Raw genomic sequence first — 72,089 nt, 5'->3', positions numbered from 1 at the left:
TAAGCCTTCTCTAAAAAGATAAATTATGGATTGCTCAGGCCATCTTGCTATCTGACTGGCCATCTTTCAAAACTCCCGCACATACTCCAGGGCAGTCCGGTCAGCTTGTTTTATCTTGTGGATTTGTTCTTCCGCTTTGAGGGCAATGGATGGGTCCTCCATGGATCTTTCCCTCAGCCCTAGGAGGAAAAGGTGGGGGTCCTCCAACTCAGGGGCCTGCTCGTTATATAAATTGTTCAACCATTCGGATGCTTCTCCCTCTAGGGTGGACGCAATCACATCGACCATAGCACCTGGGTCTGGGTAGAGATGGGCCCAGCAATTCAAGTGAGAGCGTACTTGGTTGAGGAAGAAAATCAGTTTATTTGGGTTCCCATTTGTTAGGCATATGGTGATAGCCTACAATGTTGGGTTGAAAATATATTAACCATGATGTTATGTCTTTAAGATGTTAATTGGCCAATGGGTGTGTAAGTGTTCTCATGGCCATAAGAGGAAGCTAGGAATGTAGCTCCTCTCTCTCTCTGAATTCACTGCTCTCTCTACTACTACTGTTTTGCTGTACTGTTGGTTTACTACTGTGATAAACCTGAACTGTGTATTGACCTCTGGACCAGTAAGAAGACTTTGTTTTTTGGATTACTCCTTGGACTGTTGCTATTGTGTATGACCTGGACTGTTTATTTTTGACCGTGCATTTTTGTTCTTACACCACCTCAAAGTAAAATACTTTTTGCTTTTTACAACTCAGTGTACTCTTGTGGTTACTGTGTGACTCTTACTGCTCTCAGTACCCTTCCTTGTCTGTGCAACTCTTTGGTAGCACACGGAGACCTCTGCACAACAAATCCTTAACACCATTGAAGGTTGCTTTGAAGGGTGGGCTCATCATTGCTTGCTGGGGCCCCCATTGCTGCTGGCACCACCCTGGTTGTTGGTTGTTTGCTGGGGGCCCCACTGCTGTTGTTGTGTCTCCAGTTGCTGCTGGCCCCACTCTGGTTGTTGATTTAATGGCTGCCAGGGCCCCCACTGCTCCTGGCCCCACTGGTCCTGCTGTATGTTCAGGGGTTGCACATTTGGGCCCTGCTGCTGCCACCCTTGCTGTTGTCCTCCCACCAGCTTCTGATCTCCGGGCCTCTGCACCACCCCCAGCTGTTGCAAGGCCTCTATTAGCTGGGGCAAGCTCAGAGGTTGTTGTCCTTTCACTTGTGGGGTTTCCCCAACCTCCCATTGCTGCAGAGGCCCCAGGCTGGGACCCTCCATCTCTGTGGGTCTGGAGGGCCTGGCGGGGGACTCATGGGGCTAGCAGGCAGTCTGGTCTGCTGACAGGATTTTCCACTCACCCAAAGTCTCAGTGGCAGATGGTCTGGCATCTCTCCACCATTCTGCTTTTGAGGGCTTCAGCAGTGCAGTCTCAAGGCCTCTGTAGTCTCCACTGGAGTGGTTCTAGCCTGACAACCAGTTTATTTCTGCTAACTGCTTGGGTTCTGCCCCCAAATGGGAGTCCTGAAAAAACTCATCTTCCCACAGCATGCTGTCTGTTAATTCCTGCTCTGAGCTGTCAGCAGCTGCCAGGTCACCGTCTCCAAGCTGATTCTCTTTTCCCATGATAAAGATTCTCCCCTGAATCTTTGCCAGCTTCTCTCAAGGCTAGGAACAGCGGCAGGTTGTTTGAAGGAAAATAGGTTCTGGCATGATGTCGTGGTTCCGATTAATGAGACAGTTCAAACAACATTCAGGCATTGTTTTATCTAAAAAGTCTATAATAATGAAACAAAGCATTGGCACTCATGAATGGATGCCAGAATCTGAATTTGACCCCTTGACCCCCACATCATACAGAATTTCCTTCCCTTATTTATATGTCATGAATCACATTTACCAATTAATTCAACACATGAAGTTTCGTTTCCCTTCTGAAGTGGCTCCCTTATCTTGTCAAAACATCCAGATTGCATTTCTCCCGCGTTTTAGTGATTCAAAACCGAACAGTTAAAGCAAAAGGATGCCTCTTATATTGTCAGTGCAAAAACATATCAATGTTTGCAGCATTGACAATAAGATTATTAGCATGGTCAATTTACAGGATTTGGTCATTTTCACTAGAAGACACAGCTAATATAATATTGATCCAATATCAACTCGCTAATAATAATAACAGAATAACAGAGATTCCTAGACCTTGGAAGTCTTCTAGTCCACCCCCCTGCTCAAGGAAGAGACCCTATACCATTCCAGACATGTGGCCATCCAGTCTTTTCTTAATTAAAAGCTTCCAATGATAGACCACCCACAAATTCTAAAGGCAACCTATTTCATAGGTTAACTGTTCTCCCTGTTAAGAAATTTCTTCTTAGTTCTGTATTGCTTCTCTTCTTGATTAATCTCCATGCATTGTTTCTTGTCTTTCCTTCTGGTGCTTTGGAAAATAGGTTGACCCCCTTCTTCTTTGTGGCAGCCCCTCAAATATTACAACACTACTTTCATGTCACCCCTAGTCCTTCTTTTCACTAGACTAGAAATACCCAATTCCTGCAACTGTTCTTCGTATGTTTTAGCCTCCCACCTCCTAGTCATCTTTGTTGCTCTTACCTGCACTCTTTCCAGAGTTTCAACATCTTTTTTATAATATGGTGACCAAAACTGAATGCAGTATTCCAAGTATGAATACTAAAGCTTTATAAAGTGTTACTAATAGTTCACGTGATCTTGATTATTTTGCTCTATTAATGCAGGATTACATTGGCTTTTTTGGCTGTCGCCAGACACTGATGGTTGATATTTAAGTGCCCACCAGCACTCCAAGATCCCTCTCACAGTTACTGGTATTGAGCCAGGTTTCACCTAATCTGTACTTATAAATTTGTTTTTTCTTGCCTAAGTGTAAAGCCTTACTTTTCTCTACATTGTATTTTATTTTGTTAGATATAGCCCAATATTCAAGTCTGTCAAGATCCATCTGGATATTGGGACTATCTTCTGGGGTGTGGCTATTCCTACCGGTTTAGTTTCATCTGCAAATTTGATGAGTTTAGAAGATAGATAGATAGATAGATAGATACAGTAGATAGATAGATAGATAGATAGATAGATAGATAGATAGATAGATAGATAGATAGATAGATAGATAGATAGATAGATAGATAGATAGATAGATCAATTCTGCTTATCTTTTAAGTAAACTTTTTAGATGACAACTTGTAAAACAGAAGAAAATGAGGCATTGCTTCACCCTTCTCTTCTGATTTTTCACTTCCCTGATAAAGAAAAGATATTAATAAGAATCTGTGATAGACTAAGCATTGCCCAGTCAACTGCATTACTACTGCAGATGGACAAAAACCATTTTAATATTCATCCTTTAAAAAAAACAAACTCCTCTGCTAAAATCTGGCAAAATTGACATCTTAACCTAGAACTTCTATTTTGAGAGGAGAGATTTTCTTAGCTTACTTCTGCTAATATACCCTAAATAATGCCTGATTCCTATGTATTTCAGAGTCTATTTGGCACCTTCTCTAACCAGGAGTCCAGGAGCTTAGTTGAGCTCTTTTCACACATTTACAGAGGTTCTCCTTACCAAAGCAGAGTTTTGCTCTGCTCTTTGAATATTTTCTTGACTTCAAGTTATACCTTCCCTCATCTCTAGTTCCAGAGAAGTCCAACTTTGCTTCTACTATACAGTAGTTCTCCTGCACAAGCTTTCTGCTTCTGAAGGGAAAGGGTAACATGATTGAAAAATTTAAATATATTAAGGGTATGAATAAGATTTTAGAAGACAGTATTTTCAATATTAAGCAAAAGTCAAGAACATAGGGGCATAACTTCAAGCTGACAGGTGGGAAGTTCAAAAGCAATGTTAGAAACTATTAAATCAAGAAAGAGTAGTGGAAATTTGGAACCAACTTCCAATGGAGGTATTGGGTTAATCATCAGGAGCTTGAGTTTAAACATGTTTAGGATAAACACATGTCCATAATCTGACAATTTTTTAAAAAAATAAAAATGATTAAAATATAATAAATACATAAAGAGGGCATTAGAAGAACATGTGAAGGACAGTGAAAAAGATCTACTGAAGTCAATAAACCAAGGTTTACTGAATACTGGAGAGTTGAAATGGCCTACAAGAAGGACTAAATGAAGAGCAGAAAAGAGGCACTGGGAAGGTAAAATATTACATGGTCACTATATAAAGTGACCAGATACTAACAAGACCTAGCAATATCTAAGCAGGAAAGTTGAAGAGACAGAAGGATTAATTCTGGCTATACAAAACCAAGCCTTAAGAATAAATGCATACAAAGCCAGCATTCAGAAGACAGCAACAGATAGCAAGTGTCACCTCTGCAAGAAGCTGAAAAACAGTGGATCACCTGGTTAGCTGCTGCAAGAAGATTACACAGACTAACTACAAAAAACAGAATGACAAAGTAGCAATAAACCTTTATTGGAAGATCTGTAAAAAATGGTAGGACTATAAAATAGAGAAAATAATAGAAAATGAACAATAGAATAGAGCTGGAAGGGATCTTGGAGGTCTTCTAGTGCAGTCCCCTGCTCAAGCAAGAGAACCTATACCATTTCAGAAAGTGACTGTCTAGTCTCTTCTTAAAAATTCCAGTGATGGATCACCCACAATGTCTGAAGGCAAGCTGTTTCACTGGTTAATTGTCCTCACCGTTAGGAAGCTTCCCTTTTAATTCCAGATTGCTTCTCTCTTTGACCAGTTTCCAACCATTGTTTCTTGTTGTGCCTTCTGGTGCTTTGGAGAATAATTTGGCACTCTCTTCTTTCTGACAGCCCCTCAAATACTAGAATACTGCTATCATGTCACCCCTATTTATTCTTTTCTTCAGACTAGCCAACCACAATTACTGCAGCCGCTCTTCATATTTTTTTAGTCTCAAGGCTTCCAATCATCTTAGTTACTCTTCTCTGATTTTTTCCAAAATCTCAACATCTTTTTTGCAGTATCCTGACCAAAATTGGTGTGGTCTTACTAGAGTTTTATAAAGCAGTACTAATACTTTGCATGATCTTGATTCTATGCCTCTGTTTATACAATCCAGGATTGTATTAGCTTTTTTGGCGGCGGCTGCCCCCTGCTGGCTCCACTAGGACTCCAAGATCCCTCTCACAGTTACTGTTTTTGAGCCAGGTCTCACCTAATCTATATTTATACCTTTGATTTTTCCTGCCTAAATGTAAAACCTTGCTTTTCTTCACATTAAAGTTCATTTAGTTGGATAGGGCCCATTGTTCAAGTTTGTCAAGTTCTTTTTGGATACTGAGCTTCTCTTGTGGGGTGTTGGCTATTCCTGCCAGTTTAGTGTCATCTGCAAATTTGATGAGTTCCTCCTCTATACCCTCATCTAAGTTATGAAAATATTGAAGAGTACTGGGCCTAAGACAGAACCTTGTGGTACCCCACTGCTTGCTTCTCTCTATGTGGATGTAGTACCATTGAGGACTACTCATTGAGTATAGTTCGTCAGCCAGTTACAAATCCATCTAATGGTGATATAGTTGATTCTGCCTCTTTCTAGCGTACCAAGAAATAGATTGTGGTCTACTTTGTCAAATGCCTTACTGAAATCTAAGTATACTACATCAATGGCATTTTGCTGGTCTACTAATTTGGTCACTTTATCCAAGAATGAAATAAGATTGGTTTGGCGTGATCTGTTTTTAACAAACCTGTGCTGGCTACTAATTATAACATTGTTTGCTTCTACTTGTTCACAGATCTATTTTTTGATTATCTTTTCCGGGATCTTCCCAGTATTGATGTTAGACAGATTGGTCTGTAGTTCCCTGGGTTTGTTTTTTTCCCCTTTCTTGAAGATGGGAACCACATCAGCCCTTTTTCAATCCTCAGGTACTTCCCGGGTGCTCCAGGATTTGCTTATTTTAATTTTTGTTTCTAGTTTGTCTTTTGCAGTAGTTTTATTTTGGTATGTTGGCTATAATTTCTTTTTGTATGAAGACTGATGCAAAGAATGAGTCTCCCTACTGCCTGTTATTTCCTTGCCATCTTCTCTCTTTAGTGGACCTACAGTTTCCTGACTTTTTTCTTGTTATTAATATGTTGGAAAAAACTTTTTTTTATTGTCCTTGATTTCTGTTGCAAGTCTTTGTTCATTCTGAGTCTTTGCTTTCTGATATCATCTTTGCATGTTCTGGCTTAAGTCGGGTTCACGGATGGAAGAGATGCAGGCGTTGGTGTGTGCCTGATCTTTACTGCTGGTAGTGTGGCCTAAACAACCGGACAACGGATACATGGGCATGCTTTATACCTGCCCAGATGAATGCCTGACCAATAGGTTTGAACCCTGGTTTCCCACCGGTCAGGCAGCCAATCCCTTTAAATCTGGCTTTCCCGCCAAACGCAGCTCCTGCAAGGAGCTGTCCAGCTCCGCGCCTCCTGATGCAGCTGCTACACGTGTATGCCAGCCCAGCATACACTACACCCCTTCCCCATAAGAACAGACAACACTCCCTGAGTTCACAATCCCCAAAATCTTTTCCCCAACATAACTATGTACAATTTGCCCCCCAGGACTCCCATGCCTCCCCCTCAAGTTCTCACAAAGTCTGAGAGGTAAGCAGGAGGCCTATGGGCCCAGCTAGATCGCCTCAGGGGTTTCCCCCCTACCGGCGAGGTGTTGCAACTTGTGTTGTCGGGCCTGATGTTGTGGTGTGCCCCAGGTACTGGTGATGATGTTACAGGTGTGATGTTGTGACCAACCTCCTTGGACTTGGAGTTATGAGGGCCCCCTGGTACTGTGGAAGGTGTCACAGCCCCATTATTATTGTCCCGATGTTGATGGTGTAGGAACTGTCCCCAAGACCAAGATTTGGCAACCGCTCTCCTTTCCTCAGTGTCCCCTTTGTCATTTTGATTGGATTCAGGTCCGGGAAGATCCTCTTGGTTGTCACTGTCTGGAACTTTTTCAGGAGCCCATCGCCTGAGCTGGTCAACATGTCTCCTCCATTGGAGACCTCCCTCCACCCTTACAATGTATGACAATGGCCCTATTCTCTCAACCACTTCCCCCTGTACCCATGCATGGCGAGAGCCATAGTTCCTTGCCCATATGGAGTCCCCCTTAGCGAATTCTCTGGGGGTCTTTGGGTATTCAGCGCCCGCTGCCACTCTGTCCGGATGTAGTCTGTCAAGAGTGGTTATAAGACGCCTGCCCCACCTAAGTTCTGCTGGGCTTTTCCCGGTAGAGGTGCAGGGTGTGGTGTGTTGGTGTAGTAAGGATTTGGGCAACCATTGTTTCCAGTCTCCTAGAATGATGCACTTCAATGCATCCTTTGTGGTGTGCACCATGCATTCAGCCAAGCCATTAGTCAAAGGGTGGAAGGGAGCAGAGGTGACATGTCTAATTCCATTGGTCTTCAGAAACGCCTGGAATTCCGAGGAAGTAAATTGTGAACCGTTATCAGAGACCAATACATCGGGAAGGCCATGTGTGGCAAAGAGTCCCCAGAGCACTTGGACAGTCCCTGTTGTGGTCATGCTACTCACAGGTACCACCTCCAAACATTTGGAGTGGCTGTCCACCACTACCAAGAATGATTGGCCATTAACCGGGCCTGCATAATCAATGTGGACTCGGGACCAGGGTGCGTGTGTTTCCTCCCACTTGTGGACTGGGGTGTGAGGCTGTTCTGGCCAAGATCTTTGGCAAATGTAGCAACCAGCTACCTGCCCCTCAATGTCCTTGTCAAGGCCCGGCCACCACAGGTAGCTCCTTGCCAATGCCTTCATTCATACCACCCCTGGATGACCCTCGTGTAGTGAGCGAAGGACCCTGTTCCTCAGTTCCTCTGGTATGATAACCCGGCATCCCCACAACAGGCAACCCTTGTGTGTGGACAACTCGTGCCTTCTGGTGAAGAATGCCATGAATTCTGGCCCTGGGGATTTTTCTTGCCACCCAGTGTTTACCCACGTCTGTACCCTACTCAAGATTTTGTCTGTGGGTGTTTTGGCTGCAATGTCTCTGGCACTGAGGGGACATTCTGGCAGATCTTGGATGGCTAGTATTTGGGCTGTGGGTACGGGATCTGGTTCCCTGTGATTTAAAGGAAGTCTGCTTAGACTGTCAACATAGCCCATTTCCTTGCCCGGCTTGTACACTAATTTGCATGCATGTCGACAGGAAGATGGACCACCTGAAGCATTCTGGGTGACAGGATTTGCGGGGTCTGTTTGTCTGTTATAAACAGGCCTAACAATGATTTATGGTCTGTGAAAATGGTGAAGCTCCTTCCATACAAGTAGTCATGGAACTTCTTTACTCCAGCAACTATTGTCAGGGCTTCCTTGTCTATTTGGGCATAGTTACATTTGGCCCCAGACAATGTCCTGGAGTAATAGGCAATGGGGACCTGTTTGCCATCCTCCTCTAAGTGGCTTAACACAGCCCCCACCCCATAAGGGGAAGCATCACATGCAATGCAGATTGGTTTGTTTTCTATGTAATGCGTGATTGTGGCATTGCTTGTGAGCAGGTCTTTTAGGGCTTGGAAACTGGTGTCATGTACCTTGGTCCAGTTCCATGTGGTGTGCTTGTCCAGTAATCTGTGCAGAGGTTCAGCAATAGATGCTTTGTGGGGTAAAAAGGAATGATAGAAATTGAGTAACCCCAGGAAAGCTTGTAGCTCCGCCTTACTTTTAGGCGTGGGGGCCTCCTTGATTGCTTGCACCTTAGATGCTGTGGGGTGAACACCCTGAGCATCAATTCTGAACCCCAAAAACTCTGTTTCTGTCACTCCAATGCTGCACTTTTCCCTTTTGAGCTTGAGGCCAGCAGCACGGAATCTCCCTAAAACAGCCTGCAGCTAAATCTGCACGGAATCTCCCTAAAACAGCCTGCAGCGTTCTGGCAAAACCTCCTCTGAGTCCCCTGCAATGAGAACATCATCGAAGTACGGGCATACCCCCAGTATGCCCTTAAGCTTTCGCTCCATCACCTCCTGGAAGATGCCTGGAGCTACGCTAACTCCGAACTGTAACTGGTCTACCCGGAACGCCCTCTTGTGGGTTACAGTAGTCTGTACATCTGCGGTCTCTGGGTTGACCGGGAGTTGCTGATAAGCCTGAGTGAGGTCCAGTTTAGCAAAGATTGCGCTGCCCTGGAGCGATGTGAGGATGCTGCTGACCGTGGGCACTGGGTATGCATGTGGATTTAATGCTTTATTGAGTGTGCATTTATAGTCAGCGCAGATCCTCACCTCGCCGTTTGCTTTGATTGGGGTCACAATGGGGGTTTCCCACTCAGCTCCCTCGGCCGGCTGCAACACCCCCTACATGACTAGCTTGTCGAGTTCCCGCTCAGTTTTGTGTTTTAATGCGAATGGTACTCTCCAGGGTTTGATTCGGATGGGCTGTATGTTGGGGTTTAATTTGAATGTGATTGGTGGTCCCATGTATTTTCCCAGCGTTTCATTGAACACCTCTGCAAATGCCTTGCACACGGACTCGATGCTGGGAACCTGGGTCTGGTGAATTCCGATAATGCGGATTCCCAGCGCTTGAAACTAGTTTAACCCTAACAGGCTAGTCCTTTGTCCCTTGACCACTAGGACGTCTAAGGGCCCCTGGAACTCCCTGTACTGCACAGAGAAGGTAGCCTCCCCCCAGACTTGTATTGGAGTGTTCTGAAAATCGGTTAGGGTGATGCTAGATGACCTCAAGGGGCCCCGCTGGCCGCTCCAGTTGCAAATTAATTTATAAGTCTCGGAAGAAATGACAGAGACTGATGAGCTGGAGTCCAGCTCCATTTTACAGGGAACCCCTTGCAGATGCACATCAAGCTTGATTTTGGGGGTGAGGAATGGACAAGCCCCCATATTACAAACTGCCCATCTGCTCTCGGTGTAGCTGATGGGCACGATATGATTCGGAGCCACAGTAACTGTCAGCAGGTGAATTTCGGCATCCACCTCATGCAGGTTGTTGCGGTTTCGGCTCCGGCAGACGGATGCGATGTGTCCCGTCTTGCCGCACTCTCTGCACTTGGCTGACCTGAATTTGCAGGTGGCTCAGTTATTATTTCCTCTGCACCTGGCGCATCTTTGTTTAGACTTCCCGCACTTACATCCGGAGCATTTCTTCTCCTGGCAGGTGGCAGTGGCTGTCGACCGTTGACCCCTCGGGATACCATGCTGCTCTGATGGTTGGTTTGCCTTCAGGTGTAGCGCATCTACATCTGCTGCTGGTCCGTCCTCACTGCTTCCTCCGGGTCCGCTTGTCTGATGCACGGTGGCGCTCAGGCTGCTGTGGCTGGCTTCGCCCATCTCTGGTTTCTCCACTAGTTCCCAGGCCAGTACTTCTTCCTGGACCATCTTGAGAGTCAGGTTCGGTTTGGCGAACAATTTCTGCCGCAACCTCCGGTCCCTGAGTCCAAAAACGATTCGATCGCGCAGCCTGTTCTCTAGGTTTTCAAAGTTGCATAAACGAGCCACCTGCCGGACTGCGGCTATGAAGGCAGCTGCTGATTCACCCGGCTGCTGGTCTCTTTTCACGAACTGGAACCTCCATGCTACCTCTGACATGTGCAGGTTGAAGTGTTGGTTCAGTTTGGCAATGAGGTCGCCGTAGCTCACAGCACAGATGGCCGTCGGTGAGCACAACTGCACTGCCAGGTTGTAAATGTCCTTTCCGCAAGTACAGAGCAGTGCAGCAACTTTCATGCGGTCCTCAGTAATACGGTTCACCTTCATAAAGAACTCCAGCTGCCCCATGAATGCCTCCCACTCTTCAGGCTGAGCGATGAGGACCCAGATTGTTGGGGGCAATTAAGCTGACTTTGTAATAATGCCGCTTGGGGTGTGTGTGAAAGCCCTAATAAGCAGGCATATACATAGAATGAAGGCTACTGCTAAGCTTGTAAGCCGCCCTGAGTCTTCGGAGAAGGGCGGGATATAAATGGAATTAAAATAGAAAAAAAAATAGAAAATAGATGTTAAAAATAGGAGCCTGACCGACCTGAGCCATTGCGTCCGATCCGACTGATCCTACTTTGACTTCAGGCGAGATACCTGGCAGCTGCGGCTGACTGCGGGTCTCTTACCGCTGATCGAAGCAGGATCCCATTCTTGACACCACTGTTAAGTCGGGTTCATGGATGGAAGAGACGCAGGCGTTGGTGTGTGCATGATCTTTATTGCTGGTAGCGTGGCCTGAACAACCGGACAATGGATACCTGGGCATGCTTTATACCTGCCCAGATGAATGCCTGACCAATAGGTTTGAACCCTGGTTTCCTGTCGGTCAGGCAGCCAATCCCTTTTAAACTCGGCTTTCCTGCCGAACGCAGCTCCTGCATGGAGCTGTGCAGCTCCGCGCCTCCTGATGCGGCTGCTACACGTGTATGCCAGCCCAGCATACACTACAGGCTGTCTGCTGATAATCAGCCTTAGTTATGTGTCCCTCTTTCCATTTTTTTTTTGTACTTGTCCTTTTTGACTTTCAGTTTGTCTAAGAGATCTTTGTGCAGCCATGCTTGTTTCTTCTTGAATGTCTTGTTTTTCTTTTTCAGTGGTATTGTACTGGACTGGGCTTTTATGATTGCATTTTTCAGAGTTTCCCATGCTTCTTGAATTATTTTCCCCTTTAAAATTTTCATCTGTGGAATCTTTCCTAGGTTCTGCCTGATTTTGTTAAAATCAGCTCTTTTGAAGTTTAAGACACTGGTTGGATTATTTTGTATTGCTTGTGTATGCATTATATTGAATTACAGTATGACATGGTCACTTTCGCCCAGGGTTCTTGTAACTCCAACTCCCTTTATCACTTCTTCCCTATTAGAAAGAATTAGGTCCATTATAGCTTTACTTCTAGTTGCGTCTTCCACCATTTGGATGACAAAGTTGTTGACTATGTTGGTTAGGAATCTGTTTAATCTCCCACTTGCTGCAGAGTTTATCTCCCAGTTGATATCTGGATAGTTGAAGTCTCCCATTACTACTGTGGTATGCTTCCTACATACATTTGTTAACTGGTTGGCAAAGAGTCCATCTATTTCTTCTGATACACACCTATGGCAATGTCACTCCCCCCCCCTTTATGTTGACCCATATACAATCTAATGTGCTGTGAGACATTAGAATTCTAACGGACAGGCACGTCCCACATAACATGCCAGACTTAACAACTATTGATAAGAAAGAGAAAAAAGTCTGGATAATAGACATGAACAGTACCTGGAGACAGCAGAATAGAAGAGAAGGAACTGGAAAAGGTAACAAAATATAAAGACCTGTAAGTAGAAATAGAATGACTGTGGCAAAAGAAAGCAAAGGTGCTACTGACTGTAATAAGAACTTTAGATGTAATCCCAAAGCAACTGGAGCAGTATTTGAACACTATCAGCATTTACAAATTCACCACCAGTCAATTGCAAAAGGCAGCTTTACTTGGAACAGCTTACATTCTGTAATGATGCCACAAAACATCAACAGCTGTCTATCCCAGGTCTTTGAAAAGTACGCAATAAGTGGAGAAAAATGCCAAATCCAGTCTGAACATCTAGCTAATGTAGGTAAGGCCAATATTTTATGATGGAATTGTTGAGGGTTAGGAATCAAAATGGATGACAAATATAGAAGCTTAAAAGTTCCATATACCCATAAATCCCCCCAAATAAGAAAATATATGTAATATTTAATTGGTTATGGTCTCTTAATAATAATAATAAGTTGGAAGGGACCTTGGAAGTCATCTGGTCCAACCCCCTGCTCAGGCAAGAAATCCTATACCATTTCAGACAGATGGCTGGCCAGTCTCTTCTTAAAAACTTCCAGTGTTGGAGCATTCACCACTTCTGGAGGCAGGTTGTTTCACTGGTTAGTTGTTCTAACTGTCAGGAAGTTTCTCCTTAGTTCTAGGTTGCTTCTCTCCTTGACTAGTTTTCATCCGTTGCTTCTTGTCCTGCTTTCAGGTGCTTTGGAGAATAGCTTGACTCCCTCTTCTTTGTGGCAGCCCCTGAGATATTGGAACACTGCTATCATGTCACCCCTCACCTTTCTCTTCGTTAAACTACACATATGCAATTCCAACAACCGTTCCCTATATGTTTTAGCCTCCAGTCCCCCAATCATCTTTGTTGCTCTTCTCTGCACTCTTTCCAGAGTCTCAACATCTTTTTCATGTCGTGGTGACCAAAACTGGATGCAGAATTCCGGGTGTGGCCTTACCAAGGCATTGTAAAGTGGTATTAGTACTTTACGTGATCTTGATTCTATCCCTCTGTTAATGCAGCCTAGCACTGTGTTGGCTTTTTTGGCAGCTGCAGCACACTGCTGGCTCATATTGAAGTGATTGTCCACTAGGACTCCGAGATCTCTCTCACAGTTACTACTATTGAGCAAGGGACTACCTATACTATATCTGTGCATTTGATTTTTCCTACCTAAATGTAGAACCTTACTTTTTTCACTATTGAATTTCATTTTGTTAGATAGTGCCCAGTGTTCAAGTCTGTCCAGATCCTCCTGTATCTTAAGCCTATCTTCTGGAGTATTGGCTATTCCTGCCAGCTTGGTGTTGTCTGCAAATTTGATGAGTTCCCCATCTATCCCCTCATCCAAATCGTTGATGAAGATGTTGAAGAGCACTGGGCCCAGAACAGAGCCCTGGGGCACCCCACTACACACTTCCTTCCATGTAGATGCAGTTCCATTGAGGACCACACGCTGAGTACAGCCTGTTAGCCAGCTACAAATCCATCTGGTGGTGATGCTATCTAACCCACATTTTTCTATCTTATCAAGTAGTAGGTTGTGATCTACTTTATCAAATGCCTTATTGAAGTCCAAGTAAATTATATCTACAGCATTCCTCTGGTCCACTAGTTTTGTCACTTGGCCAAAGAATGCAATAAAATATGTCTGGCATGATCTGTTTTTGAAAAACCCATGTTGGCTTTTAGTGATAACTTTGTTCGCATCAAGGTGTTTGCTGATTTGTTGTTTGATTATCTTTTCCAGAATCTTCCCAGGTATTGAGGTCAGGCTGATAGGTCTGTAATTTCCTGGATCTATTTTTCCCCTTTTTTGAATATGGGAACTACATCAGCTCTCTTCCAGTCCTCTGGTAGTTCCCCAGTGCTCCAGGAATAGTCAGGGAATAGATGCTTTAAGATATTACAAGATTTAAGGCGACTTTTTATTCATTAAATCTTCTCAGAACTCAAAATGGAACAACAAAAAAGCAAACATATTTACCTTGCTCACTGCTGGAACATTTGAGACATTCAGGAGATTGCAAAACAGTGTAATCACCTGTTATGGTCCACAAATTACCTACCCCTGTCATAGTTCCGATAGATGAGACCATCTAAAAGAACTTCAAGACAAGCATTTCTTCCTTAAAGAACATTTTTATTTAGCTACAACATAACAGCACATACAAGGGTGAACCCAAGACTAAATTCCCCTCCCCTTGGTTACAAATTTGCAAGTTTCATTTTCCACTCCAAATTGCTATCATAAATCACATTCACCAATTGTTTTAAAATCCAGGCACTCCTCCCAGCTGCTCTAGCCCACCAAAATGTTATCAGCAATGACCTTAGTTTCCATACATGTGAAATGTTTTGGCTAACTGAAAACTACACCCCCACCTCCTTCTTCTAACTAAATATGTGGCAATGAAGACAAAATGAAAATGGCTTCATTTTGGTTTATCACAGTGTTGACAAACCCTTTTTAACAGGGGAAAAACATCCTCAAGAGTTGTTGCTTCAATTTCTGGATTACTTCTGTAACAGTATAGTGATTATACCCAGTTCATGAAGCTAAAATCTATTGTATGGGGAAAATTGATGCATTAACCACATTTTAAGATTAAAGCAAACTTAATGGATTTAAAATAAATAAATAAAACAAGCTTAAATTTGTAGTAAGTAAATAGATATATACAGCAATCCTCATTTACTGACCACTTCTTCAGTGACCATTCAAAGTTACTATGGTACTAAAAAAGGAAACTTACAACCAGTTTTCAAAGTTGCATCCATTGCAACATTCCTAGAGTCACATGATTATCATTTAACAGACAGCCTTTGATAAGCAAAGTCAATGGGGAATAAGGCAGGAAGTCACTATTCAGTCATGTGACATTGTGCTTAATGGCCCACAGTGATTTGTTTAATGACTAATCAGAACTGATCATAACCTAACATGTTCACATGATGTTCACCTAATTAAACAACGCACCACTTAGCAATTGAGTTTTTACTCCCAATTGTGGTTGGCCAGGACTAAATTTATTTCCATTCAACCTTATAAGCAGCAATGTTCACAGGTCTGTTCTAAATTACTTGTAAATTCAATGTTATTCCCATATTTGGTGGAATGATGTGCATGATTTTTGAATAGTAATAGATAACAATTGCAATTAAATTTATTGTCTGCTGGCAGGCATGCAGAAACAGGGCTCTCCTGAATAACCTATTTAAAAGCTTTTTAAAAAAACCTAAACATGCATAGAATTGCATCCACTGGGGGGAAAAAGTGAATGGAGGAAAAGATGGCACTGAGAGAGAAAAGAAAAGTTGGAATTAAAACATTTGGATGCAAAGTTTATTCTGGTGAGCCCTGGTGAGTTCTGGTCTACAGCTTCCTCTGTTTCTGCTGAACGGTCAAGCATAGCATCTTAGCTTGGTGGTAGTTTCTCTATATAGACAGTACTATTTTTCTTCAATATTGATAGAATAATTCTTTTACCATTAATAGTGCATAATTACACAAACAACAGCAAAATGAATTAGATCTATTTGCACGTGTTCTCCCCCCCACCCCAATGAATTAGGTACAGATCTGTTTTTTCTTTTTCTTTTTTCTCTGCATATTTATAAGGATTACAGTATTTCTTAACTAAATAATCATGAATGAATTGAATATAAATTTTTGTATTTTTTGTATATGTAGCGGGGCTGGCCAAAAGGCTTTGTGGTAGCTTGGCCAGAGAGAGGGAAGTATGAAGCTCAGACAGCTGCTGCCGGTTTGGGCGTGGTGGGCATGGATCTGGCAGAAGGAAAGAAAAGGGGAAGGAGAAAGGGAAGAGTGGTGGTGGTGGTTGTCGGGGAGAGACCATGTGAAGCCGAAGAGGAGTTGGGGTTTTTGTGATTCTTTTCCTCTGAAATAAAGGGAAGGAGAGAGAGAGAGAGAGAGAGAGAGAGAGAGAGAGAGAGAGAGAGAGAGAGAGAGAGAGAGAGAGAGAGAGAGAGAGCAGAGTTTTATTGCTTTCTTTCGCAGGGGGAGAGTGAAGGGAAGAGTGAGAGTGAGAAGAGGGAAAGCTTGGTGGGGTTTTAAATTCAGGTTTTAACTAGAAAGAAGGGGGGGATTTGGCATAGAGAGACCTGGGACTACGAGTGCCTACAGAAGAGAAGGAGAGGCTGGTCACTACTGCTTTAGAGACCAGTGGACATCCAAACTTTGATCATTATTACCTGTGCGAGCTGTAGACATTGTGGGAAGCTGCCCTCTTGGGGCGAGCTGTTGCTGCGGAGCGCTGACTATCTTTGCTCATGCTTTCCGTTGCTGCCCAGAGCCGGAGGATGTCCCCCCATTTTCCCAAGCAGCTGCTACAAGCCATTGACTATTATTGTCACAACTGCTAGGGGGTTGATAAACACTGTCACACACTGACTGCCATGGCTAGGGGTTTGGTCATTTTTATTCCTGTAAACCCCTTTGATGATGAGAAACTGCCACCCCTTCACTCCACATGAGTTCCCACTAAAAAGGACATTCTATCAACACCTTGAGAGCACGGCTGCTGAGTGTAACTGAAGGGGTGGAGCAGTGAAGTGGAATTAATTAAAGAGGTAGTCTCCATGCGAGTATTACGGCAAGCAAAAGGGCGGATCTTGATTGGGGTCTGGAATATCACGAGCCTCCCTGTACGGCTGAGGGATCGGATGATGTTGGGGCAAGTGAGCCCAACTACCCCGATTGGGTCTCTGAATGATAGGGGAAAGACTGAGGGGGAGGTTTCGATGGATCAGTTCTATCCCAAGAATAGACAGCTTTATCCTGAGTGGTGGGAGAAGGTGAGAGATCAGTTTTGGAAGTGGAAACACCTATTTTTGAGAATTGATTTTGATGTTGACTATGCTAGGAGTGCATGTAATCTGACTGAAGGAGGATAAGCCCTTCAGGGAAAGATCTTGGTGGATTCCCTTAAGCGATCTAGATGACCTTAGAGAGCATCTAGCAGAGCTGAAAAAGACTGGAGTCATTAGGGAATCCCAAAGTCTTTATGCTTCCCCTATAGTGGTGGTCTAGAAGAAGAATGGGTCCCTGAGAATGTGTATAGACTACCACACTCTTAAGGAGATCAGTATACAGCTCCTCAAATAGAGGATGCTCTGCAGTGTTTGTCAGGGGCAAAGTGGTTTAGTGTACTGGATTTACCACCAGATCCCCATGCACCCAGAGGATAGGGATAAAACTGCTTTCATGTGCCCATTGGGGTTTTACGAGTTTAATTGAATGCCTCAAGGGCTGTCAGGGGCTCTGGCGACTTTTCAAAGGCTCATGGAATGGACAGTGGGGGATATGAACCTGCTAGAAGTGTTGGTTTACTTAGATGATATTATTGTCTTTGGTGAGACCCTTGAACAGCATGAGGAGCATTTGGAGAAGGTATTGACAAGGCTTCATGAGGAAGGGCTGAAATTGTCACTGGAGAAATGCCAATTTTATGAACCATCTGTCACTTATTTAGGTCATGTTGTCTCGGCCAAGGGGGTGGCAATGGACCCTGCCAAGCTTGAGGCAGTACTTTCTTGGACCAGGTTCCAAAATGTAGCTGAATTGCAATAGTTTTGGGGATTTTGTTCATATTATCGGAGGTTTGTGGAAGGATTTGCAACGATAGCTTGCTTGCTCAATGAGTTGTTAAAGAATGAAGAAGTAGAGGAAGTGGTGGGTTGTTTGAATCCAGTCCATCAAACTAAGGGACCCAGGAAGTCTCGGGAGTCTATTCAGGCAGAATGGAATGAATGGCATGAGCAAGCTTTTGACCAGTTGAAGTGGAGGCTTACGAAAACCCCAGTCCTGGCTTATGCAGACCCTAATCAACCATATGAGTTATATGTGGACGATAGTCGGGATGGCCTTGGAGGTGTGTTATATCTGGAATGTGATCAACAGCTGAAGCCCATTGCATACATCAGCAGGGGTTTAACTCCAGTGGAAAAGAATTATCCCACTCATAAGTTGGAATTTTTGGCACTCAAGTGGGCAGTTGTGGATAAGTTGAAGGATTATCTGTATGGGGCGGAGTCTGAGGTTAAGACAGATAATAATCCACTCACGTATTTGCTCATAACCAGTAAACTTGATGCTATGGGGCAGTGGTGGCCAACCTATTGCACGCGTGCTGGAGGGGTACTCAGAGCCCTCTCTGTGGGCATGCATGCCTCACTCTTTGGCTAAGTTTTCATAGGAAAAAGCCATTTCTCAAGCCCCTTCCTAGCCAAATCAAGCCTCCAGAGGGAGTGCAGTTTTCAGCTTTGAGTTATATCAAATCTGACACCAGAAGCAGACTAATATAAGATCTGAGTGCTGCATGTGTTGCTCTCAAACTTACAAAGTATACGCCAAGGTTAAACAAATTATCAGCAAGCATACAACAGCAAAAATCACATGAATTGTTCAAAAACATGCCAAATGCAAACTTTTACCTTTCAGTAAAAAGTTGTTGGTATCATTGAAAGCTTTGTTATTGTGTTTTTCTCTTAAGAAAAAAGATGTTAATGTATGAGTTGTTTTTTCTAAACTAAAACCTCAGTATTCAGATTAAATTGCCGTGTTGGCACTTTGTGATAAATAAGTGGCTTTTGGGTTGCAATTTGGGCACTCGGTCTCTAAAAGGTTTGCCATCACTGCTATGGGGCATCGATGGTTGGCCACCCTTTCTGGATTTAGGTTCAGTTTGAAATATTGCCTGGGTGTGAGGAACATGGATGCAGATGCTTTGTCAAGGAGACCCCATGATTCAGGAGCATATGTTGGAGAGTGGATACAATTGACCCCTGATGGCTGTACCAAAGGGTTGAGCATGAGCTTAGGCAGCAATTGGGGCTGAATTGGTGGGGGTTACTATTGCAAGTGTTCCCAAATTATATTGTAATCCCATTCAGGTCAGAGGGTAGGGTAGGTTTGTTCTGACTAAGAAAGATCTAAGGAGGGACCAGGTGGAAGATCCCTTCTGTGGCCTGGTTGAAATTGCTCTGAGAAGTGGCCAGCAGGAGGTTTTACTTGCCAATTCATTGCGAGGAGCCCAAGTGTTGTACAAGGAGTGGGATTGCTTACAGCTTCACGATGGAGTGGTTTATTGGAGGGGCCCTTCAGATGGGCCTGAAGAAAGGTGGCAACTCTTGCTTCCAGAGAAACTCAGAGAAGCAGTGTTGATTGCGCTACATGACGAGCATGGCAGATGGGGCCAGAAAAGATTTTTAAGTTAGTAATGGATCGATTCTATTGGCCCTGTATGAAGACAAAAGTTAGGGATTATTGTAGATCCTGTCTGCGTTGTGTTCAGAGGAAAACCCTACCTTCGAGGACTGTACCTATGGGCCATTTGCAAAGTTATGGGCCCTTGGATTTGGTTTGCATTGACTTTCTTTGCCTGGAACTGGATGTAAGTGGATGTATTGGTCATGACTGATCATTTTATCCGTTATGCCCAGGCTTTCCCGACAAAAGATCAGTGCGCTGTTATGGTAGCCAAAATATTGGTGGAGCAGTTCTTTGTACATTATGGGCTACTTCAGGTCATACACTCTGAGCAAGGGAGAGACTTTGAAAGTAGACTTGTTAAGCAACTATTGGGGTTACTGGGCATTCGGAAGTCATGTACCACCCCTTATCATCCACAAGAAGATCTGCAGCCCGAGAGATTTAATCATACTCTTTTGGATATGTTGGGGACACTCACTGAAGAACAGAAACAACATTGGATGCAACATATTTCTTTTTTTAAAAAAAGTTTTGTTGATTTTCTAGTTTTACATTTAGGTATTTAAAAAGCAACATGGCGGCTGGGTTAATCGATAATACAATAACATACAAGTATGCTTAGTACAGGTCTCAAGCTACTACATTACATTTTTCTTCTCTTTTCCCCTTAGCATTTACTGTCTCCTGTTTAAACTAATACAGTTCTTATTAAATCAATTAAATAAAAACGACATTCTTACATTTATCAATAATTTTTGGCTTATACATATCCTTGTTATTTTAACATTCAGTCCTTATAGACAATCAATATCCTAATTAGTTTTCCCCAATTTTTAATTTCCCATTAATATTCAACTTTAACATTTAATATTTATAATTTCCAAGTTTTAAATAATCAAAGTTCCCATTTTCACAATTCATCACAAAGTCTAATATTCAGAATATACATCTTATCTATTTAGATATATTCTATTTCTCACTATCTTACATCAACAATTGATAATACAGTATAACATTCTTATTTTCTATTAATTTCCAAGCATCTTAAATTTAATAACCAAATTTTCTCGTTTCAATGAATACTTCCTCTCTTTTTCTCTTAATGTCTATTATCGCATATTTAAGCTAGTAGTTTTTATTATATCAGCTAAGTAAAAACATGTTTATTACATTTATCAATATATTTTTAGCTTATATATCTTAAATAGCTTTATATTCAACCTTTATAAACAAATCAATATTCAAATTTAATTTTTAGTATTTATACTTCCAAATTTTAAAATAACCAAAGTTTTCTTTATCTCAGTTCATAACAAAATCTAGTATTCAAAGTACATATCTTGTTAAATCGAGTATATTTTATTTTAATCCTTACTAATAAATCAAAGCCCCAATTTTCTTCAGCCTTATTCTAGCTTTTTCTTTGCCAATTTGCCTTCCATATCCATGCTTTTAAATCATCGTATAGATCTCCCTCTGTTATTATATATATTGTTTGAAGTAAGAAAGGCCATCCAGTCACCATTTTTTTGAAGGGGCTAATAAATCATCTCTCTATTTCTCTCTCTTGGCGTAGTTGTCCTAAAATGTTTATCTTCCCTTCTGTCTGTTCTTCTTCTTCTTTATAAGAGTTTTTATTGCATTTTATAGGGTTAGGAAGAGGATATAACCAGGGTAAGAATCAGGATTTGGGATGGGGTTAGGATCAGGATAGGGGTAGGAATGGGGTTGGGAACAACATTGGGGTTACCCTCCAATAACATTTTCAAGCTTTAGCAAACAGACTATTGTCCGGGTACATATGTTCAATTAACACTAATTAATATAACAGTAAATAGCTATAATATATATGCTAAACGATAATCATATACGGTATCAGTTAGTCAATATATATCATTCTCTTTACTAATATATATTCAAAATAACATATCGCTAGTTCGTTTTCCTAACCATTGGTAAAATTTATCCCATGTTTTAAAATAAATTGAATCCTCTTTCTCTTTAATCTCTAAAGTTAATCTGTCCATTTCCGCACATTCTAAAATTTTCTTGATTAAAATCTCCTCAGTTGGTAGGTTTTCATTTTTCCAGTATTGGGCAAATGCTATTCTTGCTGCTGTCAATACATGCAATATTAGATACTCATTCTCCTTCTCATACTTAGCTCCTAATATTCCTAACAAAAACAGTTCTGGTTTAAGTTCTATCTGTATTTTAGACATCTTTTCCAACCATGTATGTATCTTAAGCCAGAACTTTTTTGCTTTAGGACATACCCACCAGATATGGTAATAGGTACTTGGTCTTTGTTTACATTTCCAGCAATTATTTGAAGTATTTTTAAACATTTTAGCTAATCTTACTGGTGTCATATGCCATCTGTAAAACATTTTATACAAATGTTTTTTATATGAAACTGCTTTAGTCAATTTAATATTTCTATCCCATAATTTTTGCCAGTCTTCCAAATCTATAGAATAACCAAAGTTTTCTGCCCATGTTATCATTGTATCTTTTACTTTTACTCTTCTTCCAGCTTCAGGTTTAGCAGAAATCTGTAAAGTTTCTTAATCAGATTTTTGTCTATTTTTAAAAATATTTGATCAAATTCTGTCTGTTCTTTATAAAATCCCATTGTCTGCATCTTTTCTATATCTTGTTTGAATTTGCAAATATGGCTAAAATATATTTAATCTTTAAATATTCCATTTAATGTATCTAGTCATGCAATCCTTTAACTCTTATTCAAAACATTTTTTCTTTTTTATACATTATAATTTTCCTAAATTCAAACACATTTAATTATCTAAAACATTTCCTTCATCTAGGCCACTTCAGCAGTATTATATTACTTATATCAAGAAATAAAATAAAAAGCGGGGGGGAGTATACAGTACTATTTAAGGAATTCACCCCCTTTTAGAATGACATATATATTCAGAATCTTTTCTATTTCTTTAACCATATTCAAACAAATGTTTCTTTTTAAAATATTCTCTCTGATAGATCCCATCATCTATTTTCTTAATTTTCACTTTGATCTTTTTCCTTTGATCAGTATCTTTCTTGATCAATGTGTTTTGCTGAATCAAAAAGTTTTTCCATATATTCATAACTGTTGCTGTAGGTATAAGAAGTAAATGGAATAGAATGTCTTTATATGAGACTTTTATCTTTCCGTGTTTCTTGAAAATCTTTTTGCTTTAGCTAAGAAGCAGGCGAGACAGCAAGTTAACAGTTTAACTTTTTATTCTGAACCAGGCAAAGAACAAGGGAACATGACTTCTATTTATACTGACAGCTGCCGGCGGATCGACCAATCCGTGGTGAGTCTGCTCCCGCGCCGTGGTTGCCGCCAATCGGGTTCGTCTGGTTTTGACAGCTCGGAGCTGTCATCTGTAGCGCGTGTTGAGCTGTCAATGGTTGGCGCCTGCGCGGTTCCGCCCGGCAGCTTTTGACAGCTGTCAAAAGCTGCCGCGGTTTTACCTCAGCCTTGTAACTTCTGTTTAACTTAATGTAATAACAATTAGTGAATACACAACACCCCTTCCCCCTCCCTCTGATTGAGTTGATTTTATCCCACTGTTTTTTTGGTTTTTCCCATTCATAGTCTTTCAGGTATGTGGGAGGTTTCCTTAGTCTCTCGGAGCGCCGGGGGGTAGCCTCGGTAGGATGTTCTGTTTCCCTTGGGGCTTCTTGGGTTGGCTCCGGGGGCAGGGAGTTTGGCTCTGCTGGTTCCGCGTTGATTGGAGTGGGGTGTTGAAATGGTATGTCCCGATCAGGGGAGTTTTGTCGTGCCAGTCTTTGCGCCGGAGCTTCTGTCGTCATTTCGTCGTCACCCCTTCCCCCTATGTTTTGAGGACTGCGTTGGCGGAGTTGATCTATGTGTCTGCGGATATGTATATTTTGTCCAATGTCAATGATGTATGACAAGGGGCCTGTTTGTTCGATGACTACCCCTTGAGTCCATTTGTTCCCTCCCCCGTAATTTCTGGCCCAGACAGCTTGCCCTGTGTTGAGAGTTCTATGATGGAGGGGTGGTTCTGGGTCTGGAGGGGATCTGTCAGGGTGGAGACGGTCCAGTCTGGTGGTCAATCTTTTGCCCCAGCGAAGCTCTGCTGGGGACTTTCCGGTAGTTGTGCAAGGCGTGGTGTGTTGGGACAGAAGAAATTGTGCCAGTCTTTGGTGCCAGTTGCCGGAGATGATCTTGCGTAGTGCCTCCTTGGTTGATTTTACCATCACCTCTGCCAAGCCGTTCGTCGATGGGTGAAAGGGAGCCGAGGTGGTGTGCCTAATAGAGTTCGCCGTTGTGAAACTCTGGAATTCGTAGGAGGTAAATTGGGGCCCGTTATCGGAAACTATAACATCAGGGAGGCCATGTGTGGCGAATAATCCCCTTAAAACTTGTATAGTGGCTGAGGAAGTTGTGTTGGCTACTGGCGCCACTTCTAGCCATTTTGAAAAGCTGTCTACGACAATTAAGAATGATTGTCCCTGGAACGGACCTGCGTAATCTATATGAATGCGAGACCAAGGTGACTTTGTAGTTTCCCATCTATGTATGGAAGCGTGTGGCTGGGCGGCTCTAACTAGCTGGCAGGAATAGCAGCCAGCTACGTGTGCCTCAATGTGTTTGTCTAACCCCGGCCACCACACATAGCTCCTGGCCAGAGCCTTCATTTTGACGGTGCCCGGGTGCCCTTCATGGAGGCTCTCTAGTACTTTAAGTCTGTGTTTGTCAGGGATGATTACCCTGCTGCCCCATAAGAGACATCCCTGATGGGTGGATAATTCTTTTTGTCTTAAGATGTAAGGTTTGAATTGTGGTTCTTGGGGTGAATATTGCCAGCCCGTTGTGACATAGCCTAGGACCCTGCCTAGGATTTTGTCTGCAGCGGTAGCTGCGGAGATATCTTTGACAGACAAAGGGCATTCTGGCAGCTCTGAGATAGCCAGTATTCTTCCAGCTGGTGCTGGGTCCGGGTCCACAATCGGTTGGGGCAGTCTGCTCAGGCCGTCTGCATGGCCCATGGTTTTCCCTGGCCTGTATTCTAGTTTGTAAGAATAGGCTGATAGAAATGTAGACCATCTCAGGATGCGGGGAGATAATATTTGTGGTGTGAGCCTGTTTACTGTAAAAAGTCCTAACAGGGGCTTATGATCAGTAAAAATAGTAAATGGTCGGCCATACAGGTAATCATGAAATTTTTTTACGCTAGCCACTATAGCTAGAGCCTCTTTATCGATTTGAGCGTAATTCCGCTCAGGTTTTGACAGCGTTCTCGAATAGAACGCTACAGGGGTCTGTATTCCTTCTTTAGTTAAATGGCTTAGGACCGCTCCGATGCCGTACGGGGAGGCATCGCAGGCGAGACATAAGGGCAGCTGATCGTTAAACAGGGCTACCGTTGTGCTGCTGGAGAGTAAGTTTTTCAGGAGGTTAAAACTTTTATCATGCTCAGGGGTCCACGTCCAGGGTTTGCCCTTGTCTAATAATCTATGTAAAGGTTCTGCAATGGAGGCTTTATGCGGTAGGAAGGTGTGATAAAAGTTGACTAACCCTAAGAACGCCTGAAGTTCTTGTTTGTTTTTGGGGGTCGGTGCAGTTTTAATAGCTTTAATTTTTGTGTCCGTGGGGTGAATTCCCTTAGCGTCTATTTTAAAACCTAAGAACTCTGTTGAAGGCACCCCGATGGAGTATTTGTCTCTTTTTAATTTGAGACCAGCTTCCCTGAACCTTAGGAGCACCCTAGTTAGTTTGTCCGCTAGGTCTTTTTCTGATTCCCCTGCAATTAGGACGTCGTCAAAATAGGGGCAGACCCCGGGAATCCCTTTAAGTGTTTTCTCCATGATTTCCTGGAAGATTCCCGGGGCTGCAGAGATGCCAAATTGAAGACGGTTAATTTTGAATGCTCCCTTGTGGGTGACTATTGTTTGAGCCAAAGCGGTGTCAGGGGTGACAGGCAACTGTAAATACGCCTGTGCCAAGTCTAACTTGGCAAATATGGCGCCTGACTTAATGGCCGCGAGGATGTCTTTGACAGCCGGGACCGGGTAGGCGTGTGCGTTTAATGCGAGGTTGAGGGTCGCTTTATAATTGGCACATAATCTAATTTGGCCATTTGGCTTAACTGGGGTCACTATGGGTGTCTCCCACTCCGCCCCTTCAACTGGTTCTAGGACTCCTAAGGTAGTTAATCGGTCTAGCTCAGCTTCTATTTTTTCCCTCAAGGCGAAGGGAACTCTTCTGGCCTTGATTCTGACAGGCATCACATTTGGGTTCAGTTTAAGTGATACAGGCGGTCCCGTGTATTTCCCTAGTGAGCTGTCAAAAACGTCCGCGAATTGAAGGCAGACGGATTCCAATTTTGACAGCTGAATGGCGTTGACACCTGTCAACGCTATTCCTAGTGCCTCAAACCAGTCTAATCCTAGCAGGCTGATTCTGTTTTCTTGGGTCACCAGAATAGGAAGGGATCCTTTAAATTTTTTGAACTCTACGGGGACGGAAGCTTTTCCCCGGAGTTTAATGGGCGTTTTCTGGAAGTCAGCTAGGCGGAGTTTGGTGGGCCTAAGGGCGGGCCTTTTCCTACTTCGGTTACAAATGTCCCTATACGTTTGCCAAGAGATTAGTGAGACGGAGGACCCAGAGTCCACCTCCATTTCACGGGGAATTCCCTGAATCCGGACGTCCACCTTGATTTTGGGCTTAAGAATGCTGTGGACTGTATGTTTCTCCGCCCTCCCCCTTACATTAAACACTGGGGTTCTGGGGCTGTGCCTAGCTCTGAGTGTATATGGGGCCATACCTTCGGCTGTCACCTCCAGGTCGTGCAGGTTTTCCCGGCTTCGGCTGCGGCACACTGCTTTGAGGTGGCCTGTCTTCCCGCACCCGTGGCATTTGGCACTGTGGAACCGGCACGTTGCCCTAGGGTGGCTTCTGCCGCAGCTGGCACACTTCGCCCTGTTTGTCGGGAAGTTGGGCCCCCTCTGATTGTTGGCAGGCCCCCCTCTGTAGTTGCGTTGCATCCTCAGTTTCTCGAACCGCCGTTGCACCGCGTCTATATCTGTGGGGCCGTCGTCGTCCTCGGAACCGCTGAACCTGCCGTCTTCCTGGTGCACGGACCCCCGTGGTCCGCTGTCCGGTACCCGTCGGTCGTCTCCGTGGCAGTCTTCGTATGCGATGACTTCTCTAGCCACATCGGTCATTGTCATTTCAGGCTTGGCGATCAGCTTCTTCCTCAGCCGTTCGTCCTTGAGCCCTATGACAATCTGGTCCCGGATTCGGTCTTCCAGATCCGGGAACCGGCACCGACGTGCGGCGTGCCTGACCCTGGTTATGAAGTCATTTGCTGGCTCGTCAGGAAGCTGGAGTTTCCGAGCGAAGTTCACTCTCCAGTAGAGTTCTGACTTGAGGGGCATGAAGTATTTACTCAGCCCCTCAGTGAGGTCTGCATAGGAGATAGTGGCGACCGGCTCCGGGGTGAAGATCCCCACAGCGGCATCATAAACGGCGGGGCCGCTGAGCCAGAGGAGGGCGGCTGCCTTGGCCCGGTCATCCGTGATCTTCTTGACTACCAGGTACCCTTCTACCTGGCCCAGATGAGATTCCCAGCCTTCCGGGTGGCGGGTATCGAATTCTCGAATGTGGCCGTGGTTCGTCATGCTGTCTGTAATTGTGGGTGTCGCTGCTTGCGTTGAATGGAAGTTTGGCTTCCAGTGACTTCAGCAAGTGACCAGCTCGGCTAAGGGGAAAAATCTCTTCTCCCCTTAGGTAGTGACTTCAGCTAAGCAAGCAGCATCCCACCTTCGTCGCCAGTGCTTTAGCTAAGAAGCAGGCGAGACAGCAAGTTAACAGTTTAACTTTTTATTCTGAACCAGGCAAAGAACAAGGGAACATGACTTCTATTTATACTGACAGCTGCCGGCGGATCGACCAATCCGTGGTGAGTCTGCTCCCGCGCCGTGGTTGCCGCCAATTGGGTTCGTCTGGTTTTGACAGCTCGGAGCTGTCATCTGTAGCGCGTGTTGAGCTGTCAATGGTTGGCGCCTGCGCGGTTCCGCCCGGCAGCTTTTGACAGCTGTCAAAAGCTGCCGCGGTTTTACCTCAGCCTTGTAACTTCTGTTTAACTTAATGTAATAACAATTAGTGAATACACAACACTTTTTCTCTTTCTTTCTATGCTTCTCTTATCACTTCCTTTCTCTTTGATGTTTTCAACATCTCTACATTTATCTAATTTGTTTTTTTGTCCTCAGACTTATTTTGTAGTCTTAAGGGGTGAGTTGTTTTTTCCCCATTTCTTTTAATTTCCCCCCCACTAGGATTAAATCAAGTTTTCTTGTTTTGTTAAGTTCTGTCTTTGAGTCTCTATTTTCAATTTTATACCCACTTATTTGTTTTATCTGCTCCTTCTCTGTTGTTGTTTCCTGGAAGTTTTTTGTTGTAAAGTTAACTTAGAGATAGATTGATTTGTATTTTCAAAGTTATTTTGGATTTCTTTGTGATTTGAACTCAATATTATTTGAATTAATGATTGTTTTTACCTTTATACCTTGTATTTAGCTCTGGGAAGTTGGGGAGGGGGGAGGGGGGAAGGGGTGGGGGGAGGGTTAGGGAGGGTTAGGAAGGGTTGGGTGCGGGGAGGGGGGGAGGGATTGTTAAAGATAAAATGTATTGAAAAACTTTTCAATAAAAAAAATTAATTGCAGTATACTATATATCTCTTCCTGAGAGATATTTATGTTTGCTTGGTGTGTTCTGTTTACATGTCTCTGATCCATGATGGCCAAAAGTTGGAGTTTTCCTTCTTATCAGCAAATAGTTTTAGATTCCCGGTTAAATAGATATTTGTAATCCAAAAAGTTCAAAAAAGATTTTTTTTCCCTCTAAAGTTTATAATTCTTTGTCTGCAGCCCAGATTGTTGTCTTTTTTTGTCACAGCTGTTCTTTATTATTAAAGCTTTGAAGGTCACAAACACAGATTAGTTTTTCCCAAGTTTTGGCAAGCTGTCATAAACTTTATCCACCACTAGATGTCAGCATCTATTTAGTTTTCAATATGAACAATGGTCTTTTAAATGAGAGTCTTAACCATTCAACAATCTTAAACTTGTCCAAAGTTAAATTTTAGCTTTCAAGTTTATAAATTTATTTCACTACCATATATTTTGATCCTCCGTGGAAATTTTAATTTGCTGCTTCCTTTAGTATAAGGATAGGGCAGAAGTCCCCCTCCTTTACTTTTGGAGGTATTTTGCTTCTTGGGGAGTAGGAAAGGGAAAATCAGATTCCTCACCCAGTTTCAAGCACGCTGTTTACTGTAGTGCTGGTTAGTTCTTTTGGACTCCGGTTGCAAGTACTGTAGCTTGGGCTCATCAATGAAATACAGACTTTCTGTCAGGTTAGAAGGCTTTCCCCAAGATGAACAGAATGACCGCCATCATTCCAGAGTCACCGGGGGACTCTCCTTTCTTTGCTGCGTTTCTGGGGCAGCTTGGACCCATTAGGGTCTCCAGGCAGGATGAAAGTTAGCTGCGGGGGTGTGGTGGTCCACAAGCCCACAACCAGTTGCTACCGCGCAGGACCAGAAGTTCCTGATATTTCTTCTTCCAGTTTTAAAGCTCTGCTAATCTTTCAACCCATTCCCATCAATATGTATTCAGCATAGAAGTTAAATAAAGAGAAAGTATATGTTATCAACATGAAGCCAGTCTTTGTCATCATGTTCCACCCAGCTGTGTTTTCTTGAGCTATGTTCAAATTCCACATGAGAAGAATAATCTGGGATTTCCATTATCCTAAAAACATTTTAACGTTTACATGGTCAACCGAGTTGAAAACTTTTCTATAATCAATGAAGCATATATTGGGGTTTTTTTCTTAGTATCCAGCATGCATCAGCAGTAATATCTCTTGTTCCTCAGCCTTTTAAAAATAACCTTGAACATTTAACCTCACACTTTCAATGTAATAGCCCTTTCCACATCTGATTTTCATTGGATGATCCTGAGCTTTATTTTTGCTAGCCTATGAAATTAAGAATATTGCACAATATTTTGTATGGTTTATTTTCTTTTCTTTCTATTAGTGTGTAGGAACAAGTTCTCTGAATTTGCTAGCATAGTTTGGTTAGAACCTCCTTCTGTTGTTGCTTGCTATATTTCTGTAAGCATTCCATCAAGTCCTATAACCTTCCCAATTGTTAATACCAGACAACCATGACCACAAATAAGGGACACTTCCTTGGTCCCAGAAGATTAAGTTTAATAGGTAGGATCTGAAGCATACCCATTCTTTTTTATTTTCACTGTCAATGTCTTTACAGATATCACTGCAATACTGGTTCTTGCCTCTTCTAAAAGCCATCTTAAATTCCTTGTTATTTCCTTCTGTTGAAAGAAAAATTAGATCCAGTTCCAAGCCAGGAATAAAATGGAGGTTGCTTAAGTAAGGTTTATTGATGAGCAGAACCAACAACAGCATGCAGTTCTGGAATAGTTGACAAAATAGAGTTGAGAGTAGGTGGGTTTTTATACATTCTTTGGGGCTTTGTGTTTGAGATGCCTGTTCCTTGTGAAATGTACTTTGACCTGTTGACCATTTGAGTGTGCCCTTTTGGTATTATAATTATTGTTTGCCTGACTCCCATTGTGTCAGGGAGGTCATGTCCTTTCTTTGGAGCTGGGTGGGGAATGTAGATTTTAGGAGTCTTTGTTTTTCTAATCCTATCAGATCCAGCCTTCTGTGGCAGCTGTGGCTGAAAACGTTTTGCTTATAAAATAGTATGGTCCAGTCTTTCTCAATGGATTACAAAATCTCCATTTTTAAAGATTGGCCTCATCAGGTTTCTGCTTGAGGCAGGAAGACTGGGGCTGTTTCTGCCTTTGTTAAGATTTTTTTTTCCATTTCTCCTTTAGGGGAAATATTCTATCCTGCCTCTTTTAATATTTCCCAAAATATTTCATTCTCAGGGGGGAGGGTGTGCTGACTTCCTAAAAGTCCCCCATTTTGTGCTAATTTAAATATTTTCTGAAATATTTGTATTTTGCACAATTTTAGGTCCTGTCTGAATAGACTTGGTATTTGTCGTCTTTTTATCTTTTAAGGGATATTTGGCTGGCATCCTTACTTGGGGGTTTGTTGAGATGGGAGTGATTTTGCAGGTTAGGGAGGCAAGGAAGATACACTGGTGGAAGCAACAGAGGAGCACTCCTATAATGGCTATCGCAATGGCCTCCCAAAGGAGAGCTTCCAGTATTCTATTCTATTCTATTCTATTCTATTCTATTCTATTCTATTCTATTCTATTCTATTCTATTCTATTCTATTCTATTCTATTCTATTCTATTCTATTCTATTCTATTCTTTGATACCAAAGATGCCAATGTACACATAGCCCATTTATTTCATTTTCTGCTGTGTCAACCTTTCCCTTTTCAACCTTGCTTATGATCCGTGTTTCCACTGTAATTGTCTTTCAAGTTTCAGATTTTCTTTTTCCTGCATAGCATCAGCAATGAGATGTCCCAAAGGTTTTAGTTTAGCCTTGTCATAAACACAATTAGTATGTTGAAAGATCTCCAGCAGTGTGTTGAGTGCCATTCACCCCGAGAGACCCATTATAGATCACTGCTTCATTGATGACTATATATTGATTATCATGCAGTTTTCCTGGTAAATGTAGGAATGGCTTACCTTTGCCCTCTCCCACACAGTATAATTCCTTTTCTACTGTCACTCTAGTGATCAGCCACCTCCAATATCTTTTTGTATCATTGCTTGCTTTAGCTAGTCTTCTTGGGTGATCGTAGCTGATCTTGCTGGAACTATGAGTGTACACTTCTAGGGTATTCAGTTATCTGTCCCAGGAACACTTATACCCAGTCATGATGAACCAGAATAGTAACAGCTGAGAGGGGCAATCACAGAATTTATTATGTATCATACATTATGATTTTACTTCTTTGCCAGTGCACTCAAAATTTAAAATCTTAAATTGTTGAAAGAAAAAAGTTTTTAGAAAGAAAGAACAGACTTTTTTCCTATAGGCTAAAGATGCCTTCTGGAGCCATATGCTGCCATTTTCCAGCTTCAGGCTAAATGGAAGCCCATGCATATATTTTTGTCTGTGGACTGGCCCTCTTAATTCAGACACTAGTTTTGGTATTGGTTAAGTATTTCATTGTGACATTGTTCACACTGTAATATAACATGAGGCTATGCTGAATGCTAATTTAACATTTAATTTGAATTGTCATAAACAAATAGAAATAAATACAATTTAAATGTCCCATAATATCACAACAATCAAAATCGCTTAGATCAGGGCTTTTCAACCTTTTTACCCATTATACCACTTTTAGGATATGGCAACATCTGAGTACCACTATTCACCTAGCAAGGTGTCAAAAACGTGATGACCAAAAAAATAAAGGAAAAAAGTGATGAAGTACAGGTAGTCCTTGACTTACAAGAATTTGCTTAGTGACTGTTTTGAGTTACAATGGCACTAAAAAAAGTGCCCCCCAAGCCACAGCCGAGCAAGACACCTGCCTGCCCGGCCAGCAGCACTCTTCCTCCTGTCCGAGATTTTCATTGTTGTGAGCATTTCTGTTGAGAATTGGCAGCGGGGGTGGGGTGGGTGTTTGGTTTTTATTCCCGCTGTCTGCTGGGTGGTTGCAGCAGCTTTTGGTCACTTCACATAACCCTGGGACACTGTGACCATCATAAATATGAATCAGTTGCCAAGCATCTGAATGTAAATCACAAGACCCTGGAGATGCTGCAACATTCCAGCTGATCGGCACTTCTTCTGGGCTCAGCAGAAGCACCAGGATCAGTGCCAAGCTCCAGCTGGAACTTGGCGCTGATCCTGGCACTTCCACTGAACCCTGACAGCCCTACAGCTCCAGCCATCTTTCACTCAGGCTTGTGTGGTGCTGCCACCGAATCAGCTCATTCACCTCCACTGCTACCACTTTTCTAGGATGGTCGGGTACCACCTGCCAGGTGCAAATGTACCACAGGTGGTACCCATACCACTGGTTGAAAAGCCCTGGCTTAGATAAAACCCTGAAAAAATGGATTATAAAATCCTTTTCTCTGATATTTCTGCTACTGTGTTATTACTATTATTATTATTTTTTATACTTTCTTTTAAATGTATATTTGGCCAACTATATATTTTATATATAGTTGGCCAACTTAACATGGAGAATATACAAATAGGAAAAAAGCATTTTGGTAGGAAAAAAATGTTTTCTATCTTAAGGAAAAAAGTAACTCTGGAAGAAATTATTTAAATAAATTCTTCACCCTGCAAGGCAGAAAAGGGGGGGCCGATGTGTCAAGTATGGAACATTATATGGGAGAACTTTATCTGAATGAGAAGGCAGTAACCATGATTCTCTTCCCCCATCTCTCTCTCAAGTAGTTCGCTTAGCAACCATTTCACTGGAACCAATTTGATTCAGTAAACAAGAATTACCCCTACTTAGTAGTCCTGCCTCCAATCTTCTCTACAACACCAAGCCTGTGAAATGGATTGGAAAGAAAAGTAGAGTATCGATAGAAGCAGAAATCATTACTAATAGTGTTGATCTTATAATTGCTAACTTCTGGCTCCATTATTCAGAGTTCTCCTTTAATATATCTGATGTTATAACATATAATGTCATTCTGCAAATTCCATTATTAACTAACATCAGACTTGTATTTTTTTCTTACTGCTAAAAATCTTTAGTCCCCTCTAAGTGTTCAGTTTCTGAAATCATCATTTATCTTTTGTTATGACTTACAATTGCTAGGATAACCAAAAGAACTCTACTTCCCATGAAAATTTGTTAATCCCAAATTTTTATCATAAAAGTCAATATTCCAATTTGCAATCCATTTATAACTTTCTCAGATCAAAATCTTATTTAGCTTTTTGTTATTTATTTCAAGTTCTTAAGTTTGTAATCAGATTTTCTTTAAACTATGTCTAAAAATGTTAATAAAAGATTAACAGATCTGGAACAAATTTTATCTGTTAAGATGGGATATGGAACTACAGTACAAATGATAGGACAAGAGAATGGTTTGGAAAAGAAAGTTTTTCTAGATATACAAAATAAAGTGGGTGAAATTTTAAATATTAAAGGGAAATACAAATTATAAACCAACAGAATGATCTGGCAAAAATGTTTTTGTTATTCATTTACAAACGAAGCTTGTTAAAGCCTGGAAGAAATCTGTGTTATTGGATAAAGAAGAATTAAAGATAAATCAACCCTATAACAATATTTCATTGAATTAAAGCTCAACAGTATTAGAAGTAGAAATGATAGTAATATCAGAGAACACATCACCACTAACTGTGTTAGAAGTAACAGGAAGGAATATAAAGTTAATTTACATGATCAAGAAAAAAAGATAGTCGCAATGTTCTGGCAAACCTTTATGGATTTTTTGCTGCAACCAAGACTGAAAAGTTGATGTTTTCTGGATCTATCTATCTACAGTCATGGGCGAAATTGTTGGCACCCCAGAAATTTTTTCAGAAAATCAAGTATTTCTCACAGAAAAGTATTGCAGGAACACAGGTTTTGCTATACACAGGTTTATTCCCTTTGTGTGTATTGGAACACAACAAAAAAGGGAGGGAAAAAAGCAAATTGGACATAATGTCAAACAAAACTCCAAAAATGGGCTGGACAAAATTATTGCCACCCTTTCAAAATTGTGGATAAATAAGATTGTTTCAAGCATGTGATGCTCCTTTAAACTCACCTGGGGCAAGTAACAGGTGTGGGCAATATAAAAATCACACCTGAAAGCAGATAAAAAGGAGAGAAGTTCACTTAGTCTTTGCATTGTGTGTCTGTGTGTGCCACACTAAGCATGGACAACAGAAAGAGGAGAAGAGAACTGTCTGAGGACTTGAGAACCAAAATTGTGGACAAATATCAGTCCATCTCCAGAGATCTAGATTTGCCTTTGTCCACAGTGCGCAACATTATCAAGAAGTTTGCAACCCATGGGACTGTAGCTAATCTCCCTGGTCGTGGACGGAAGAGAAAAATTGATGAAAGGTTGCAACGCAGGATAGTCCGGATGGTGGATAAGCAGCCCCAAACATGTTCCAAAGGAATGCAAGCTGTCCTGCAGGCTCAGGGAGCATCCTTCGACATTTAAATGAAATGAAACGCTATGGCAGGAGACCCAGGAGGACCCCACTGCTGACACAGAGACATAAAAAAGCAAGATTACAGTTTGCCAAAATGTACTTGAGTAAGCCAAAATCTTTCTGGGAAAACATCTTGTGGACAGATGAGACCAAGATAGAGCTTTTTGGTAAAGCACATCATTCTACTGTTTACCGAAAACGAAATGAGGCCTACAAAGAAAAGAACACAGTACCTACAGTGAAATATGGTGGAGGTTCAATGATGTTTTGGGGTTGTTTTGCTGCCTCTGGCACTGGGTGCTTTGCATGAAATCCGAGGATTACCAAAGGATTTTGGGTCACACTGTAGAGCCCATTGTCAGAAAGCTGGGTTTGCGTCCGAGATCTTGGGTCTTCCAGCAGGACAATGACCCCAAACATACATCAAAAAGCACCCAGAAATGGATGGCAAGAAAGCGCTGGAGAGTTCTGAAGTGGCCAGCAATGAGTCCAGATCTGAATCCCATTGAGCACCTGTGGAAAGATCTTAAAATTGCTGTTGGGAAAAGGCGCCCTTCCAATAAGAGAGACCTGGAGCAGTTTGCAAAGGAAGAGTGGTCCAAAATTCTGGGTGAGAGGTGTAAGAAGCTTATTGATGGTTATAGGAAGCAACTGATTTCAGTTATTTTTTCCAAAGGGTGTGCAACCAAATATTAAGGGTGCCAATAATTTTGTCCAGCCCATTTTTGGAGTTTTGTTTGACATTATGTCCAATTTGCTTTTTTTCCTCCCTTTTTTGTTGTGTTCCAATACACACAAAGGGAATAAACCTGTGTATAGCAAAACATGTGTTCCTGCAATACTTTTCTGTGAGAAATACTTGATTTTCTGGAAAAATTTCTGAGGTGCCAACAATTTCAGCCATGACTGTATCTATCTATCTATCTATCTATCTATCTATCTATCTATCTATCTATCTATCTATCTATCTCTCTCTCTCTCTCTCTCTCTCTCTATCTATCTATCCATCCATCCATCCATCCATCCATCCATCCATCTCTTATAGAAAAGGGATAGGATAGTGAATGAAGAGATATCTTAAAATGGGTGAAGAGTTATTAAATTTATTTATATCTGTTGTGATGAAAATTGGAAAACTTATTTATATATTTATTATTATTATTATTATTATTATTATTATTATTATTATTATTATTATTACTATTATTATTATTACTATTATTTATTAAACTTATATACCGCCCTTCTCCCATAGGACCCAGGGCGGTTCACAAAGCAATTAAAACAACATTACAATACAAAAATTAATAACAATTAAAATAGATTAAATTTTCCTTAATTAAAATCTAAAACCCCTATAACTCTGATTAAAAACCCAATTACAATAAGTTAAAAAATTAAAAAAATCCTCAGTCCTGGCCGGAAAGCTCAAAGAGCCAGGTCTTCAGGTCCCGGCGGAACGAACGAAAATCAGGGGCAGTCCTAAGCTCTACGGGTAACTGGTTCCAGAGGGCAGGCACGCCCACAGAGAAGGCCCTCCCCCTGGGTGTTGCCCCCTGGCAATCCTTTATTTATTCTCTATTGTCTTCTTTGCTTTCTTTTTTCTTGTACTTTTTATTCTTTTTTAATTCTCTTTTTCTCTAAGTTTAGTTTGTGTTAGTTTTTACCATTGTATTCAAAATTCTTAATAAAATGTTATTTGAGGGGAAGTAAGACCAAATACAATTTGAAGGTGCAAAGAACATTATTATCTAAGTTTGACTGTTTTTCGTTAAAATTCCTGAAGGAATAGCTTTTATACATTATACTTGTGCCTAATTTTATATGGAATAACTTGTTTGTATTTCAAAAGTATTGATGTTTAATCCACAACTCATGCTTAGTTGTAGGGGTATTTTTGTCTTAATACTTCCTTTCAAATAATAACAGCCAATGAGACCAACACTATAATTTGAAAATATAACAGTAGAGGCTAATGAATTTGACTTCCTAAAGTTTTTACCCAAATTGGTGTTTTTTAAAATGTGCTTTTAAAAAGAGCAAAAAGAATGATATGCTTCTATGGAGATATATTAAAACAAGACTATGGCCTAAGTTACTTCCAAAAAGAACCAAAACCCAGGAAAGTCACAAAAACCTCTTGCCCTTTTTGTCTGGAAGTGTTTGCCAAATCCATGTGCATATTATCTGCAACCTGTCAAATCAGAATCTGCTTCTTCCACTTGAGAAATGGGAAGAGATTTGGTGGACTAATATGAGGCTGGTGGTTTCCACGTCATATAAGGAGAACATATACAAAATGCTTTATAGATGGCATCTCCCTCCGGCTAGACTTTCCAAAATGTTCCCCGGATTGTCGGCCGATTGTTGGAAGTGTGGTAAAGGGATTGGCACATACTATCACTTATGGTGGACATGTCCGGAAGTGGTTAGATATTGGATGAGGATCCAAAAATGGATAGAGGAAATCACAGGGTGTTTAGTTGATCTTAAACCAGAGACATATCTGCTTGGCTCCAGGCCTGGAAATATTAAGAAGGAAATATGGTATTTGGTTTTACATATCTTAACGGCGGCAAGGATGGGCTATGCTCAATTTTGGAAGGCAAATCATACCCCGCCGGATGAAGTTATAATTAGGAGAATACTTGATTGTGAAGAAGCAGACACATTGACCAAGAAGTTGAAGGGTAAAGAAGAGACACCAGCATTTCTATCATGGAATAAATGGTATATTTGGATGGATAAAAGATTAAAGAAATGAGGGTGGCTTGGAGGTTGGTCAAAAATGAAGTGATATAGTCTTTGTTAATGAATAAGCTTTGGAGTTGAATAGTTATAAGAGACTTAATGAGTGGAATATACAGTAATTGTTAGTTTAGAAGTAGATATAATGTGGAAAAAAAATTTATTAAAGAGTTTTACAAAAACAAAGTTTTACAATATATCCCCAAATCCCCCCCACCCCAAACCCGCCCACTTCCCCCCCCACTTCCCAGAGCTAAATACAGGATTATAGTTACAATAATCATATTCTAAATAAAAATTATGCATAATATACAATTAACCAAATTCATAATGTGCTTTAACTCCCCTTTAACATAACTACAAACAAAGTACCAATAACAATATCCCACTAAAATCTACTCATAAGCTAAATGGAACTTTTTAGTCCCATATTTGTTCTGAATATAATTTATCCATCTCCTCCAAACTGAAATATATCTTTCCTGTGAATGATCTTTCAAATAAGCAGAAATCTTAGACATTTCTGCAAGATTCGAAACTTTAAACACCCATTCTTCTATAGTAGGCAAACTATCCTTCTTCCAATATTGTCCCACCAGTAACCGTGCTGCTGTTATCATATTCAACATAAAATTAGTTTCCTTAACATCACAATCTACAACAATACCCAATAAAAACAATTGCGGAGAAAACTTTATCTTTCTCTTAAAAATCTTTTGAATGTTCCACCAAATTTTGATCCAAAAAGCTTTTATATTTCTACAAGTCCACCACATGTGAAAATAGGTAGCTTCTAAACTACCACATCTCCAACATTTAGACTGTAAATTAGGATACATGTTGGACAACTTCTTGGGATCCAGATGCCATCTATAAAACATTTTATAAAAACTTTCTCTTAAGTTTTGAGCCTGAGTGAATTTAACATTTCTGACCCAAATTATCTCCCAGGTGTCCAACGAAATTGGTTCCTGAATATTTTGTGCCCACTTTATCATACAGTCTTTAACCAGTTCCGTTTCCGAATCCAATTCAATTAAAGCATTATATATCCTCTTTATATGTGCACAATTTAAATCTCTAATTTGTTTTACTAAATTTTGATCTGTAATTGTGATTTTGATCTGACTTTTGATAATAACTTTTGATCTGACTTCCACCTAGCTTTCAATTGGGTATATTGAAACCAAGAGTAACTTATGTTTTCTTGTCTTAACTCCTCTAATGATTTAAGTTGCCAATCATTCCCTTGCAATCTAAGTAGTTATAAGAAACCATATCCATACTTATAAGAAACCATATCCATACTCACTCCCATAGATACGCCCTCTATCGCGTGCCCAGGAATTCCCCAAATCGGTATTTTATAATTTAACTTATAATAATACTTTTTCCAGACATGCAATAAAGCACTTCTAAGAATATGGGATTTAAAAGCCCTGTCCACCTTCTTATCGTAAAGCAAATATGCATGCCATCCATATAACAAATCCCATCCCTCAAGATGAAGTATTCTCTTATTAGTTAAATTAAGCCAATCACTAACCCACGTCAAGGCAACCGCATCATAATACAATTTCAAATTCGGCGCCTTGAGTCCCCCTCTTTCCCTGGCATCTTGTAAAATCTTAAATTTAACTCTTGGTTTTTTCCCTGCCCAAATAAATTTATTAATACCCTTCTGCCATTGATCAAGGTTGGCATCCTTTTTCAATATAGGTATCATTTGAAACAAAAAGAGAATGTGAAATTTTTGAAATGGTTTTCAATTTTTTGATTTCTTCATTTTTTGTATATTGTAAATGTTTTTTTTTGTCTTTGTTGGTGTATGGTGTGTTTTTAACACAAAATGTAAATAAAGATTCATTTATAAGAGAATCTGCTGCTTCTTTAAAACCAAGGACTTGCAAGAATTCAAAACATATTGAATGACATATTCTATAAGAAACTGCATAAAAGCAGCAGCTCTGTTACAGCTCATGGGAGCCTCAGATCTCAGTTCGGAATTGCAGTGTTGTATCTGCCATTGCCTTCTTATAGTTCTCATCAAATGCTTCATTCTGAGCCACTGTAAAATGATTCTTCCAGTCTCCAGCAATTCCTAAAATGCACAATAATACAAATAAAACACATATAGAGAATGAAGTATATATACTGAAATATTGCCTCTGATCCAACATTATTAGTTGAAAATGAGTGATAAAGGAATAACAATTGTATAAATTAAAGAATTATGATCAGAGAGGTCATACAGCCTCTTACCCTTGCGCATGAACGGAGAGATACCATGATCCATTACAGCAGCTGGAGCCATCGTGTAGTTTGTCATAGGATTGTTCTTCATCATATCAAAAGATGTATGATAAACAATCTTATCTACAACTGATTCATCAAGATTCTTTCCCAAGAAATGTATGAGTTTCTTAATCTCACGCTTTGGATCCTATGGAAAATCATATTTAAATCATATGCTTGTTGATGCACATTTCCTTTCATAAAGTTATGCTGCACACATGAAAGTTCTTAGAGGATAAAATATATAGGACAGAAATCTATTGTTAACTCAGGTGCTTGACTCCCTCTCATCTCTGGGGGCTGGAGAAAAGAGAGCCTGCTGAATGATTTCACTTATGTGCTTGCTTGTGGTCACAAAGCTGAAATCCTTAAGCATGCAGCTCTTTCAATCAGCTCTGAAAGCAAAAGAGCTTCCTATTGAAGTATTTCAGCTATGTGATTGCTTGGATTGCCAAAATCTAAGCAGGATCCTTCAGCAGGCAATTCTTTCAGCCAGCCTCAATACGAGACTTCTGGAAGCTGGCAGCAGCTGACAACTTTTCTGGCCAGCTTCCCCAGTGACTTGTTGCAGGAATCAGCAGAGAAGATTGGAAATTTCAGTGTACTTGGTAACTGGTCTTAAGTGCAAACAGGTCCACGAGCAGCCAGATTGCAATTACATGACTATGGTGGTAGAATGGGCCACTTAGGCATGGACCTTTGGCCGCGCCTCTTTCATCCCCAACCCATCTGCCTCAATCTATTTACAGCCAGCTTTCCACCTCCACTGGCTCTTCCCCAACCATTCTCCAGAGCCAATGGGCCCCTGGCCCTCTGCTCCTCGCTCTTCTTGGAACTAAGGGGTCCCAATATTTGATTCAAGGAAGAGATTCTTAAAATATTACACATAAAATTTAAACTTTTATCTGTAAAAGGAAATTTCTGCTATGCTATTTCTGCCCTAATATCCTCTGTGAGATCCATAGGGCCCTGATCCTACTGGGCTTCAGGAAGCATTAAGTTTTATGTATGGTTCTGCTAAGCAATAGCAGTGGCTCAGTAAAATGATTCCTCCCAGCACAGTTGCTCTTTAATAGTTTTTCAAATTGATTTAATTCTCTTAAGCTGCCCAGAGATATTAGCTAGTGGGCTACCTTAAAACATTGATTAAATAAATACATCTAAACAAATATTTATAAAATACTTGAAAGGTATTCTTATTCTATTACCTCTTTCATGTCTTCATAAAACAAGTATAATATGGAGTGATCATTTCTCTTATTCCACCAGTTTTTCACATGATCATGCCAGGAGCCAAAGATCATTCCTTATTAAAAAAAGAGACAAGCAGTTATAAGTTTAACTACTCTTGCAGGAGCTATGAAATCAGTGTTTTAAATCACCCCTTAGCACTAGAAATATTTAGGTAAATCACATGCTTGTTAACCTCAATTCCACCTGGAATTTGCCAAGAATAATCTGGCCTATATGAAAGAATGTGTATAATGAATACTTTAAAATTTTCTAAATTGTAAATGTTTATATAATCTCACAGGTTATTTCAGCCTGCAATTATAGCTTACACTGACTTCTAATAGTATTGTACTACCACACACCTCTATGCATGCTCAGAATTATGTCAGCTTTCAGGAGAAAGATGCTAATACAATTTGGACAAGTTAGGCTTTCTATTAATTTGTGGCTGACTAAGAGTTTGTGGCTACATCAAAACTTAATAAAAACTCTGGCTGCCAAGGGTCTGATTGTGAAAATAAAGTAAAATTGTACCTCAGCTCACTATATGTTGGAGTATGAACATTCTGTTTTGGCTTTATCTATAAAGATAACAATAGGCTGAACCTAATTACTATATCTGATAGTTTGGTGTGATGATTACAATCATCAGGCTAGAAACCAGAAGAAACCTTAAGCATGAAATTAGCTGGCCAAACATTCTCTCTTAGCCCTGAAAAGCAAGGCTAAATCTTTCCCAAAAATTGACCCTAGGAGTGAAGACTGACTTGTAAGCACAACTTCCACCCTTGTAAACAACAGCATGTGAATATTGTCAAACTGGACATGTAGACAGAATAAATTCTTAAATTTTTGTATTAGCATTGTTTTCTCCAAACTGCACAGTTAAAAAAGAAGTGCAAAGAACAATTAAATATTGGTTCAAATATCAGGCTTGTCTTTTCCATAATAAAGGCTACCATTCAATGTCAATGTTCAAGCAACATTTTATTATTATATAGCTACTTCTCAATTTATAATCAGTCACTTAACAACTGTTCAAAGTAATGACTGACTGCCCCAATATTACTTAAGACTTGTCTTTGTTGTCTGAATAGGTGAGGAAACTTATCCACTCCAATGTAGCAAGTAGCACAGATATTAGCATAGACAGATATGTATGAAATCACATTTTTTTCAGAATGCAGCTTTGATTACAAAAGATATAATAGATTTGAATATGATGAGACTACTTTAATCTCCTATTCTTGTGTATTTTCAACCACTATTAGACATACAATGTTATAAGATATACAACTCATATATAAGATATATAACTCATATCCCTATTTGAAAAGGAGACATTTTCTTTTTCTTACTAAAAAAAAAATGTCCATAATCTGATTTGGGTTTTTCTTCAGTGAGTGAGCAGCAAACACACTCAGTCTCATCACTTCCTGAAAACTTACTTCTTCCTGACATGAATTTCTCCAGGTAGTCACCCCAAGAGCCAGGATCTGGATGTAGCTTATTCATCAAGTCAAAGTGATAAAAGGAGACAGCAACATCCTTTGCATTACGAGCCATATAGATCATCTTCATTGGAACAAATAAAAAACACATAGAATGCATAAGCTACTGGTAGGTTTCACTACTGAAGAGACTAGAGTAATGAAAAACCACCTGTGATCATGGCATCTGTTGGCAACAGTGGTGCTCAACCAGGTAACCCCACAGAATTCCATTTGAATGTATGGAGTACTTGGGCTTGTCCAGAATCATTAAACCTTTATTTAAAAAACATTTTAAGAAACTTGTTAATCTAAAAAAGTGTTACCAGATTCTTCACAATTTCTAATGTAATTAGTAAATACTAAAATGAGACTGCAAATCAAAAAATATAGTGATCTTGTCTCTATATCTCTACATCTAGAATGGGCTCAAATGGAAAACTGACTTGGAAAGCAGCTGCGTGTAAGTTGAGGATTACTGTGCTACTAAAACTCTCATGTCTGTAGCAAAGAAATTTAATGGGGAAACTGGCAGTAAGTTTTAAGCTGCTCCCACTCCCACTGCTTTTTTGCCTGCTCATGGTCTTTCTTATTCCTTGTGTCCATCCATCAGGGTTGGATTGTCATGGTAATCATAATTATATCTGCAAAACACTTTACAATTTTCTTTTCTCAAGACTTCTGAAGAAGGTATAATAATAAATTTAAAATTGTAACACCATTTTCTCCTGATTTGTAACTGAGCATTGCACGCACACACACATATAATCTGGATTAACAGGTAAAGGATTCAAATTCTGATTAAAGTGATTAGTACTTAATCAGTTGAATAATAATAATAATAATAATAATAATAATAATAATAATAATAATAATAATAATAATAATAATAATAATAATAATAATAAACCTTTATTGTCAAAGTACAACATGTGTACATTGAGATTAGCTGAGCCTCCCCCCGTGCTCTCTCCCCCCAGCACACAGTGACAACAAACCCTCCATCCCACCACACTATGTGAACCAACTACACCACACACTGGCCTCCCAAGTCAATTCTGCATAAGATTATGTCCCATTTAAAAGCCTGACAGCCCACGGATAAAAGCTATTTTTCAGCCTGTTGGTATGGCTGGCTATATTCCTATATCTCCTACCGGATGGTAGGAGAGTAAAGAGATACCGTCCAGGGTGTGAGTCATCCCTGAGAATCTTCCTCACTCTTCCAAGGCAACGAGCCCTGGCGATGTCATCCAGTGGTGTCAGGGGACAGCCCACAATGTCTTGTGCTGTGCTCACTACCCTCTGTAATACTTTCCTATCCGCGGCTGTCAGACCAGCATACCAAACCACAATACCATACGAGAGGACGCTCTCTATAGTAGACCGGTAAAAGAGGTTCATTAGCTGTTGTTCTACCCTGTTCTTCCGCAAGACCCTAAGAAAGTGAAGCCTCTGTTGGGCCTTTCTAGCCACCTGAGTTGTGTTAACTTTCCAGGTCAGATCTTCACAGAGGTAGACTCCCAGAAATTTAAAGGAGGAAACTCTCTCCACACAGTTCTCTCCGATGTAAAGTGGGGCAGGTTCCTCCTTTTTTCTCCGGAGGTCTAACACCATCTCTTTCGTCTTGCCGATGTTTAGGTGCAAGTTGTTGTTACTACACCATATGGATAGTTTTTGTACCTCCGCCCTATATGCTGTCTCATCCCCACCTGTAATAAGACCCACCACAGTTGTATCATCTGCTAACTTGATTATCGCAGTGGATGGGTCAGATGATACACAATCATAAGTGTATAAAGAGTACAGGTAGGGGCTAAGCACACAGCCCTGTGGCGTGCCGGTGCAAAGCTTCAGGGGGGTGGACAAAGCAGAGCCGACCCTCACTGTTTGTAACCGATCCCTAAGAAAGTCTTGAATCCAATCGCAGATGGCGGGGGAGAATTTCAAGTCAGTCAGCTTCTCGATGAGAATGCTCGGCAAAATGGTGTTGAAAGCCGAGCTGTAGTCAACAAAAAGCATCCTGACGTAACTTCCAGGCTTCTCGAGATGACTTGCTACAGAGTGTAAAGCAGTAGCTATGGCATCGTCTGTCGACCTATTTCCCCTGTAGGCAAATTGATGTTTATCAAAGTCCAGTGGGAGGCATGTCCTAAGATGTTGGAGAACCAATCTTTCGAAGCATTTCATGACTACAGACGTTAATGCAATAGGTCTGTAGTCATTCAGGCACTCAACTGCAGTTTTCTTGGGGACTGGGACAATGGTAGCTGCTTTCAAGCACGATGGTACACATGCCGTTTGCAAGGAGATGTTAAAAATCCTTGTCAGGACCCCTGCTAATTGATCGGCACAATTCCTGACCACTATCCCCAGCACCCCATCTAGGCCTGCGGCTTTGCTGGGATTCACAGCCTTCAATACAGCTCTCACTTGGTGTTCACACAGGGTGAACATAAACTTTCACTTTAAAGAAGTGTTATCCTTTATCTGCTTCAATTCAGGAAAAATACCACTGATTTAATCTTTCCAATCTTTTTAGATAGGTTTTCTAAGCAGACTCTGTTAGAATTCTCACCAATAATTTTTTAAAAAACCATTTCTGTTCTATATGGCAGTACCACCAAACCCAATATGTTTTATAAAGGTAAAGGTAAAGGTTCCCCCACACATGCGTGCTAGTCGTTTCCAACTCTAGGGGCCGGTGCTCATCTCCATTTCAAAGCCGAAGAGCCAGCGCTTGTCCAAGGATGTCTCCGTGGTCATGTGGCCAGCATGACTAGACACCAAAGGCGCATGGAACAGTGTTACCTTCCCACCGTAGTGGTCCCTATTTTTCTACTTGCATTTTTTACATGCTTTCGAACTGCTAGGTTGGCAGAAGCTGGGACGAGTAACAGGCGCTCACTCTGTTACACGGCACTCAGGATTCAACCCACCAAACTGCCGACCTTCTGATCGACAAGCTCAGCGTCCTAACCCACTGAGCCACCGCGTCCCTAATATGTTTCATAGAGTACCACTAAAGAATTAGCAAAACTTTGTAGGTGGGGTATATGGAGTGTGCAATGCACTGCAATGCACTTCCCACAGCAGTTTTGGAGGACTGAATCAAAAAAGGTGAGACTGTGCCCTTGTAGACAAGGGGCCATTAAAACTATAGCTCATATCTGGTATACTGCATTTTTTGTAAGACTTACAGACTTTTTCTGAGACTTACAGACTCAATTTATAACACCTTACCTAACAAAATATCTGGGAAATACTGATATTCTTTATGTACAACTACATATATATATATATATATATATATATATATATATATATATATATATATATATATATATATATATATATATATGTGTGTGTGTGTGTGTGTGTGTGTGTGTGTGTGTGTGTGTGTGTGTATGTATATATAAGGGACGCGGTGGCTCAGTGGGTTAGGACGCTGAGCTTGTCGATCAGAAGGTCGGCAGTTTGGCGGGTCGAATCCCGAGTGCCGCGTAACAGAGTGAGCGCCTGTTACTCGTCCCAGCTTCTGCCAACCTAGCAGTTCGAAAGCACGTAAAAATGCAAGTAGAAAAATAGGGACCACTCCGGTGGGAAGGTAACAGCGTTCCGTGCGCCTTTGGCGTTTAGTCATGCCGGCCACATGACCACGGAGACGTCCTCGGACAAGCGCTGGCTCTTCGGCTTTGAAACGGAGATGAGCACCAGCCCCTAGAGTCGGAAACGACTAGCACACATGTGCGGGGGAACCTTTACCTTTACCTTTATATGTATATATGTATATATGTATATATGTATATGTATATATGTATATATGTGTGTGTGTATATATATATATATATATATATATATATATATATATATATATATATATATATATATATATATATATATATATATATATATATATATATATATATATTTTATTAATTTTCCAATTTTACATTTCAGTATTTAAAAAGCAATGTGGTGACTGGGTTAATCAATAATTCAATAACAAAATCTTTAGTGCAAATCTCAGGTTACAACATCAGATATTTCTTCCCTTTTTCTCTTAACATTTACTATCTCGTATTCAAACTAGTACATTTCTAATTATATTAACTCAATAAAGACATCATTATTACATTTATCAATAAATTTTTGGCTTATACATATCTTATTTACATTCAATCTTCATAAACAATCCATATCCTGTTATTAATTTTTACATATTTTTTAACTTCTCATCAATATTCCAATTTAACCTTTGATATCCATATTTTTCAGACCTTGGGTAACCAAGATTTCCCTTATCTCACTTCATTGCAAACTATGATGTCCAAAATACACATTTTATCTATTTAAATATAATTTTCTATTTCCTAAAAGTTATCTATTTCCCACCATATTAAGTCATCTACTTAATAATACAATATCCTCTTTAATAAATCAAAACCATTATATATATTGCCTGGGTTAATCAATGTCAAACATATTCATGATAATTAATTTTCTTTTCCCTTTTAGATCTAATTTTTCAATATTAGACAAATCAAATCCTTATTTTGAACTAGTTTCCAGTTGAATATTTTAAATCTAGTAACTCCTTATGTCAAAATTCCCCTTATGTCAACATCTCCCTTTAACCCTCTAATTGACTATATAAAATCCTCTCTAATGAATCAAAACCCCATTTTTTTCAACCTTATTCTAACTTTCTTCATTTGCCAACTAGGCTTCCATATCAGCGCTTTAAAATCATCAAATAAATCTCCATTCTTATACATGTTAGATGAATTAAAAGAGACCATTTGATTGCCAGTTTTCTGGAAGGACAACCCTGTTTGTATTCATTTAGTTGTTGCCCTGTTATTCCAGTCCCCCACGTTTGATATATTTGTCTTCAATTCAATCTATTCTTCTTTTTTCCTCAAATTTCTTCTGATTTGTATAGAAAGTCATTTCTATTTTCAGTGTTGTTACTTCCTTGTCTGGGTTTTCCATCAGCTGTACTTGTTGGTCAATTGTCTTCTGTCTTAATATTTAATTGTTCCACTTCTGTTATCTTCTGCATTGTTGGTTCTTTGGTTGTAGTCAAAGTTTGGCTTTGTGCATCTAAGCTGGCATCTTGATCTTTTATTTTAGGTCTCATTTTATCACAAGATGAAAGAATAGTTTCATGTATTGCTTTCAAGATGGCAAGAACTTTTTCCTGGTCTTCATCCATCTTTCACGTGTTTGTAAATAATCTTTCTAGTAAAATTTGTTTGTTAATCAATAGTCAATAAAAGTTTACATTCACAGTTCAAGAAGGCCAATTTTACTGCCAGCTGTTATAGTTTAATCTCTCACAGATGGTACCAAGGTCAGGAAAGTCTTATGTATGTTCTGGGCTATTTTTAGGAAATAACAAATACCAAGCTTCACCATAAGATGTCACTGATACCATTTAAGATTTTCTTTTCTTTTTTTAAAAAAAAAGTCCCAAATTTTTCTAATTCTTTTTCCAGTTTTATTTCTTTTTTGTAGATAAAAACAAAAGTCTCCAGTAAAGATAGGAACATTTTTGGTCCCCAAATCTCAGAAACATATGAATCCAATTAGATTGAAATTGTTATTTTAAAGCTTTGGTTTCCCTGGGTAGTCAGTCGCCACTGTTCTTAGAGGTTGAGATAGAAATTCCCTTCCCTCTCTCCTCACAGGGGGAAGATACTTCAAAAAGCTTTTACAGGAAGAAAGTACTTAGGGCAAAGAGAAGATAAGATCTCACCCATTTTCATCCGCATTGCTTTCAAAATGCTTGGTAATAAATTTGACTTCAGCTGTCAGCAGCTTAGTGATGAGCCATATTACTATGGCCGGTCTTTTCCCCATCGGTTTGAAAAGCTGCCCCAGATCAAGTGGAAGGGCTATTGCCCTTCCGCAATCAAGCATGTGTCCTCTCCTTGCTCGTTGCCCCTACAGGGTGACTTTTGACCTGTCCCAGGGTCCCCCAGTGGGATAAAACTGGATGCTGGAGAGGAGGCTTGCCTCCATGCATCCACCAGGGCTGCGATCACAAACCAGAAGTCCTGTGTATAACTACTTTTATCAGATCAGTATGAAGAAATTTCTCTGAATATGGCCAAATTTTGCTATGCTATATGTAAAATTAGACAAACTTTAGTTGCCTACTGTTAATCCACCATCAATTGCAATATTTTATTCTGTCTTTCATTTTTATATTTTACTATTATTGTTTTAATGTTTTTATTTGTTGATATGGACCATAATAAAGATTGATAGACTGATGAGGTGTAAGGAAGAGGTGGAGAAATCTGTCATTTTAGCAAGACTTCCCACCTAAAGGACAAAATGACATGAAGAGTTCTGGTGTTAAGTAAGTCAAATGTGCTGGTGTATGGATTGACATTTTGACATCCCCCAAATAACATTTATTCTTGGAGAGCTACACCATCACATCCCATAAAAAGATGTAAGTAACTAGCATCTCTGATGACAGTATTTGAGGGAAATTTTTCTTCTAAAAGGTTTGGATTGTTTTGGATTAGACACCCTCCAGACCCTTTCACAATGTATCATGCTGACAAATGTATTTACCTTGCAGTCTTTGTCCCAGAAAGACTTGGGAAGTAGGTTTACTGGAAGGTGGGTCTTCACCACGCGAGGAGAAGGTATATGAGTTAACTGTTCTGTGCCTTGCAAGCAAAACAATGAAAGATGGTAAGGAATATCATATAGACACTGCTGATATAGAAGATAATTGGAAATGTAGGAGGCACCCTACATTTGGTAGGGGTCTTCAAGTCAGTGCTGAGTCTTGACACTATTTAGTACTAATCTAAGTATTTAAAAAAGAGACTAAAAGATCACTTATAAACTTTGAAAAATATAATGTGACTAAAAGGATCATTAAAAGTTGAATGATTATTGATTTTTCATCATTACCATCATTTGGTTCCTTTCACATGAAGTGCATAAGGCAGCTTCTTCCAATGAACTCCGTCTGCGGCAGCAACTTTGGCATCTTCCCATTTGATACTGATTTTTACAAAACTAATAATTGAACTCTACAATCCACCTAGGGAATTGTCTTTGAACATTGGTTTCATGTTTACCGTTGGATAGACTTTGATAAAAGCAGTATTTAAGACCAGTTCCCACCCAGCTTTAGGAACCTTCGCCAAATTGATCAACAGATATTCCTAATACATTGTATTCAGTGTTGCCTAATGTTTCCCAACTATTGGAGAGTTTGTGAGAAACCTGGCCTATCTATAGGCCTATTTATCTGCTAAACTCCTCTCCAAACAAGTTAATAACTTCTGGAGAAGTCTTGTGAGCAGTAGAAGATATAAACACTGAACTACTTGCAGGGTATTCATTCTTCCGTGTTTGTCAAAGGAGTGTCTACTTCAGGTGGTCATATATATGTGGCCTGTCATGCAGCTTCTGTTACTCTCCCCAAGCATTTCTGAAAAAATTAGTAAATTCGCTGTTGCCACCACACCAAAAGATGCACTGTCAAACATCTTCAACATCTTTCAGGTCCACTGGTGCCAGCTTAGTTGGCCTTAGTGGTCTGTGAGGATTTTAAATTTATCAATGTGGGCTTTTCTCCTCTAAATGTGCAGTGCTGCTCTATGTTATCTGTAAAGCACCCAAAAGCAAACAATGGGCAATGTAGAAATTTGATAAATAAATAAAATCAATTATCAGGTTTTTCAACTCTCTGATGTTGCACATAGCATGCCTAATCTGGAACCAGCACCCATTGGTAAACCATCTTAGGAATGATCATGGGCAAATGAGGAATTTGGATGTAGCCTAAATATTAAAAGAGAGAGAGAGAATGTTAATCAAATGTTTGCCTTATCCAATGCTTTTCTTAAAATAACAAAAGTAGCATCTCACCACTACAGTGAACTTCTGTCCCCTTCGTGTTTGTGTAACATCGTGATGCATGCACAAGCTTACATTGCATGTATTCTTTGTCCCAGTGGTGGGATTTAGCCAATTTGCACCAGTTTGGCAGAACTAGTAGCTAATTTTTTTGTTGCCCAGGCCCTGAATGTACTTCTGGAAGCAGCATCCACACAGAGAACTGGTTGTTCACATATCTGAATCCCACCACTGCTTTGTCCTCCCTTAATCCTCCTCTGAACTTTGAGATTTGTCTGCATGGTATTTGTTTTCCTTTTCTTTCTTTTTTATTTCCACTATTCATCCAGTGGACTCAAAAACGTCTTTTGAAAAATGGCTTCAAAATACTATATTTTGTTTTGTGTACTGTAATGTTTCTTTTTCGTAGTGATGTATGTGTACTTGTGTGTGTGTGTGTGTGTGTGTGTGTGTGTGTGTGTGTGTATAAGACCACTTGATAGTTATTTTTCCTAGGTACTATTAGTCACAGCTCAGACCAGAGGAGAGGAAAAAAAAGAGATCTATAACTTTTAATTAGCAAAATATCCTTTACTAAGATGCTGGATCAATGCAGCTATTATTATGGTTTGATTCCCCATAGTCATCAAGTAAGTCTTGAAGGAGATGGGTCCAATAGTAATGCTAGAAAACTGGATTCATTTTTTTTCATTTAATTGGTTTTTTAAAATTTGATATTAATATGAGAAACATAGTATTCTGTTTTAATATGGGTTAGCATATTAATTAATTAGCATAGTGATTTCCCCATTTATTGAATGGCTTTTTGATCTTATTTTTCTTTGGATTTTTTTAGCCATATGATGCTCTACAAACTGTTCTTTTAATGGCTTAGGTCCTGAAGCAACACATCTATTTGGATAGCTATGTCACACTTATTCCATGCGATGCAACCTTCTCCTTCTCTTACTTATATTAACAGACTATGAACAACTTTCTGGCTAATTTTTTCATGTTGTTCTCCTAGTTCAGACCGTAAATGAACCCTCCTCCAAAAATACGTATTTTGCATATTTCCACTCCTCACAACATAATTTTTTTTATTCATTCCAGGAGAGTAAAATAAAGGAAGGCAGAATTTGACTTGCCAGATGCACCTCTTGATCTTTTCTACCCTGTGTCTCTAAAGTACACATTAATAAGTGGGATCAAAGCTTACCTGCCGGCATCTTCCCTGGGACAACAAATTCTAACATAGGCACTTTATTGAAAATAGCATCTCTTTTGCATTTATCAGGATCACCATTATTTAGAATCATATCCACAATTTCACTTATCCACGTTGTACCTGGAAACAAACAGCCCATTAGGTTTGCCAGAAGTTGTATTGCAATCTGCGTTCCAAGAAAAAAACCTTCATAAAATGAAGGCTTCATGAAAAGGTGGCAAACCATTAGGTTCCCCTTTTCTAATACTGAATACTCACCAGATTTGGGATATGTGGCTATCACAATATCATCTGGCCTACTCTGGAAATTTTCAATTCTATCCCAGTCAAAGGAGAATGCATAGACCATAGGAATTCCATGGACCATCTGGCAGTCCTGACGAAGATAATCTTGGGTAGCCATATCTGGAGTAACGTCAAGCAATATAATCAGAAAAAATAAATGGAACATGTGCAAGAATATCCATTCCTTATCAAACATTTTGCTAAATAAGCTGGGAAGCCTAGTTTAATCAATTTAAACTTTCACCATCATGCCAAATAAAGGACTAATTTTATATTTTAACTTTCTGACTAGATATTTTAAGGGTGTCTTCCTACTAACATTTCATTTTAGGGTTTTTAAAAATATGTTTTCTATTCTATTCCATATTTGTTTAAAAAAATACCAGCAATATTGTTTAGCTCTGGACAGTAATTATATAATTAGAAATACACCTTGTACTATATATCCCTTTTCAAACTTGGAAACTTGGAAACTGTCCTATCTGTAAACAAATCATATAATCTACAAGGACAGATTATTTAGCTAGGGTCTGTAATCTGTGCTCTTCAGGCAGAAATTAGGTGTCCAGTTCAGCCCTTCTACCCTATTGAGCCTCCGTGCTATCAGCCCCCTCTACCACAAAGATCCTGCAGGAGAAGGGCAGTGTGGACAACCGTGGGATCTGGCAGGGTGAGATCTGTGAACCATAAACCCAAAGCTTTCGCTGTGTCCCTGCACAACAGATACAGTGCCCTTTCTGACCTTAATAAGGACATTAAGGAGACAGGTAAAGGTATCTGTGATAATAACTCAAATAAGCAGGGGATCGTGGTCCAAGATGAAAAACTTGTTTTCGACAGGGAGAAGTGTGAATCTGGTATTACACACCAGTCATGCAAGAACAGAAAGGCATCCAAAAAGAGAAGCCACCTTCTGGTTGGTGATTCAATTATAAGGGATGTAAATTTAGGAAAGGACACAGAGGTTTTGAAAGAGGTCAGGTGTCTTCCAGGTGCTACTGCCAGTAGGGACAAGAAGCGTATTTCTAAAATAATCAAGAATGCCAGCAAGGACTGTGATGTGGAGGCTATTGTACATCTTGGCACTAATGATCTGTCCCAAAAGATGTACTCTCTGTGCAGAATGATTTCCAGAGCTTGGGGCAGGAACTTAGCAGAATAGGCTGTAGGGTTACTTTTTCAGAGGTTTTACCAGTGTATAAGGAGCAAAATGGAAAAGGCCAGCGTATAGCAGAATTTAATATGTGGCTAAAGGAGTGGTGTAAAGGAGAAGGCTTTGGTTATATTAGTCATGATGTCTGTAGCTGGTCCAATGAAAAAATGTATAAAAGAGATTGTTCTGCTACAGACACGTTGTGATCGTGATTTTAATTCCTTGTTGACACACTTATTGGTCTGTTTAAGCGAATTTAGTCACATTTAACAGCCCTTTGCAGACAGTGAACTCATAAAGCCCCTGGTTCATCTGAAATACCTTTATTTTGCATGTAGAAGGTGGTTACAGCAGAGAAGGTGTGGTCAGTTGAACGTGGTCGGAACCTTAAGGTCAAAAGACAGTAACAGGATTACTGTCTGCATGGCTTGTGTTCAGATGTTACAATGGAGGATGGAACACAAGGGAGCAAGGAGAAGGAGGAAGTCCAACCCAGAAGGGGTGGATCCTAGTACAGCATCATGAGCAGGACAGGAAATACATCACAAAGGGGGAAGGTACTGGCAGACCCAATTAGCATATTGGTAATTTCCCAAGAACAGCCACGTGGTGGCAGCACACTCCCCGTCTGGTATTTCATAATACCACCATATAAATCCCATAACGGTAGTTATGCAAATGCAAATACACGTTTGTGGTTTGTTGTTGTCAGAAAACGCCTAAGAAATATAAGTAATACATCTGAGAAAAATATATAAAATAAACATGCATACATATAAATGTAAACTTGAGGGATATACAAAAAAATAAACATGATATATGAGGCATAAAAACCTGAGAGATATAGGAGGTAAACATGCGTCCATATAGGACATAAAACCTGAGATATATAAGTAAACATGCATACATATTGCAATAATAAAACTGCCATTTCAGGCTGAGGTTTTGCTTGTTGCGTTCAAGACCTGAAAGATATAAAAGAACATGCATATATATTGCAACAATAAACTGCCATTTCAGGCTGAGGTTTTGCTTGTTGCGTTCAAGACCTGAAAGATATAAAAGAAACATGCATATATGTTGCAGCAATAACAATTGCCTTTTCAGGCTTCAATAGTCTGGATCAGGTTGAAGGCACTTTTCTTCTTGAAGGCAGGATTCAACAGGGAAAGCAACGAGTTCAGTCTTCAAGAGGTAGAAGCAGAATGAGTTCTGTAATGGGTCTGATGAAGGTTTTTATGGTGCCTTGCTTTGCGACCCTTACTTCCACTTTACGTACCTTCCCATCGTCGCTGAGAATGGCCTTCTCGATAAGTCCCATGGGCCACTCAATTCTTTGAACTTGTTGGTCTTTGAGCAGAACAAGGTCTCCAACTTGAAGGTTGGGGTATTGATTTTTCCATTTTCTGCGACTTTGCAAAAGAGAAAGATATTCCATCTTCCATCGATTCCAGAAGCAGTTGGCAAGGTGTTGTACTCTCCTCCATTGATCATGATACAGAGTTCCTTTTCCGAAATCTCCAGGTGGAACAGGAACAGATCCGATCTTTTGAGTGAGAAGAGGAGCTGGAGTGAGGATGGTCGGGAATTCTGGATCGGTAGACACTGGTACTAGTGGCCTTGAATTGATTATAGCAGACACTTCTGCTAATAAGGTGGTCAAGACCTCATGAGTAAGCCTTGTGGAGTTCAAGTCCATTAACATAGAGTCCAATATTCTACGCGTAATTCCTATCATTCTCTCCCATGAGCCGCCCATGTGGGAAGAGTGAGGAGGATTAAAGATCCAAGTGCAGCCCTTTCCAGCTAAAAAGTCCTGGACTGACTTAGAATTGATGTCTAATTCTCTGCAGGCTCCAATGAAATTAGTTCCACAGTCAGATCTTAATGAGTTTACTGGTCCCCTTATGGCGAGAAATCGCCTTAGAGCATTAATGAAACATGAGGTATCCATGGATTCCAAAACCTCAATGTGTACTGCACGTACGCTCATACAAGTGAATAGGACTGCCCAACGCTTGTTATTTGCTTGGCCACCACGTGTCCTACGTGCTGTTACCGACCATGGGCCGAAAACGTCCAGACCAACATGAGTGAATGGTGGGTCAGTGCTTAGTTTGTCGGTTGGCAGGTCTGACATTTGTTGTTGCTGATGCCGTCCTCTTAATTTACGGCATTGTACACATCTGTGCAGTATAGCTGCAATCTGTCTTTTTGCTCCTACAATCCAAAAGCCTGCCGCTCTTATGGCACCTTCTGTGAAATGTCTGCCTTGGTGCTTAACCTCTTCATGATGATGGCGTATGAGCAAGGTACAGAGATGATGACGACCAGGTATTATAAGAGGATGCTGTTCATGCTCTCCCAAATTGGCCTTATTTAAACGTCCGCCAACCCTTAGCATGCTGTGAATGTCTATGAATGGGTTCAGGTTGGCGATTGGACTGTTTTTTGAAATGTTCTGTTTGTCCCGGATGCATTTGAATTCTGTGCTAAAGACATTCTGTTGTACACAGCGTATGATGAGCAGCTCACTGCTAGCGATGTCTTTTGACTGTTCTGCTACAGACACGTTGTGATCGTGATTTTAATTCCTTGTTGAGACACTTATTGGTCTGTTTAAGTGAATTTAGTCACATTTAACGGCCCTTTGCAGACAGTGAACTCATAAAGCCCCTGGTTCATCTGAAATACCTTTATTTTGCATGTAGAAGGTGGTTACAGCAGAGAAGGTGTGGTCAGTTGAACGTGGTCGGAACCTTAAGGTCAAAAGACAGTAACAGGATTACTGTCTGCATGGCTTGTGTTCAGATGTTACAATGGAGGATGGAACACAAGGGAGCAAGGAGAAGGAGGAAGTCCAACCCAGAAGGGGTGGATCCTAGTACAGCATCATGAGCAGGACTGGAAATACATCACAAAGGGGGAAGGTACTGGCAGACCCAATTAGCATATTGGTAATTTCCCAAGAACAGCCACGTGGTGGCAGCACAGAGATGGTCTGCATCCATCCAAGAAAGGGACTGAGTTACTTGGCAATAAAATCACAGCTTTCTTGGAGGAACATTTAAACTAAATAATGGGGATAGTGAGTTAATTGATACAGAACATCACTGTCCCCGGCAATCTAAGAAAATAGGGGAAGCCAGGCACCACACAAGTTATGCAGCAAGTAAACACAGGGTCAGTCATAAAGGACTCAAATGTCTATACACCAATGCACAGAGTATAAACAGTAAGCAGGGTGAACTAGAAAATCAGGTAAATGAGGGCAGATACGATATTGTTGCCATGATGGAAACATGGTGGGACGAAACCTACAAATGGAACACACAGCTAGAGGGATTTAAACTATTTAAAAGAAACAGACTAAACAAAAGAGGAGGAGGAGTTGCTCTATATATAAGAAATAACTTTATCTCTACAGAAATAGAGCACAACAATGATGAAAACTGTAAACTTGAAAGCATTTGGGTCAATATAAAAGGGGAAAAAATGACATTGCCATAGGTGTATACTATAGGCCGCCCAACCAAGCAGAGGAAATAGATGAACTTTTTGCTAGTCAGCTAACTAAGATATGTAAGAAGCACATCACAATAGTAATGGGGGAACTTTAATTACCCTGATATCAACTGGGAGACAAACTCTGCACCAAGTGGAAGATCAAACAGATTCCTGTCAAACCTAGCAGACAACTTTCTCTCCCAAAAAGTAGAGAAGGGAACTAGGGGATTAGCCATTTTGGATCTAATTCTCACTAACAGAGATGAAAGATAAAAGGTGTTGAAGCCACAGGAACCTTGGGAAAAAGTGATCATGCAATATTGGAATTCAACATTCTGGAGGCACAAGCAATAGAACACAGCCAAACTAGAGTCTTGGACTTTAAAAGAGCTAATTTCAATAAACTTAGAGAGACCATGGGCAGAATTCCATGGATGAGAATCCTAAAGGGGAAAACAACTCAAGAAGCTTGGGAAATTTTGAAAAGTGAGATAATAAAGGCCCAGTCTAGTACAATACCAACAAAGAAGAAAAATAACAGCTCTCAAAAGAAACCAGCATGGCTGCATAAAGAACTCTCTGATAAATTGAAAGATAAAAAGGACAAGTATAAGAATTGAAAAGAGGGGCACATAACTAAGTCAGAATATCAGCAAATAGCCCGTGCCTGCAAAGATGAAGTGAGGAAAGCTAAGGCTCAAAATGAACTAAGGCTTGCGACCAAAGTCAATAATAACAAAAAATGCTTCTTTCAACATATAAGAAACAAGAAAAAAGTTAAGGAAATGATTGGTCTGTTAGTGGGTGAAAGTGGCAAGAAGGTGACAAGCAATAGGGAGAAAGCAGAACTATTTAATTCGTTTTTTGCATCTGTCTTTACACAAAGGGAAAAAACAGTCCAACCTACCCAAACCAGTGCCATAAAAAACAGAATAGAAACGCAAATTAAGATAGGCAAGAAAATGGTAAGTGAGCACCTGTCCAGCCTAGACGAGTTCAAATCACCAGGACCAGATGGATTACACCCCAAGGTTCTCAAGGAACTGGCAGACGTGATCTCAGAACCACTGAACTATATTTTTCAAAGATCCTGGAGCACTGGGGAACTACCAGAGGACTGGAAGAGAGCTGATGTAGTTCCCATCTTCAAAAAAGGAAAAAAAATAGATCCAGGAAACTACAGACCTATCAGCCTGACCTCAATACCTGGGAAGATTCTGGAAAAGATAATCAAACAACAAATCAGCGAACACCTTGATGCAAACAAAGTCATCACTAAAAGTCAACATGGGTTTGTCAAAAACAGATCATGCCAGACAAATCTTATTACATTCTTTGACCAAGTGACAAAACTAGTGGACCAGAGGAATGCTGTAGATATAATTTACTTGGACTTCAGTAAGGCATTTGATAAAGTAGATCACAACCTACTACTTGATAAGATAGAAAAATGTGGGTTAGATAGCATTACCATCAGATGGATTCGTAGCTGGCTGACAGGCCGTACTCAGCGTGTGGTCCTCAATGGAACCGCATCTACATGGAAGGAAGTGTGTAGTGGGGTGCCCCAGGGCTCTGTTCTGGGCACAGTGCTCTTCAATATCTTTATTAATGATTTGGATGAGGGGATAGATGGGGAACTCATCAAATTTGCAGACGACACCAAGCTGGCAGGAATAGCCAATACTCCAGAAGATAGGCTTAAGATACAGAAGGATCTGGACAGACTCGAACACTGGGCACTATCTAACAAAATGAAATTCAATGGTGAAAAAAGTAAGGTTCTACATTTAGGCAGGAAAAATCAAATGCATAGGTATAGTATAGGTGGTACCTTGCTCAATAGTAGTAACTGTGAGAGGGATCTCGGAGTCTTAGTAGACAATCACTTCGATATGAGCCAGCAGTGTGCTGCAGCTGCCAAAAAAGCCAACACAGTGGGAATGAATTCACCAGTAAACTTGTTTTTGGATTTGGTAGAACTTGAAAAACTAACAGCAGAAGGAATATTTGATTCCTTACTTCAATGTCTTTACTCTTATGGGATGACAGAAGATTATTTGAAAAAATATAGGTGGTACCTTGCTCGATAGTAGTAACTGTGAGTGAGATCTCAGAGTCTTAGTGGACAATCACTTAAATATGAGCCAGCAGTGTGCTGCAGCTGCCAAAAAAGCCAACACAGTGCTAGGCTGCATTAACAGAGGGATAGAATCAAGATCAAGTGAAGTACTAATACCACTTTACAATGCTTTGGTAAGGCCACACCTGGAATACTGCATCCAGTTTTGATCACCACAATGTAAAAAAGATGTCGAGACTCTAGAAAGGGTACAGAGAAGAGCAACAAAGATGATTAGGGGGCTGGAGGCTAAAACATATAGGGAACGGTTGCTGGAATTGGATATGTGTAGTTTAATGAAGAGAAGGGTGAGGGGTGACATGATAGCAGTGTTCCAATATCTCAGGGGCTACCACAAAGAAGAGGGAGTCAAGCTATTCTCCAAAGCACCTGAAAGCAGGACAAGAAGCAACGGATGGAAACTAGTCAAGGAGAGAAGCAACCTAGAACTAAAGAGAAACTTCCTGACAGTTAGAACAATTAACCAGTGGAACAACCTGCCTCCAGAGGTGGTGAATGCTCCAACACTGGAAGTTTTTAAGAAGAGACTGGACAGCCATTTGCCTGAAATGGTATAAGGTTTCCTGCCTGAGCAGGGGGTTGGACTAGATGACCTCCAAGGTCCCTTCCAACTTCATTATGATGATGATGATGATGATGATGATGATGAATATATTTCTTTAATATCCAAAAGAGATGTTGCCAGCACATTCAAAGATACTTTCTCTTGCAATATCCCATCTGACTTCTTTATTTAAAGATTCTTTCAATTTAAAAACAATTGAATGAAAAATTAAACAGCATCTAGCTTGTCATATAAATCCTACTGGCATTCTTAGAAAATAAAAATTATGGTTGGGATAGTATAAATTATACTTGGAGTGAGTTCATGAGTTTCTTCTGATAAATGTTTGCTTGGTGATTGCCCTCATGGAACCAATGCTTATGAGCTATCACTGTGAGACCACCTATGACATGATTTTAACATTTGAATTATGTCCATCAGAAGATATCCAACAACCTTCTAGAGAAAAATGGGGACCTGCAATGATGTGCCAGGAAAAAATCCAGCAGAAATTCCAGCTCACTAATGCAGCCATTAGTGAAAGCAAGGATCTAAACTGCATAGACCCAATGGACAGCAATGTGAAATGACTTGCTTGAGGTGGAAAAAAATGAAACTTTGATATTGGGTTTTGCTGATTAGACAGATGGTTGTTATAGAATGGCTAGTATGTATTATTATGTAAAAGTAAAAAGTGTATGTTACAGGTAATCCCTGAGTTACGAGTGTTCCCTTAATGAACATTCGAAGTTATGTGATAAGCAAACCCTAGCGTTTACAAAAAAAGTCCCAAAATTACCCATGTTGCCACACCATGGCAGTCGTTCACCCTTATGATCAACTGCAGTGGGACTGCAACATTCACCCTGGGTATTCCCTCCCCCACCCCGGATCTCCCTAGGCACTAGGCCTGTGTACACTCACCTTCACTTTCATGGCTGTTTTGCTGCTTCCTTCAGTGCATTCACAAAGAATGGAGGCCTAAAGTAATACAATATCATGCAAGATCGATGGTGAGATCTCACACTACTGATCTCACATGATCTCATGGTAGTTTAGACCTCTGTTCTTTGCAAAAGAGAATGGAATGGAAGCCGGGTGAGAACAGACCTCCAAAGGCACACAAAAGCCTCCCACAGCCTCCATTCTGGGCCTTGGAGACCTGGAGGAGGACTCTTGAGGCCCAGAACAGGCCTCCGGAGGTCCACTGAAGCAGCTACTGGTGTCTTTTCCAGGTGACAGCTGCCTGGAAAAGGACTCTGATGCCCGGATTGGGCCTCCAGAGCTCCCTTGAAGCTTCCCCTGGCATCATTTCCAGGTGGCAGCAGCCCAGAAAAGGCCTCCAATGCCCAGATAGGCCTTTGGAGCCCCACTGAAGTGTCCCCTGGTGTCATTTGCAGGTGACAGCAGCCCATAAGAGGCCTCCAATGCCTGGAAATGACACTGGGGGAGGCTTCAGCAGGGCTCTGGAGGCCCGATCCGGGCATTGGAGGCCTTTTCCATGCTGTTATATCCCAGAAAGGATGCTAGGGGATGTTTCAGCGAGCCTCTGGAGGCCCAGAACAGAGGCTGTGGATGGCGGCCACATGCTTCTGGAGATCCATTCTGGGCCTTGGAGGCCTCCCTCTGCTCTTGCCGAAAGCAGAGAAAGAAACAGAGAGGTTGGAGAGGAGACAGATCTTCACAAGGTAAGTGATCTAGCACAACAGGATGGGGGGGGAATTGTGGGTCCGCAGGGAAGGGAGCAGCATAAGGTATTTCAGTAGGTCGGGGGAGGCCTTGGATAGTCTGAAGATGGCCTTTTCCATAACTAGGCCCCCCCTGGCCTTCCCCACCTTGAGATATCTCATGTTCACTTAATGAGCTGTGCATTCACCCACACATTAAATTAGCAAATGTGTGGGTGAAAACTTGAAGTGAATCGTGTTCAAGATATGTGATTCACTTCTACAAATCCTCGAGTTACGAATGGAATGGGCAGGCTATATTCCATTCGTAACTCGAGGGCTACCTCTATTACCTTATTCTACTGCCCCAAAAACAATTTGAGGCTTTTCTTTTTTAAAATTCTGTTTACACTTTTTCCCTCTTTCTCCTTTCCTCCCTTATTTTTCCATTATTTTCATTTTTCTTTGTATTTCTGTATTTTTTTATTTTGATAAACTAATAGATACAAAGCAATGAGGAACAAGTCAGAGTAAACTGTAACCCATCAAACAGGAGATGGCCAGATTGAAAATGAACCCCTTTGGTGCTTATCAGTTACACTAGATAGACTTCAGCTATTTCCAATCTGAGAAATTCACTATTTATTATTCAGGACATGACACCAAGAAGCCTGGAGTAGCATTTATAAAGAAACTTGTCCAAGCAGTTGAAAGTTTAATGATGGTTAATGATCACATTCTAACTATTCAAATCTGTGCCAAGCCCTCAAAATCACAGTTATTCAAGTCTATGCCCCAATGATTTATGCAATGGAGCTCAAAATAGAAATAGAAAATTGAAATAGTTTCTATCCCAGCATTAAAAATATTTTGAAGCAAGAGCCCCCAAAATACATTGTATACATTCTAGGTGATTTCAGTACAAACGTTGACAGCCAAGCAAAAATAGTAACTTTGGACACAGGGAGAAGAATGATTCAGGGAATCTTTTGGTTCAATTCTGACATGAAGATAAAAAAATTGGTTGGAAGAAATATTACTACAAAAACTTGATTTAAAACCAGAAACCTTCTTGTTAGGGATTATTAATTATAAACTCAGCAAAGCATCTTTCTACTTATTAGTGCATATTTTAACCGCAGCAAGATTGGCATATGCCCAAAAATGGAAAAGAAAGTAAACACCCACTGAAGAAGAAATAATAGATAAAATTTTATCCTGCGCCAAAATGGACAGGTTAACCCTAGAGATCAAAAATAAGGCTGAAACCATTATGATATTTGGCAAAATTTGTACAGTTGGTTAGAGATAAGGAGGATCGCTGAGATGACTATTGTTTGATTAGTTGATAATGTAAGGATTTCTTATTAGCACCTATATCAGGACACAACTGAAAGACATGTAAATAGAACGCTGACGATTGAAAGACAGTTTACTAAAAAATTTACAGATGCTATATGTACAGTTTGTTATACTCTGTCCTGTCATAGAATGTATTTTAACTTTTTGTTATTTCTTTCTGTAACAATAAGGTAATACTAATAGTAATGTTGTAGCTAGGGAAGTTCAATCACGTCCACTTTTGTTTTTAAATGTACATTTAATAAAATTTTCTAAAAAAAGAGATACTTTTATTAGAACACCTGCAGTAATAGAATCTTGCAAGTCTGAATGTGCTTCCCTCCCTTCCTCTTTTAACTTCATGTGAACTGGGTAGGGCTATCTGAGGTGTTTTGGGCTCAAGTGTCATTTATCTGATTGTTGCTTTGATAATAGATCTTTCTTCTGTCTTTCAGGGTCATCCTCTATAATTATAATAATCAAAATATGTTTTGACATTCTGGTTTAGGGAAGTGTATTTAAATACTAGAGAATATCTGTAGTTTGATATCATGATCAAGATATTAGGCTAGAAACTGGGGGACCATTGTGGAAAGTCAGCCCCACGCCCAGAGAAGGAAATATTAAAAAGGGCAGAATATTATATTTCCCCAAAGGATCTTAAAAGCAGAAACCAACCCCTCCCCACAAGTCCTTCTGCCCCATACAGAAACAAGGTCTTCAGAAATGCAGATGTGATAATCTTGTCAGAAAGAATGGAGTCAGGAAATTGAGATTAGGAAGAAAGATCCCTAGAATCAACAATCCCTCACACCAAAAAATCCAAGAGTCACCAGCCACAGCCCCAGGGAAGCAGGATATGACCTTTGGGACATAATAGGATTAACCCACCACCATCAGAATACCAGGAAGGCACACTCAGACTCAGGTCAAAGTTCATGCCACAGGAACAACTCCAAACAAAAGCCCAAGAAGGTATAAAAACCCACCACTCCCTACAATATGTGGTGTTTCTCAAAGAGCCATCTTTCTGTGTGGCTCTCCTCTTCAATAAACTGCAACCTTCTTTCTAAAGCAGTCTCCCTTTTGATTATTCCCAGCTTGGACTGGATCCTGATGAAGATTTTTCTTTCAACACCATGAATGCTAGTTCTGCCTTAGGCATGAAACCAGCTGGGTGATGTTAAACCAATAACAGTCTCTCAGCCCTAGGAACCAGACATTGGCAACCTCTGAAAACTTTGTCAAGAAATTTCAGGGAATTGTCCAGTGCAAGTGGAAGGATTACATTGGCTTTGCTCACTCATTATCTTGAACCACAAATCAGCCAATCATATTTTAACCTGTGTGCTATGCAAAGTCCGTGATTGTTAGTTTATAGTTTGATACATCATCTCCATAAAGTCAGGTTAACCAAATAGACTATGGTTAAGTTCTTGATCATCTTTTTAACATACTCTGATGGCCATGTTTTCAAAAACAGCAGTGTAACAACAAAATTACCAATTCATGCAAGATCTTTGAAGCAGAAAACTTTGCAGACTGAATAAATAAATTACACTTCTCATATAAGTACACTGTTTTGCTTATGGGTGAAGAATTTTTTGAAGTTGATCACTATTCTTCCACAAATAAAATCAAGCTGAGCATGTATTTCAGTATTCTTTGTTCTATATGTGTCAGAATCCATTTATATCACATTCATAAATGTATTTTTAAAACATTATCCCCCCCCCCAATATGGATTCTGCCATCTCCCAAGGAAGGAGGAGCATATGTGGATTCAGCCTGCCTTATATTATTTCAAAGACCAAGGAAACCTTTTGAACTAGGGGGATCAAAAGAGAGGGGGAGAGGAAGAAGGCAATAACCATAAAGATTCAAAGTTCCTTTTTTTTCTTTCCCATGAAAGGGTTGACATGAAGTAGAAGGATGGGGGCTGACCAAATGGGGTTGAGGGAAGGGGGGTTGAACTGGGTACCCTTTATAAAATTTCAATTTGTAAAATAATACTAAGTCCTGTCTTGTATTCCCACAACCAAGCATGTCCTAGTAAAGATTCCTTTTGGACTAGAACTGACTCCAAGAGTTTTTGTCTTCCTAAGACGTGGTTTGGGGTGGGTCCTGACAATATGACAACTTATATGTTCTTTGGTTTTTTACTCAGATTGGTGAAACCACAATTACAGGTATGTCTTGTTCCATAAACCATAATTTAATTTAATTTAATTTAATTTAATTTAATTTAGTTACATTTATATACCGCCCTTTCCCTGAGGACTCAGGGCGGTTTACAGGGAATTAAAAATCCAACATACAAAAGTTAAAAACCAGATTAAAAAATATTAAATTGACCCTGTACTCTTAAAAACCCCAATTAAAAATTTCTCCTCAGCCTGGGCCTGAGAGCTCAAAGAGCCAGGTCTTCAGGCCCCGGCGGAATGATCGGAGGTCGGGGGCAGTTCTCAGCTCCACCGGCAGCTGGTTCCAGAGGGCAGGCGCTCCCACTGAGAAGGCCCTATCCCTGGGTGTCACCCGCTGGCAATCTCTCACCGGCGGAACCCTGAGCAGACCCTCCCTGTGGGAGCGCACTGGGCGAAGGGCGTTTGATGCCGGCAGCAGGTGTTCCCTCAAATAGTTTCTATCCCAGCACCACAAACCACTCTAAAGGAATTGCAGCAGAAATAATTTCAAACAGACCCACATTAGATTGTACCACAGAGTTCACGTACTAAAGATATAAACCCTGGCTGCTGATTTTTCCTCTCTGTTTTCTGAAAGGGGGACTGGGGGAGGAGGGGGGAATTATTATTTTCTGCTCTCAAATCAAGAAAGAAGCCTGAAGATTTGGCTAAGAATTGCAATACACAGGCCCAAAGTTTCTGAAAGCCGTTTTATTTGCACTGAGAATTAGAAAGAAAGCCTTACCTTTAATTTTGTAGCCCAAACTGACGACCTTCAACAAGGCAGTGTGATTTCCTTTCCAGAACTACAGACTGGGAAGGAAGTGCAGAGGGTTTTAGCCAGCCAGAGGCCTCGAGAAAAACAGCCAAGGAAGCCAAAGGTCCCCATTGCCTAATCTCTGTGTGCAAAATAGGTGGAGCTGGGAAAGCTAATTGAGAGGAGCAGAACTGAATGATTCGGTTTTTCTTCTAGAAGAAAAGATTAAGAGGGTTTAAAAAAAACAGGGAACAGAAATGGTATGGTGCCTTCAGTTGCTGAGCTTTACTTTATTTTTCTGCCCAATCATTCCCACAGAAATTAGCAAATTAGCAAAGCTAATGAGTTTCCATATTCTGGTGCAGTGCTTTGAGAACACAATAAAGGAAAATATTGTCTTTTCAGCAGCCATATGTAGTTCAATTGAACACAGATATGTCTTTTGATCTATCTGTCCCATGTTCTTCAGCAGCGGTACTGCAAGCACAAAATTAAAATTGCATCAACCCAAATGTGATGGGAAAGGTGATGTTGATTCTGTACAGGTGGCAGCTGTTGGAGGACCACAGAAAAGGCGCTCGGATATTGTAACATAGATTCACCAGTTTAGCAGGTTACCTCAGCTACTTGATCAGCCTATTGAATGATTTTTTTTTACTTCCTTTTCTGTTTTTTTCCTGAAACAAGATGGACAGAACACAAACACGGATCTCATCTGTTTCACTTTACAGTTTGTATCTGATGATAGAATTGCATCACCTCTGTAAATAAGATGGTCTGGAATTGACTAGTGGTAGTGGGATAAGTGGTGCTGAGTGTTCTGTTTCCAGATCAGGAGACAGCAATTTCCTGAGGTTTTCCAAATTAACTAAATGGAGGGAGAATCTGCTCATTTCTGACTACGATCAGCTATATAGAATCATGTTTAGAATCTTAACCTTAGGGAAGTCCCAAATAGCATAAGCAACCTGCAACTGTGTCTTGCATTATGCCATCGATCTGTAGGATGAAAACATCCAGGAAAAAGGCCCCATTTATAACAAAAGCCAAAGAAAACTGCAAAAGCCGTGAAAGGTAAAAAAAAAAAGTAACACTATTTCCATTTTTTCCCCTCCACTCAAAGCTGTCAGATAAATAGCCTTGCACAGACTGGTGCCCACTTTAACTTAAAGAAAAAGCAACAATGTTGCAATCAGAGATTTGAGTAGCTGTTGCAAAAACAAAAGCAATGAATGCAGGCTGTTAATTTATAGAAATAGCTTTCCAGAGGCTCTACACCAGGCATGTCACGTGATGTCACATGACATCCGAGACATATTGCGACTTTTTCCCCATTGCCGGCAATGGGGTGGGCATGGTTTCGGTGTGACACATCCAGACCATGGGCCAGCAGTTTGACATGCCTGCTCTAGACCGCTAGAGATAAAGGATAAAAATTAATTACATCTGTTTAACTGGCTTAAGCCAAGGAAGCTGACACTTTACACCCATTACTATCCCTGATGAAACAAGCTTGCCAAAATCAAATGGCAAATACACAAAAGTAAGCCTCTAGTCTTCAAAACGCTGTAAAAAAATGTATAAAAACTCATGTACTCAATAAACCAATTTGCTATCTGACCTGGAATCCATTGCTGCTGTTACCAGTGTCATTGGCTTCTGAAATAAACCAACTGTCATGGTTTTGACAGGTCTTACTCTTCAAAGAACTTCGAGGTATTGTTTACCTTAAAAAATCTTTATTCAAATAACATGGCATCAGCACATACGTGGTCGAAGCCAAAATCTGAATTCCCCTCCCCTAAACACATAGTATCAAAGCACAATTCCCTCCTTCAATTGACAGTCATAAAACACATTCTCCAATTAGTTTGAAATGCAAGCCTTCCCTCCAGTTCTCTAACCCGCCTTCTCTTATCATCTCTTATTTCAAACAACCTTGAAGAATACTCTACTGCAATGTTGTTATGTCTAACTAATCCCCATACACATTCTTCCCCTTCCCCCCCAGCATCATCTAATTCTAACTCTAAAAGTAACACATAGGTTAAAGAGAAAATGGCTGCATCTTCATATATTGTCAAAACAAGAACATCCAATTTTAGCAGTGTTGACATCTGGCCCCCCTTACAAAAAGGATAGATCCTGTAATGTAAACAAAAGCATATATTAGGGACTATCTTTTGTTTTGTTGGGGTGTTTCTCATAAAACCTTTTGATGAGTCTGCCAGCTTTCACATTGCTAGATTTTACCCAAGTGGCTTCAGACAACGAGTATCCCTTCCTTTGTACTAGGTACTGCAATTTCCCTTTAAAAATTCTAGAGTTAAGAATACATTTCACTTCATAGTGAGTCTGACCCACTACTACGAGGGGCCCAGGTGCCTTCTTAGGGGAAGGTCTTAAAGTGGAACCCTGAAAATGTTTCAGTAAGCTGCAATGGAAGACCGGGTAAATTCTTCCTAAAAGCCTAGGGAGTTTCAATTCTACTGTGGCCAGGTTCATGATCCTTAGAATGGGAAAAGGCCCCAAGAATTTTGGTCCTAATTTCTTACTGGGTAATTTCAGGCATAAATACTTAGTCAACAAATAAACCTTTTCCCCAACTTGGAATGTTCTTTAGGGAGCCCTCTTTTTATCAGCATGCTTTTTATAGATCTTGGAAGTCTTTTTTAAAGCAGTTTTCATGTTTCTCCAAACTTCTTCCCACTCCCTTACCTATTGATCAAGTGTCTGGGAAGCAGAGGGCACCTGGGGGTATTCAAGTATTGGGCTGAATTCTTTTCCTGTGGCTACCCTGAAAGGCATGTAGCCAGTGCTGCTGTGAACAGAATTATTGTAAGCCAGCTCTGCGAAAGGCAGGAGGTTGGTCCAGTTTGTTTGTTGGTATGAAACATAACATCTGAGATATTGCTCCACCATCTTGTTGGCAGATTCCGTAGCCCTATTGGTAGATGGATGAAAAGCAGATGATAGGCCTTGAGATGATCCAATTAATTTAAGAAAGCTCCTCCAAAACTTCGCTGTGAACTGCACCCCCCTGTCTGAAATTATTCGCTTAGGGGTGCCATGCAGCCAGTAGATATGTTTCAGGAACAATTTAGTCAGTCGTTGGGCAGATGGGAGTAGTTTGCAGGCAATAAAATGAGCCTGCTTCGAAATTAGGTCTATCACAGTCAGATGAATGTATTTCCTCTGCTTTCAGGTAGGTCTACTATAACGTCCATAGCTATTTCTTCCCATGGTTGGAAAGGGTCTGCCACTGGCTGCAATAATCCTGGGGTTTTCCCTGGAATTCTTTTCATGATGGCACATACAGCAAAACTCCTGGCATAGTTTTCCACATCTTGTTTTAGACCCGGGTACCAAAATTGCCAGCGGATGAGATGTAGAGTTTTTACATATCCAAAGTGTCCAGCCTGTTTTACGTCTTAGCTGTGTTTGAGAGCATTAAGACAGAGGGCTTCAGGCAAATACAGTTTTCTCCCCTTGTTAGCCAAATCATCTCTGCATGTTAGGGAGGTTTGATTGTCTTTGAACCATTGATCGGTGAGGAGCTCTTGCGTTCATTGACCAGTCAGCCAATGACATCAGAAACCATTTCCACTGAATAGTGTCAAATTGGTCATCTATGGAAATATCAGAATTGCGCAGGATTGCCAACTTTGTGTATGACTAAAGGGAAAAGATAAAGGAGGAAGATAATGAAAAGAGGGAAGTAGAGAGGGAGAGGAAAAGAGATAGGAAGAGAAGGGCAGAAAGAAGGGAAAATCTGAAAATGTTCACAGCTATGCGAAATGGCCAGAGACATTCTGGCTTCCAACAACCAAGTGAACTTTCCAGGTGCCCCTGGAGTGAGAGAGAGGGAAAAATAGAGGAAAGATGTCACCACCACTGATTCAGGTGTGGAAAGGAAGGGCATTATAAGAGAGGATGTAGGGAAACCTCTCTAGGACCCAGAAACCCCTATCGGGACCATAATGCCTCCAGGCAGCATCACCATGTGCAGTTCCAAGATGACCCCAACTCATTATGACTATGCCCCAACACAACTGAATTTCATGCCACCTTCACAGATCTTGCTATATCCTCAAAGAATGGGTTCGAAGGTGAGCCCCTCCTGACCCTCACCATAGGAGGAAAGGATTATGAAGTTGACACAGGGGCAACTTCATCCTTGATCACCCAGCCCCCATATAAAGGGTCCATAGTGCCAGGGGCTTACAATGATATTATAGGGGTAGGAGGTAAAATAATACCTGTGGAGTTTACTAACAATATGCAGGTAGAAATTGGCCCCTTCTCTCTCAGCCACTCTTTTGCAGTTTGCCCCAAATCACCACTCTCCCTGTTAGGGAGGGACCACTTATGCAAACTGGGAGCCACAATAAAATGCTCTCCCAAAGGACGTATCTTAGACATCCCAAAAGGAAAAATACACTGTCTATCCACCCACACCAACGCTGAAAGGGAACCACTGCACCCCGACTTACAAGGTCTGCCACTTTCACTAAGGGGATGGGACTCAACTGAGGTGGGGCTCCTTAAGAGTGCCACCCCAGTGAAAATACAAGTTAAAACTGGACCACCCCCATGCATACTACGGTACAAGATTCAAACTGAAGCCATAGAACCAATCCAGAAACTAATCAAGGCATATTTAGAACGGCGGTTCTCCAAAAACGTACTTCCCCTTGCAACACGCCCTTATTTCTGGTAAAATAAAATAAAACCCATGGACTGTTGCAGAGGGGAACCCCATTTATCACTTTCTGCACAATGTAAGGGTCATCAACTCCTATGTAGCACCAGTGGTGCCCGACCCTGCCATAATCATCACAGAGATCCCAGCCACAGCTGAATATTTTACAATAATTAATTTCTGCTCACCTTTTTTTAGCATCCCTGTAGATCCAACTTCCCAATACTTATTTGCATTTACCTGGGGAGACCAGCACCACCTGGACCCATCTTCCCCAGGGATATACAGAATCCCCCACCCTTTTTTCTCAAATTTTGAAGGCTGATCTGTCTTCCATAATCTTACCCTGCAGATCAACCCTCATCCAGTATGTGGATGATCTTCTGTTAGCTTCAGAACCTGAGGCTGACTGCCACACTGATACCCTCCATTTGCTTCATTCTCTAGCAGAGAGAGTGCATAAAGCCTCCCCAACCAAGGTTCAATACCCCCAAAAGGAAGTAACCTATTTGGGATACATTATGTTCCCAGGGGCCTGTAAATTGGCTCCAGGGAGAATAAAAACTATTTTAGGCATGAAACCCCACAAAACAAAATGCCAAGTAAGAGCCCTTTTAGGGGTCCTCGGGTTCTGTCACCCCTGGATCCTCTCTTTTGGGGAGCTGGCAAAACCTTTCATCTGGTTAACTGCAAAGGATGAGGCTGATCCTGTCACATGGACCAAAATCTTAGACCAAACTTTTGAAAAGATTAAATGCACCTTGGCCTCAGCCCCAGCCCTCGGTTTACCCAATTAGAAAAAGGCCTTCATCTTATATATACATGAGAATCAGGGATCCTCAGGCGTCAGGAGTTTTGGCACAAAATTTTGGCTCCATAAAGAGACCAGTTGCCTATTACTCCGTCCAATTAGATCCAGTAGCAAGAGGAACAGTTCCTTGCCTGCCAGCAGTGGCATCCATAGTTGAATTCATGAAACGCTCAAGAGATCTAGTCCTGGGGCACCCACTAATTTTGAAGGTCCCTCACGATGTCTTTGCCATGCTCCTAAAATCCCAGACTCAGGCTTTTACCCAACAGCATCTGTCACAATATGAGGCTAAGCTTTTTACATCAGATCACGTTTCTTTTGAATGCTGCACCTCCTTAAATCCAGCCACCCTGCTACCAACTGAACAATTGGAGGACATCATACATGATTGCCTACACCTGGTTCAGGATGTTGAATTGTCCCGACCTGACCTAAGCAACATCTCCTTGAAGAACCCTGACCTGACGCTTTTCACTGATGGGTCCTCTTACATACACGAGGGAACCAAGGTGTCAGGGGTGGCAGTTGTCTCCCTCCATGAAATCATATGAGCTGTATCGCTCTCATCTTCCTATAGTACTCAGGCAGCCGAACTCATGACTTTAATCCAAGCATGTGAGGCCATGTGGGACTGATCTACTAATGTCTATACAGACTCCAAATATACATTTGGAGTATGCCATGCTATTGAAGCCCTGTGGAAGCAATGCGGATTCCTGACCTCAGCAAAGCAGCCCATCACTCACGCAATACTGGTCTCCAGTTTACTGACAGCCATCCAATTACCTTCAGCCATAGCTGCCATTCATTGTAGGGCACACCAGAAGGACAATTCTCAAAACACAAAAGGCAACCAAATTGCAGACCTAATTGCAAAATGGGTGGCCACTCAACCTCTCCCCATAAACACAGTATTTCCTGCTGTAAGAATTAACACAGAAATCCCCTTCAAAGATTTCCTAGAGGAAGTGGAAGTGGAACAGAGGGAAAGGAAATACGAAGCAGTTTTTTGGGAAGGGTTCTGGAGTGTCCCAGATGGGAGACCCATAGCCCCCTATCACCTCCTATGGCTAATATGCCACATTCAAAAGGCCACTGTGGGAGCCAAGCCATGGTGGATGCTATCAGACGGGTCTGGTATGCGCCAGGGGCCTATAATGAAGCCACATGTATGGCAAAAACCTGCCAAATCTGCCAAGCCAATAATGCCACCTCAAGGAAGATCATTCATGTGGGAGGGAGACCTTGAGCACAATGGCCCTTTGAAAATTTACAACTGGACTACATTCAATTGCCTAGAACAAATGGGTAGCAATATGCCCTTGTATATAGAGACCAGCTGACACATTAGAGAGCTTGAGAGGTTGAATTAAGACTTTTTGCCAATATGCAGGCTAGGCTGTTAATGTTTCTGGAATTCCTCACTGCAAGGCCTCGCTCACCCACTAATGATATTGCCAGGGCTACAT

At 40.8% G+C, this 72,089-nt stretch overlaps 1 protein-coding gene across 1 annotated transcript; it reads right to left on the bottom strand.

Annotated features, from left to right (window-relative positions):
• Positions 1-39,297: 39,297 nt before the first annotated feature.
• Positions 39,298-65,144, bottom strand: LOC308677294 (sulfotransferase 1B1-like). The gene is made up of 8 exons (XM_081343562.1): positions 65,096-65,144; positions 51,786-51,932; positions 51,519-51,647; positions 49,019-49,116; positions 42,386-42,512; positions 40,913-41,010; positions 39,672-39,852; positions 39,298-39,510 (listed from the first exon to the last, which is right to left on the bottom strand). Exons 2-8 carry the CDS (start codon positions 51,928-51,930, stop codon positions 39,398-39,400), a joined length of 891 nt encoding a protein of 296 aa, XP_081199688.1. The 5' UTR covers positions 51,931-51,932; positions 65,096-65,144; the 3' UTR covers positions 39,298-39,397.
• Between the last annotated feature and the right edge of the window lie 6,945 nt (positions 65,145-72,089).

Source organism: Vipera berus, assembly GCF_964194415.1.
Source record: "Vipera berus genome assembly, chromosome: Z".
Classification (NCBI taxonomy): Eukaryota; Metazoa; Chordata; class Lepidosauria; order Squamata; family Viperidae; genus Vipera; species Vipera berus.
This window is presented reverse-complemented; position numbering and strand designations above follow the sequence as displayed.

Coding starts and splice junctions, on each gene's coding strand:
- LOC308677294 (XM_081343562.1), bottom strand. CDS start 51,930: ATGGCTACCCAAGATTATCTTCGTCAGGACTGCCAGATGGTCCATGGA. Junction 51,648..51,785: donor AGCCACATATCCCAAATCTG/GTGAGTATTCAG, acceptor GTTTGTTTCCAG/GTACAACGTGGATAAGTGAA. Junction 41,011..42,385: donor GAAATTCATGTCAGGAAGAA/GTAAGTTTTCAG, acceptor TTTTTTAATAAG/GAATGATCTTTGGCTCCTGG.